Source organism: Zingiber officinale, chromosome 2B, assembly GCF_018446385.1.
Source record: "Zingiber officinale cultivar Zhangliang chromosome 2B, Zo_v1.1, whole genome shotgun sequence".
Lineage (NCBI taxonomy): Eukaryota > Viridiplantae > Streptophyta > Magnoliopsida > Zingiberales > Zingiberaceae > Zingiber > Zingiber officinale.
In genome coordinates this window covers 90,649,261-90,721,349 of record NC_055989.1, presented here as the reverse complement: position 1 = coordinate 90,721,349, position 72,089 = coordinate 90,649,261, and the positions used below count along the sequence as shown (strand labels likewise).

At 36.1% G+C, this 72,089-nt stretch overlaps 2 protein-coding genes, 1 long non-coding RNA gene and 1 other non-coding gene across 8 annotated transcripts; 2 read left to right on the top strand and 2 right to left on the bottom strand.

Annotated features, from left to right (window-relative positions):
• Positions 1-31,106: 31,106 nt before the first annotated feature.
• Positions 31,107-34,928, bottom strand: LOC122049277. Its single transcript, XR_006130903.1, has 4 exons — positions 34,810-34,928; positions 31,843-32,016; positions 31,672-31,747; positions 31,107-31,562 (listed from the first exon to the last, which is right to left on the bottom strand). It is a non-coding gene; the product is annotated as an uncharacterized LOC122049277 (long non-coding RNA).
• A 3,982-nt stretch (positions 34,929-38,910) lies between these two features.
• Positions 38,911-49,355, top strand: LOC122046323. Of its 2 annotated transcripts, XM_042606955.1 has the most exons (9): positions 38,911-39,069; positions 41,210-41,325; positions 42,326-42,498; positions 44,399-44,492; positions 47,767-47,877; positions 48,039-48,128; positions 48,687-48,772; positions 48,899-48,963; positions 49,062-49,355. In XM_042606955.1, the coding sequence occupies exons 1-9, from the start codon at positions 38,934-38,936 to the stop codon at positions 49,169-49,171; spliced, it is 981 nt and encodes a 326-aa protein (XP_042462889.1). In that variant the 5' UTR covers positions 38,911-38,933; the 3' UTR covers positions 49,172-49,355. The 2 variants fall into 2 exon arrangements, with proteins under 2 accessions (XP_042462889.1, XP_042462890.1); XM_042606956.1 differs by lacking the exons at positions 47,767-47,877; positions 48,039-48,128.
• Positions 49,356-49,730: 375 nt separating this feature from the next.
• On the top strand, positions 49,731-49,831 carry LOC122049787. The gene has a single exon (XR_006131044.1). It is a non-coding gene; the product is annotated as a U6 spliceosomal RNA (small nuclear RNA).
• A 604-nt stretch (positions 49,832-50,435) lies between these two features.
• LOC122046321 lies at positions 50,436-66,423 on the bottom strand. Of its 4 annotated transcripts, none has more exons than XM_042606951.1 (10): positions 65,694-66,423; positions 64,530-64,624; positions 63,227-63,313; positions 61,981-62,027; positions 58,058-58,115; positions 57,372-57,485; positions 56,361-56,441; positions 54,928-54,999; positions 51,419-51,638; positions 50,436-50,687 (listed from the first exon to the last, which is right to left on the bottom strand). In XM_042606951.1, the coding sequence occupies exons 2-9, from the start codon at positions 64,609-64,611 to the stop codon at positions 51,511-51,513; spliced, it is 669 nt and encodes a 222-aa protein (XP_042462885.1). In that variant the 5' UTR covers positions 64,612-64,624; positions 65,694-66,423; the 3' UTR covers positions 50,436-50,687; positions 51,419-51,510. The 4 variants fall into 4 exon arrangements, with proteins under 4 accessions (XP_042462885.1, XP_042462886.1, XP_042462887.1 ...); XM_042606952.1 differs by having other exon boundaries at positions 56,361-56,420; XM_042606953.1 differs by lacking the exon at positions 54,928-54,999.
• Positions 66,424-72,089: the final 5,666 nt, after the last annotated feature.

Below are 72,089 nucleotides of genomic sequence, written 5' to 3'. Positions count from 1 at the left end.
GATGGCCGAGCGGCTCATGCGCTCGGCCCAGGACCTGGGATATTAGCAGGAGCATGTCTGATGATTAGGCCGTACACAAAATCGCGAGATGGAGGATCTTACCGTCACATCATGGGAAGGTGGGCGCAGTAGCAGTATGGTCTCAGGACGTTTCCCTGACAGATCCATATTCGGGCATGGTTCTTCTGATAAACCCATACTTGAGCATGGTCAAAGGCATGTGGTTGATTTGACCGGAGCATTCAGGTCTCCTCCAGAGGTCTATATAAGGCCTCCATTTCTTCACCGGAGGTATGAAAAATCTTAATTGGAGAACCACCTTTTTGTTATCCCTCGCCTAACTTGAGCGTCGGAGGGCCGTCGCCGGGACACCCCTCCCGGCTCGGTTTTGTTGCAGGTTCACCGGAGCATTCGAGGATTCCGCAGGAAGCGCCACGTGCCCAGCGTCCCTTGACTCCTGATTCGGACAGGATCATTACCTTCTTCTTTACCTTGGAGGCTCCCCCTTGACTAGTGCCTCCTTGAGCCTTGACCATCTTCTTCCCCTTGGGGCATTGACTTCGGTAATGCCCTTTTTGTTGACACAAGAAGCACACAATGTGCTCCTTGCTCTTCTTTGTCCCGGGGGTGGTCTCCTTGGGCTTCTCCTTGCCATTTTGTGTCACTTGACCCTTCTTCTTGGCCAAGTTGGGACACTTGCTCTTGTAGTGCCCACTTTCCCTACACTCAAAACATATTATATGATTTTTATTTTTAATTGAAACATTTATACCTTCTTGTGTAGGGATGACACTTGCTCCTCCATTTGATATTTCTTGAATTTTGGAGGTGGCACCATCTTCTTCTTCTTCACTTGACCCGGATGTGGAGGCCTCTTCTTGCTCCGGGTTCATTGATCTACACTCCCCCTCAATCCTAGAGGTGGAGGCTTCATCATCTTGTACATGGAACAAGGAGTATGCTCTTTCCTTGTTCTCTTCATTGCACTCCCTTGAAGATGAAGCTTCTTCTTGGACTTCTTCTTCGGAGGTTGAGCATCTCTCAACCTTGGAGTCCTCCTCTTGGTCTTGCTCCAAAGAGTCACCCTCTCTGGATTCTTCTTGCTCTTGTACAGTGGAGGGGATCTCTTCATGAAGCTTGGCCAATTTACTCCATAATTCCTTTGCATCTTCAAATTCTCCAATTTTACAAAGGATGGTGCTTGGCAATAAATTGACCAAAAGCTTGGTCACTTTGTCATTGGCCTCGCACCTTTGGACTTGCTCTTGGCTCCACTTGCTCCTCTTGAGAACTTTGCCCTTTGAGTTTGTTGGAGTCTTGAAGCCTTCCATAAGAGCAAATCATTGCTCTATCTCCATCATAAGAAAATTTTTGATTCTTGATTTCCAAGAATCGAAGCTCGTGGACGTGTATGGTGGAGCCACCCTCGTGTCGAATCCGAGCCCATCTCGGAATTCCATTGTAGAAGTTGAGCTTTTGAATTTCTTTGACTTTGACAATTTTGCTTCAACTTCTTCACCCTCTAGCTCTTCTTGTTATGCTTGACCCTTCCGGCGATGATTCCGGTGAAGAGCGACCTCGCTCTGATACCACTTGTTGGGACCGAAAAGTAGCTAGAGGGGGGGTGAATAGCTCTTCGCACTTATCATGTGCTTGTCGTTGCTTGTTTCTTCAAGAATGCACAGCGGAAATACAAAGAAACAACATACAACGCTAACACGGTTGGTTTACTTGGTATCCACCTCACAAGAGGTGACTAGTCCAAGGATCCACACCTACACACACACCCTCCACTAATAAAACTTCTCCTTTATGGTAACTACCAAGGGCGGAGAAGCCCTACAAGACTCAATACAAGAAGAAAGGGAAAGATAATGAAATACAAGCTTAATTACAAGCTTACAATGAGTGCAAAAACTCTAACCCTAGTTTCTTCTCCTTGCTTTGATCCGTCTCTTGACTTGGAAGAACCTCCAAGAACCTTCAAGAACTGGCGATCTCGAGCTTGAGAAGAGCTGTGGAGGAGCTGGTGAAGATCTGAAATGAATCGGTGAAGAAGTGTCAAAGACAACGCTCGCCTGCGGCTCAAATACGACGCAACGGTCGGATCCCAATCGATTCGATTATTCCCAATCGATTGGGGAGGCTTTGGATCGATCCACGGATCGATCCAGAGCGCCTCTGTGCTTTGGAAAAACACCTGGATCAATCCAGCGCTTATTGCGTGAAGCAGCAGCGTCCCAATCGATCCACTGATCGATCCAGAGGCTTTCTGTTCGCTGGGAAAGGCCTGGATCGATCCACTGATCGATCCAGCTCTTGGTTTTTGCCCAAAACCAAGTCCCAAGCCTCTCAAACCAACATCCGGTCAACCTTGACCTATTGGTACATCATGCCTAGCATCTGGTCACTCCCTTGACCTGCCAGGACTCCCCACCAAGTGTCCGGTCAATCCTTTTGACCCACTTGGACTTTTCTCTTCGTGTCAAGTATCCGGTCACTCTCTTGACCTACTTGAACTTCCACCAGATGTCTGGTCAACCTTGACCCATCTGGATTTCCTCGTGCCAAGTATCCAGTCAATCCTTTGACCTACTTGGACTTCCCAACACCAGATGTCCGATCATCCTTGATCCATCTGGATTTTCCCTTGCCTAGCTTCACTCACCAGGACTTTCACCTAGCTTCACTCACTAGGGTTTTCTATCTGCCTAGCTTCACTCACTAGGACTTCCACCTGGCTTCACTCACCAGGATTTTCCATCTGCCTAGCTTCCAGTTAGGACTTCCCAGTCAGGTATCCGATCATCCTTGATCTACTTGACTCTTCTTCATCCACACTGATCAGTCCCTGATCAAAATCTTCCCACATGAAATACTGCACCTGCATTGTCCATATGTCTACATGTATTGTCAAACATCGAAACTATGACCAAGACTCAAGCTTGGTCAACTTAGTCAACCTTGACCTAAGGGATATTGCACCAACATTTACCACCTCTAATTTTGTCACCAAAGCCAACTAATCCGAGTTTCATTATATAAAGCTTGGGAGGAAACACCCAAGCTATGTTTCCACTACCAGTCGATTGTCATACTTACCAGTGAACTAGCTTATGTGGAATTCAACTGTTACAATCTAACGAATCGATTACAGTCGACTGCTCACCATGGATCAGTCGATTGGTCTTCATGCCCTGAGTGAACAAAAGTATTTTGTTCGCTCCAAGTTGACTTGTAACTTTACTAGTCGACTAGTAACCCAAGAACCACAAACCCTAGAATTCCATTCAAGGTTTGTTAGTTCTCAATCACTAGTTGACTGGTAAACTCTAATTTAGGGGTTTTACCCCTGAATACAATCACTCATGTACTTATCCTCGTCCGCACAACCTTGACCTTTTCTTCTAGCCTCCTCCATCAACCTTGTGTCCCTTGGATGCTTCCTTATCCTTCATGTCTTGCCTTCAAGAGTTTCCTTCAGTCTTGTCTTTGTTGTGGGATCTTCCTTTACCAAGAGGCTCCTTACCTCCAGGTCTTCCTCTTGCCAAGAAACTCCTCACTCTTGGGACTTTACTTGCTAAGAGCTTCTCACTCCGGGACTTCATCCTTGTCAAGATCCCCTCGCTTCGGGTCTTCACTTTGCCAAATCACACTTGGACTTACATGGTCAAGCCTCAAGCTTAGACTTACACCGCCTAGGCTCCCATGCTTGGACTTCACCTTTGCCCAAATCACACTTGGTCTTTCCTTGCACCTGTCATCTGCACACATAACAACTCATATCAAATACAGATATAAACTCTAATTTAAATTCTTTGCCCAAACATCAAAATATAAGGGTACACCGATTGCTCCAACAATCTCTCTCTCTCTCTCTCTTTTTTTTATGTTTGACAACCGTTTAAGTTAGACAAACAAATAATGCAATACATATGTAAATAAATATTCAATCTACTCATGCATGCGCAATGGAACCTTATCCTTGGCTTCCCCTTTACCTAAACTTTGTTGGGGATCGGACGGCCGGCTTGAAGGGGGGTTGGATAGACGGCACCCCCAAATAAGCGCTTCCTACGTATTTGTTAGCACAGCGGAATACAAACAATACAAATACAAATACGAAAGCTAAAGACTAAGAATGAGAAAGACAAGCAAACCAATTGACACGATCGTTTAACGTGGTTCGGAGATTAGGGCTCCTACTCCACGGCTGTCCGTAAGGTGGACGATCCCGATCCTTCGGTGGATTACTCCCCGGCAAACTCCGGCTAGCTCACGTAGCTCCTTGTGGGTGGAGAAACCTCACCACAACCCTCACAAGAACTCTTTTGACGCTAGGGCACAAGTAGACTACTAATAGAGATTAACCACCTCTATTTCGTCAACTCAAACCAAGCTCCCAAGCTTTGGTTTTATAGGCCACGGGTTGGAAAACCCCGCCTACCAGTCGACTGCTAAAACATGCAGTCGACTGCCCTCTGTGGAAATTCGACCGTTACATCCCAACGGCTCGATTCCACACATTCTGTTCGATGCCAGTCGACTGCCCCAGTCGACTGCACCAGTCGACTGCTAAAACATGCAGTCGACTGCTACAGTACTGCTACAGTAGCGCTACAGTACTACTACAGTAGCGCTACAGTACTGCTACAGTAAAACCCTAAAAACTAGGATTTTACTCCGAGTACAATCTCTCGTGCACTCGTACCCTCACCCTTATGACTCACTTGATTCTTCCTTTGCAGCTTTGACCTTTTGCCTTCAAGCCTACTTCCTTTGGCTCTCGTCCCTCGGATGCATTCAAGCCCGCGGCTCGTACCCAATGCCATCCTTCGCGTATGCCTCGAAGTCGCTTCCCTCGGCCCTTGTCCTCGCTGCCTTGTCCACGGTCCCTCGGATGCTCCATCCTTCACCGGACCCGAAGCCATCAACCTGAGTCATATGTGTATCCTGCAAACCTGCACAACTCAAATACACATATCAAATACAAGGGTGAACCTAACTTAAACCCTTTGCCCAAACACCAAAACACATGGTCCCGCGGACCATTGGGATTGCTCCAACAATCTCCCCCTTTTTGGTGTTTGGCAATACGTTTAAGTTAGGGAAAACATATAGCAAATAAACATGCTAAAACAAATGGACTTACGTTGCCAAGGCTACACACTTGGACTTACACCGCCGAATGGACTTACGTTGCCAAGGCTACACACTTGGACTTACACTGCCGAATGGACTTACGATGCCAAGGCTACACACTTGGACTTACAACGCCGAATGGACTTACGATGCCAAGGCTACACACTTGGACTTACAACGCCAAATGGACTTACGATGCCAAGGCTACACACTTGGACTTACAACGCCAAATGGACTTACGTTGCCAAGGCTACACACTTGGCAACCGCCGTAACAATGCACAGGGCTTTTTAAGAACCTATCCCAAGGCTCCCCCTACACCTAAGCTTCCATTGAGCTAGGATTTTCCACATAAGGCTTTTGAAGGACCTATCCCAAGGCTCCCCCTTTACCTAAGCTCTCCATTGAGCTAGGATTTTTACAACGGGCTTTTTAAGAACCTATCCCAAGGCTCCCCCTTCACAAAGGTACTTTCAGGTTTTCCTAACTAAACCTTACTTCTCCCCCTTTGCCTAACATCCAAAAAGTTCTCCAACAATATCCCAATTATTGAAAACTTGTCATCCAAATGACCCTAAACTCATGTATGTATCACCCATGGATCCCATACATCTATATGAGTTGACATGGTCAAAATCAGTGCTGAAAAACACTTTCAGGCTGGTATCAGTCGACTGCCCTAAGTACCAGTCGACTGCCCCCTTCGAAAGAGCCTTACAGAGACATTCTGTAGTCAAAATACTGTTACCAATCGACTGGTATCATCACCAGTCGACTGGTATCGAAAAAATGCCTTTTCCGGCCAACTTCAGAAATGCGCCAGAAATTCCACAGACCTCCAAAAATCCCCAAATTTTGTGGAGAGGTCTATTATATCAATATCTACTTGGAAAAATATATATAAAAATATATCTATCACCAATCCCAAGATTGACACAAAACACAAAACTAGCTAAAAAGTTCAATTGAACCTTGACCTAAAGTCCTAGTTTTGGCTTCCTCTTGATGTATTTGCCCATATTAACCCACAATGCATCCCTAGCATTGGTTTATATGGCATTTATACATCCAAAACCAATTTTCATGCTATATGACTCCAATTGTCATATTTCTTGCATGAAACATAAACTAATTGTGCCAAAACCCTAGGTTTGAGACTCAAGTCCGTCTCCAAACCACTTGGCACATTCCATGGCTTGTCTAGACTCCCAAGTAAAACCCCCTTGAGATCCATTGGCCATGGGTCCCAAATTGACTCTTTGAGCTCCCCCTAGAGCTCTTAACCTTAGTCACCTCCCTAGGTGACTCATCCACAATGGCTAGGCCACATCGGTCCACCCCCGGTGAAACTTGGCCTACAAATCTAACTTTCTTAACCTTGGACACTTTGTCCTTGGTTAATTTCTCCTTACCATTAAATGACTTTCCCTTGCCATTAATTGACTTCTCCTTGCTATAGTCATATGCAACCCTAGCATAAGACTTTCCCTTAGCCTTGGAGACCTCTCCCTTGCCATGATCATTTGCCACCCTAGCATATGAACTCTCATTGGCCTTGGAGGGACTAGATCGGTATCCCAAGCCCGATCTATCATTATTGGGTCTTTGGCTACCCAACATCATCCTTAATTCCTTAGATCCAACATTGAATCTCTTAAGGAATTGTTCCAACTTATCAAGCTTTCCCCTTAAAGCTTGATTCTCCTTCTCTAGGTTTCTAACCCTAGAGTTAATTTGTCCAAATTGGACATTCCTAGACCTACCCTTCCTAGGCATGTGTCTCCCCTTCTTGGGATTAATGCCTTGGGTCTCCCTAGGTCTATTGTTTCTAGATTTTTCATGCATAGATTTCCTAGGGTTTTGATCTACAATTTCCCTACTCCTATCATGATATTTGAAACCAAAATTTTGCATGGGCATATAATGATTAACATTATTTTTCCTAACATGCATGGAAGAATTTGAATTTGAATTACACTTCAAATTAGGGTATACCTCCCTTACCCTTGAAGCTCCCCCTTGATTTGAGCTCTTCTTCTTCTTCTCCCATTTCTTTAGATGCTCCAACTTCTTGAACTCTCCCTTTTTGGGGCATTTGGTGTGGTAGTGACCCTTCTCTCCACACGTGAAGCATATGATGCGCATCTTCTTCTTTTGGACTTCTTCATTCCTACAATCCACATTAGAATTTAAAATAACTTGATTGGGTTTAGGATTTACCTTCTTCTTACCCATAGGACATCTATTCTTGTAGTGTCCCTTCTCATTGCACCCGAAGCATATTATGTTGTCCTTTGACTTCACTTCGGTGGAGGTGCTTGCTATGTTGGCCACTTCCAAGACCTCTTCTTCATCCTCTTCACTTGTCTTGGATTTTTCTTCACTTCTTGAGGATGTTGATGATGCCTCATCTTCCTCATCCACACTTGTGGATGGCCTTTCTTCATCCTCCTTCTCCTTGGATGTGACCGAATTCACTTCCTCTTCCTCTTTTGATGTTGAATTGGTCTCCACATCCAAATGGTCCTTCTTCTCCTCTTGAACCACTTCATCTTTCTTCTCCTCCTCGGATGTTGAACATTTCTCAACTTCTTGTTGATCTTCCTCTACTTGAGCTTCTACATCCGTTTCTTCGGATTTTTCTTTTTCTTCTTCTTCTTGTGTAGGTATGAGTTCTTCCCATTGAACCTTCTTTATTTTGCTCCACAACTCGTGGGCGTTCTTATACTCACCTACACCATTTATCACATTAGACGGCAATATATCTATTAAGATTGATATTACCTTTGAGTTTGCCTCCGATCGTGAGGTTTGCTCTTCCGTCCAATGTCGTGTTCGGAGCTTCTTTCCTTTCTTGTCCTTTGGGACTTTGAATGGCTCTTTGACCACCATCATTATGTCCCAATCCGTATTGAAGAAGGTCTCCATCCTCATCATCCAATACGTGATGTCCCCAAGGCTTCCTCCTTCAAATTTTGGAGGGACAATAAACCCGGCCATCTTGTGCTTCCTTGGCGGTTAGTCCAATGGAGAGCGTCCTCGCTCTGATACCACTTGTTGGGGATCGGACGGCCGGCTTGAAGGGGGGTTGGATAGACGGCACCCCCAAATAAGCGCTTCCTACGTATTTGTTAGCACAGCGGAATACAAACAATACAAATACAAATACGAAAGCTAAAGACTAAGAATGAGAAAGACAAGCAAACCAATTGACACGATCGTTTAACGTGGTTCGGAGATTAGGGCTCCTACTCCACGGCTGTCCGTAAGGTGGACGATCCCGATCCTTCGGTGGATTACTCCCCGGCAAACTCCGGCTAGCTCACGTAGCTCCTTGTGGGTGGAGAAACCTCACCACAACCCTCACAAGAACTCTTTTGACGCTAGGGCACAAGTAGACTACTAATAGAGATTAACCACCTCTATTTCGTCAACTCAAACCAAGCTCCCAAGCTTTGGTTTTATAGGCCACGGGTTGGAAAACCCCGCCTACCAGTCGACTGCTAAAACATGCAGTCGACTGCCCTCTGTGGAAATTCGACCGTTACATCCCAACGGCTCGATTCCACACATTCTGTTCGCTGCCAGTCGACTGCCCCAGTCGACTGCACCAGTCGACTGCTAAAACATGCAGTCGACTGCTACAGTACTGCTACAGTAGCGCTACAGTACTGCTACAGTAACGCTACAGTACTGCTACAGTAAAACCCTAAAAACTAGGATTTTACTCCGAGTACAATCTCTCGTGCACTCGTACCCTCACCCTTATGACTCACTTGATTCTTCCTTTGCAGCTTTGACCTTTTGCCTTCAAGCCTACTTCCTTTGGCTCTCGTCCCTCGGATGCATTCAAGCCCGCGGCTCGTACCCAATGCCATCCTTCGCGTATGCCTCGAAGTCGCTTCCCTCGGCCCTTGTCCTCGCTGCCTTGTCCACGGTCCCTCGGATGCTCCATCCTTCACCGGACCCGAAGCCATCAACCTGAGTCATATGTGTATCCTGCAAACCTGCACAACTCAAATACACATATCAAATACAAGGGTGAACCTAACTTAAACCCTTTGCCCAAACACCAAAACACATGGTCCCGCGGACCATTGGGATTGCTCCAACAAACTTCTCCATGACCTAGGATTCCTTGCAAAAGTATTTAGATTTCCCACTTAAACCTAAACTTCTTTCCCTTTGTCATACATCCAAAAGAGCTCCAATAATATCCCAATAATTGGACTCTTATACCTATAATGATCATAATCATCATGTATTAATTCTCATATGATTGCACACTTGTATATCATCCTTTTGATCATTTCTTATTACTTAAAGGCAGTTTCAGATTATCTCAGTTGACTGCCATAGTTCCCAATCGACTGCCCTTTATTGAATTAAACTCATAGAAACATTTTTAATTTTGATGAACATTGTTACCAATCGACTGGTTTCTGATAGCAGTCGACTGGTATACAATTTTAGCCCAAAATATATTTTTAAACCTAACTTTAGAAATACACCAGAAATTCTATAGACCTCTAAAATTTTTTAAATTTGGTGAAGAAGTCTGTTTTACCATTGTCTACTTGGAAAAAATAGAATTAAAAAATTTATTCATCATGGATCCCAAGATAGACATAAAATTCAAGACTATCTAAATGATTCAATTGAATCTTGACCTAAAGTCCTATTTTTGACTTCCTCTTCATATATCTACTCATACTAAACTATAATGCATTCCTAACATTAGTTTATATGACATTTATACATCTAAAACTAATTTTTATACAATATGAATCTCATTTCATATTTTCATACATGAATCTTATCTTAATTATGTTAACCAATTAGGTTAGAGACTCAAGTCCATTTTTAAACCCTTTGGCACAATTTATAACTCATATAGAATCTCAAGCCAGGTCCACTTGAGATCCATTGACCATGGATCCCAAATTGACTCTTTGAGCTCCTCCTAGAGCTCTTAACCCTATCTACCTTCCTAGGTAACTCATATATTATGGCTAGATCATAATGACGCATCTCGAGTGACAATTGACCTAACCACTTTACTATCTTAACCTTAGACACTTACCTTTGGTTAATTTCTCTTTGCCATAGTTATATGCAACCCTTTCATATACCTTTTCTTTGACCTTGGAGATTTCTCCCTTGTCATTAGCACATACAATCATTGCATGTGTCCTTTCTTTGGCCTTAGGGGATGATGATCGATATCCCAAATTTGATCTATCACTTTTAGATTTTTGACTATCCAAAATCTTATCAAGTCCTTTAGATCCAACAATGAATCTATCTAGGAATTTTTTTACCCTATCAAGCTTTTCTCTCAAGGCTTGATTTTTCAATTTTAGGTTTCCAACCCTAGAATTGACTTATCCACCATGGACATTCCTAGACCTACTCACCTTCCTAAGTATGTGTTTCCACTTCTTGGGATTAATGTCTAAATTTTCCACTACCTTCCTCTTCTTAGGCAAAGTGGATTATTTTTTGTTAGGTCTAACCTTTGAATTTGATTTCCTAGGGTTATCAATCATGTTAACCCTATTCCTATCGTTATATCTAAAATCATAATTATGCATGGGTAAATAAACAACATTATTTCTAACATGCATGGAGGATTTTGAATTTGAATTAAATTCCGAATTAAGGTTTACCTTCCCCTTTACCTTTGGAGCTCCCCCTAGACTTGAGCTTCCATTTTCCTTCATTTATTCAATTGAGTGAGTTTATTAATTTCTCCCTCCCTTGGGCATTTGGAGTGGAGTGACCCCCACTCACCACTCGTGAAGCATATGATGTACCACTTCTTCTTGGCTCCATTCCTAGAACTCACATTAGTTTCTAAATCAACCTTATTGAGTTTAGGGTTTACTTCCTTTACCTTTTTAGCAATGAGCACCTACTCTCGTAGTCTCCCATCTCTTCACATTCAAAGCATTTGATATGGTCTTCCCACTCTTCTCGATAGAGATGGTTGAGGTTTGAGCTCCACTATCTTAGATTGCTCTTCTTCTTCTTCTCTCGAAGATGTGGATGATTCGACTTCTTCATCCTCTTCTGATGTTGAACATGTCTCAACATTTGAATGACCCTCTTCTTCCTCCTTGACCAATAAGCCTTTCTCCTTGGGCTCCTCCACTTCTTGGATTCGTGTATGATTTTCATGATAAGCAGTTACTTTTTTTCAAAGGTCACTTGTATTCTTGTATTCACCTACACTAGACAACACATTAGAAGACAATAATTTTAATAATATTTTAATTACCTCTTTGTCCGCCTCCAATTGTTTTCTTTTCTCCTCACTTCAATATCTTGGCAGGAGATGCTTCCCCTTCTTGTTAGTTGGAGCTTCGAAGGGTTCTTCTAACATTATCCAATGATTCCAATCTATTTGGAACCATGTCTCGAGTCGCTTCTTTCAATACTTAATCTCCTTGCTCGTATGGAGGTGAAATTCGGATGTCCCATCCTAGTGCTCCTTCCGACTCCATTGCAATATCACTTGTTGGTATCAAACGATTCCAAAAATCATCGCATTCTTCCTCTAGTGCTTGCTCCTTTCGACTGTTAGTCCTTCAAGAGCACTCTTAGCTCTGATACTAATTATTAGGACCTTGATCACCAGCTAGAGGGGTGAATAGACGATCACCCACTATTAGAGCCCAGGTTGCGAAGCCTATTTTTTTGTGTTTCAAATTTCTTAGTTTATTTTTTCGATGTGACTTTTTATATTTTAGGATCAGGCAATGACAGAACATCTCCGAGCTATAGAAAGTAAGGTATATCTCTAGTGTTGTTATACCTTTTAGATTCACTACTATGATTAGTTTATTATTAGACCAGTTGAATGTCTATTGGTTTCTCACTGATTTGGTTTTAGCATGATTACATTTGGTGAATTAGCACACTCGCAATCATGGTCGAGGACAACCATGAAAGCGACAAGTAGGGGTCGAGTTCATCTATAATCTATTGGAGATCAAGGATTACAGTCTCAAGGAATACCACTAACGATACAAACCTGCTGCTACTAGCTGGGTAATGGATATAGCCCGTATACCATTGTTGGCTCGGTCAGTAAAGAATCGATTTACTCTATTCATAGAGTTTAATTCCAACACTATAAACTATGTTCATAATAATTAAATTTTCTCTGAATATCAACCATTTATGCAACATCAACATGAGAAATCATTTTGATGCCATATCAGCTTAATCCGCTGATCATTGGACAAAGAATGAGGTTTGTTGTCATTTAAAAGTGTCTTATATCCACATGATAGTTCCAGAGTCCTAACATAGATGATGTCTTGGAGGGAGTATCTGATTATCTAGATCAATGACTTCAGTTGAATTGAGTTCTTGAGGCTTGTTTCTTGCTGTGTTTAACTTAGTTGGTTCCAAGCATTTGTTCTATCCGTTTCTTATGAATACCGGTTCTTATCTTTGGTTGTATATGTTAGGTGTTGTTGTTTGATTGGAGTTGAACCTATTGTAGTAAAAAAAAACTGCCAACTCAAATCACTGTTTTGTGCTTCTATGGGATAGTTAGATTTATTAAGAAATCTCTTAGACCAGTGAATTGAATAACGGGATAAATGAAAGCGGATATCTACTGATATTCGATATTTAATATCACTATCAGTTCATTTTTCTTTCTCCTACATGAGTGAGCCCTTGCTGGTATTTGATTTAGCAATCTACGTGCCTCATTTAAAACTTCTTTTTGGATCGAAAGCACTAGAGGGAGGGGGAGGGGTGAATAACGCTCGTGGCTTTTACTTTTCGTTTCGGAAATCTTATGAGTAACGCAGCGGAAATAAATAAAAGATAGACACACAAAAGACTCCAAGATTTACTTGGTTCGGAGCCTGTGACGACTCCTACTCCAAGGCCCGCGATTGTTGATCGTTTTCGGTGGGCAACAACTATAAGTTCGTAAATCTTTACAAACAGGTGAGTACAAATATAAGCTTAAAAGAAAAGTTATACCGACAAACTACAAAAGATGAAAATGATTGCCGATTGTCGGAGCAGTAGAGTGTATTCGAAGGTTTCGGAGCAGCACACCAGATCACAAGTTCTTCTATTCGAGTTAATTTGAAGCTGCACCCCGAGGCTCCCTTTTATAGCTCTGCAAAAACTGATCCAGATCCCCAAGGCTCGGGATCAAGTTTGACCCGAGGCGGATCGGTCGACCGATCACCAGTTCGGTCGACCGATCAGATGACCTCCACCTCATCAGATCCGCTCGCTCCACCTCGATCCGGTCAACTTTTATTCGAGGTTCGGTCGACCGATAAACATGTTTGGTCAAGCGATCAGTTGCTCTGACTCAGTCCATCCGGCATGATCCAGTCCACGCCCAACCTTGGTTCGGTCGACCGATCCCTAGGTCCGGTCAACCGATCCCCTGGTCGAGCCCAGTCCAACCTCTGAAAATCTGATCTGCTAGCTTGGAGGTTCGGTCGACCGATCCCAAGGTTCGATCGACTGATCCCAAGGTTCGGTCGACCGATCCCGGTCAGTCCTCCCTGCATAAAAATATTAGTTTCCTGCAAAACAGAGTTAGAACACAAACAATAATATATAGAAATAAATTTGACAGTCTCCAGACTATCCGGGTCTGACTTCGGATTTCCGACCGAAAACCCTAGGTCGACCCGACGCCTACTGTTCCCTCTGCGGGGAACGCGTCCTCACCTACTCCACTCAGGATATTTACTTGTTGTCAGTACGATCCTCCAGATCGACTGGACTTTTGCTCGACACTCGATGCTTCCGGACTTTCTGCTGGACTCCTGCTTCCCGGCTCGTCCAGTCTTCCACCTAGTTCGCGACACCAGGACTTTCCACCTAGGGTTACCACCCCCTAGGACTTTTGCCTGAAGCTCTCGACCCGCCAAGACTTTCCGCATAGGGTTACCACCCCCTATGACCTAGGGTTACCACCCCCTAGGGTTTTCCACCTGCTTAACCGCAGCTAGGACTTTTGTCTAAGTGTCACTTAGGACTTTCTTGTAAGCTCCATGAACCTTGTTAAATAATAACATAACCTTCACTTTGAATTCCTTTGTCATTATCAAAATAACAATTCGATCGTCGGATACTCCTGCACCAACACTTCTAATCCCTTTTGTGGGTGTTGCAACCATCAATACAAGTTAATTTGGTAAAAAGCTTTTGAGATAGGTTGGCGTGGCTGCATTTTGAAGCTCTCTTCCCATTCACCAAGATGCGTAGTATATTGAAAGTTAAGATTTGCCAAGATGATTGAAGTTCACAATTGAAAAGCAAGGATATTTTTTCCCTCTCGTTGATCAAATAGTTGTTAATCCTAGGTTAGTCTTTGAGTTATCACGCAATTTCAAAGAAAAAGGGTTGATTGAAATGGAAAAGAATATATATTTATATATCGGCTTCGCCAATGATGAGATCTGTAGCTTCCGTGAAGAGTGAGGCACATAAACATAGATATTTGACAATTTCTGTTATTAATTAAGCATACATTCAGTAAAAATTCCAAAAATGGTTTCTCCAATGATTCAAATACTGGATAAAATAAGTTGTACCAAGAATTAGTTGCCAATGTGACTTTGCAATAGGAATTTAGACCGAGCTCAAGTCCTATTGAATGTGTTGCTTGCTGACAGCTATTTGTGATTAAGTCTTGTAGCCTGCTACATTGGTATTAGGAGATAAGTTTGGTAGATGTTCATAACATATGATCTTTTAGCTATTTTATGTCTGGTTCTTGTAATATGCTTAATCTCTTTTCTCGCACATGCGTTGTTTTCTATCTCAAACTATCGAAGAAGTTTTCTATGTAATTTCTTTGTTCCTTTTGTTCAGACCTGGAGTAAAAGAAATACCGTCCAAGCTTATGCCTGAGTTTTATTTCCTGATTTCACTGTTAACCTTCTTTTGCAAAACATGCTTTGTTCTTGATTTGTGTTGAGTCTATAGTTTTGCTTGCATTGCATTAATACATATATCATCTTTCATCTTTAAATTGCTTCCCTGACTCCTTATGCCAATGACCTTAAGGGCATTTCTCAGTTTCAGAGCTCCTTGTCCCACAACTAGTGCTAGAGCAACCACCATTCTTCATCCTTGAGCTAAGAGGTGAGTTTGGCCAAACAAAATCATGTATACAGGCCCTTCTTGCATTTTGAGCTGTCAGAGGTTGGTTGATTGGTAAATAATTGGCTGCAATAAGGATGTTGTGATCTTTGGTGGGAGAGAATGTTATGAGGCGACACATTACATGACAACCCACAGGGAATATCAGAGACCAACATGTTTACTTTAGAAAGTATAAATACTAGAATAGAAATGAGAGCTTATTACGATGGATTTTATTGTGGGGCTACCCAGGACATGGAGAGAACATGATGTAATTTGGGCAATCTTGGATCGATTAACAAAATTTGCTCACTTTCTGCCGATTCGTATGATAGACTCTATGGATTGCTTAGTAGAGTTATACTGTAGAGAGATTACCAAGCTTCATGGTATACCTCTAAGTATCATATCGGATAGAGATCTGTGGTTCACCTCATAATTCTGGCAGAATTTATAACAAGCCATGGGTACAGAGCTACGCTTCAGTACAACATTACATCCACAGATAGATGGACAACCTGAGCTCACTATAAAAATATTAGAGGATCTGCTAGAGCGTTCGTTATGAATTTCAGAGGCAGTTGTAAAGATCATCTACATCTAGTGAATATCGCTTACAATAACATATATAAATATCAGAGTAGCAGAAATTGGGTGAGCTCACAACCCACAAAGTTATCACTATCTACTTGGAAGTGGATCATCATATAGTTTTATAAGGGAACCTTAAATCTCTTATGATTATAAATTTGTTCATGATACTAGGATGGACTAATATATGAGTGTGTTGCTTAGTTGTTACCCTTAGAAAGGATTCAAGCTCAATACCCTCATTTATTTGCTTAAGGTGCGTATTGTCGGATCAGGTCGCACGTGAGAGGGGGGAGTGAATCATGTGGTTTTCGAAAACTAGTTCTTTTTCATTTTAAAAATAAAGTATACACAAGAATAAGCAAAACAAATGAAAATAGAAAATACCAGAGAAACACAGTTGGTTTTATTTAGTTCGGAGCCTTCGGCGACTCTTACTCCAAAACCTAGGTCCCGCGGACCTATCGATGGATAATCCACTAAATACTTCTTCCGGAATGGCTGGAAGAGGAGATCAAGTATAATGAAAGAATAAGAAAGAGTGTAACACGCTACACTTTTTTTATGCAACAATTAAGTACAATATTAAAAATTTCGTTACCAACACCCTCGAAGATGATCAGATCAGACTCGCTGTTGGATGGCTTCTTAGCAGTAATCAGGCACAGCAGCATCGTAGCAGAGTAGTAGCAGGAAGTCGGAGCAATCGAAAACTCAATCGAATGCGTAGAAGCTTGTATATAAGCTGTGTTGTGAATGTTGCTCGAACATGGCTTATATAGGATGTGGAAGGCGCCTTCAACCTCCTTCAAGGCCCCTCCACAAGTAAATTTTATCCTCTATCTTCGATGATGATAAAATTTGCAAACTGTAAGTTTTATCCTCTGGAAGACGCCTTCAAAGCACTTCAAGGCGCCTTCTAGCAAGCTCAAGGCGCCTTCCACTACTTGAAGGCACATCCAACTGCTAGTTTGACGTAACAATTTTCTGAAGGCCATAATTTTTAACTCCGAACTCAGAATCAAGTTTTGTCAGTTGCTATACGTGTAGAATTCTAATATCTACATTTATTTCTACAATATAGAGTTATAAAAATATATGCATGAATAGTTTATAAGGATTTATGAGTTAGATCCTCTCTTCCTGAGACCAGAATCTAGTAAGGGTCTTAGTTTAGGTTTCCGAAATGGACCTAAATGTTGGTTGCTACTCGGAAAACCTAGAGGTTCCACTGTACAAAAATTTTGTACAAAGGTCTGAACCTTTTCCTAGCTACCATGTGTTCTTTTAAATTAAATTTTGGATCGCCTGCGGAACTTAACACGTTTGATCCAAAACTTAATCTATTTGTTCTTTTAGGTTTTGACTTGGATCTCTTGCGGAACTTAACACGTTCGACCCAAATCACCTTAAGTTATTAATTCCATTAAATATTAATTTCCATAATCGGTTCCCAGTACTGACGTGGCGAGGCACATGGCCTTCTTGGATATGAGAGCAACCACCACCGACTAGACAAAACCTTTTATAGAAATCTAATATTTAATTTCCTAAAATAACTTTAGGTTAACCGAAGAGAACAATCAAATCACAAGGAAAAGAAAAAACAAAAGAACACAACATCGAAAAACATATTCGAAATTCTAGAACGTAAGCCTCTTGTATTTGATATTATTTCCAAAAATAACTAGTATGATGCGGAAAGGAAAAATACTAGTTATACCTTTTAGAAAGACCTCTTGATCTTCTATCGTATTCCTCTTCTAACCTCGGACGTTGTGTGGGCAACGATCTTCCGAGATGAGAACCACCAAGCACCTTCTTCTTCCTTGCAAGTTTCGGCCATCAAAACATCTTCTAGGATGAAGAGGTTCGGCCACCACCACCATGCTCCAAGGGATGCTAGAAACAAAGCTTTCTTTCTCTCCTTCTTCTTCTTCTTCTCTAAACTTGATCCGGCCACCATATGAGTCTCCACAAGAAAGATGAGGTTCGGCCATCAAAGAGAAGAAAGGAGGAGAGGATGGCCGGCCACCCCAAGGAAGAAAAAGAGAGAGGAAAAATAATAGAGTTATTCACCATGAAGGCACCTCTAACCTCTCTTTTATAATCCTTGGCCTTGGCAAATAAGGAAATTTAAATAAAAATTTCCCTAATTCTTTTGCCATTGATAAGGAAAATTTATTTAATTAAAAACAATTTTATCTCATCAACAATGTGGCCGGCCACTTTAAACCAAGCAAAGGAAATTTAATTCAATCAAGAATTAAAACTTTCATAATTTATTTCCGGAAATTTTATAAAAAATTTCTCTAATAATTTTTCCCTTCATGATGATTAATAAAAAGGAAATTTCATAAATTAAAATATTTCTTTTAAACATGTGGATAAAAAGAAAGTTATCTTTAAAATTAAAATCTCTTCCAATCTACAAATAAGGAAAGATATATAATCTTTTCTTAATCTTTGTAGAAGCTTTATAAAAGAGATATTTAATTTTTAAACTCTCTTTTAAATCATGAACATGATTAAAAGGAAAGTTTTTACCAAAATTAAAATCAACCTTTTAATCTACAAATAAGGAAAGAGATTTAACTCTTCTCTTAATCTGTTGTAGAATCTTATAAAAGGAAAGATTTAAATTTTTAAACTCTCTATTAAATCATGTTATCCAGATAAGAAAAATTTTAAAAATAAAATTCCTTTTTATTTTAATAGGGCCGGCCACCTAAGCTTGAGTTCGAGCTAGGGCCGGCCACATGAATTCACCCATGAACCAAAACATGGCCAGCCCTAGCTTGATCTCCAAGCTAGCTTGGCCGGCCCCCTATAGGATGGGTAAGAAGGTGGGTATAGGTGGGTATAGTACTCTATAATCAAGAGGCTACGATAGGGACCGAGAGGAGGAATTAGTTTTGGTCTCCCGATAAAATTAAGCATCCTGTGTGTTAGAGTGTATACTAAAAGCCTAGCTTTTGGTATAAACATTTATCTAGAAATAAGAATTACATTGGTCAAATGTTTACATTTATGATAAATGTAGTTGTTCAATTAATTTATATTGTAGATAACATGGTGTGTGGTGTCACACACAGAGGATCATGTTATCAGTACCTTATAAATTATAAACAGTAGCTCACGACCATAATGGAAAGGAACAAACCATTGGAAGGTCGTAGTGTAATTAGGTATTAGTTTATCTTAACTATATAATTACACTAGTACACTTAGAGTGTATTGAGTAGGACCATTAGAGGTCGTTTCTTTTATACTGACTTTATAAAGAAACAAAGACCTCAGTTATTATGGAAGTGTGTGCTCTTAATCCTAATATAATAACAAGCACATATATTTGATATTTATTTCTTTAATTTATCAATGGGTGAGATTTAGTTCGATGAATCAATAAGCCCGATAAGTTGGGAAATGATATCACTTATAGTGTGTGTTGTTGACTATAGAAGAAACTGTGTCCTAGTGATCTAGGTTGAGAATGTCCCCAAGAGGAGCTCATAAGGATTGTCATGTTAAACCCTGGGGTGGACTTAGTCCGCGACGCGATGAAGTGGTACTACTCGGCTCGAGATATTTAAGATTAGTAACTTACTTAATTAGTGGACATTGCTATCTTAAACACAGGAGACTAACACACTCATAATAAGAAGGAGCCCAAAATGTAATTTGGGATTGGTGCGGTAGTTCAATAATAGTTCTTTAGTGGAATGAATTATTATTGATGAAATTTAGTTGTGTGTTGGGCGAACAGGATGCTTAATTTCATCGGAGACCAAAACTAATTCCTCCTCTCGGTCCCTATAGCCTCTAGTATATAAGATTTATACCCACCGCCCACCTTCTTACCATCCAATGGGGTCGGCCAAGCTAGCTTGGAACCCAAGCTAGGGCAGCCAAGACCAAGTGGATGAGCCATGTATGTTGGCCGGCCAAACTTGGGTCCCAAGCTTAGGTGGCCGACCACTAGAATATTTAAAGGTTTTTATTAAAATTATTTCTTATGTGGATATCATGATTTTAAAGAGAGTTTAAAAATTAAAAATTTCCTTTTATAGCTTTCTACAAAAGATTAAGAGAAGAGATTAATCTCTTTCCTTATTTGTAGTTTAAAAGGATGGTTTTAATTTTGGTAAAACTTTCCTTATTTGTAAATCATCTACATGTTTAAAAGAGTTTAAAATTTGAAATCTTTCCTTATTTGTTGATTAAAGGAGGATTTTAAATTTTAGAAAACTTTCCTTTTTAACCATGTTCATGATTTAAAAGAAAGTTTAAAATTAATAATTCTCTTTTATTAGTTTCTACAAAAGATTGAGAAAAGATTTGATATCTTTCCTTATTTGTAGATTAAAAGAGATTTTAATTTTTAGAGATAACTTTCTTTTTATCCCCATGTTTAAAGAAAGATTTTAATTTATTAAATTTCCTTTTAAACCAATCATGAAGGATTAAATTATTGGAGAAATTTTATAAATTTACGGAACAAATAGGAAGTTTAATTAATTAAAACTCTCCTTGTTTGTAGTTTTGGTGTGGCCGGCCAAATAGAATTGAGAAAGATTGTTTTTAATTAAATAATTTTTCCTTTTCAATGGAAAAAGAATTAAGGAAATTTTTATTAAATTTTCCTTATTCGCCAGGATCAAGGATTATAAAAGAGGGGGTAGAGGAGGCTTCAAAGCTAACGACTCTATTCTATTTTTCTTTCTCTTTTCCTTGGTGTTGTGGCCGGCCAACCTCTCTTCCTCTCTTCCTCTTGGTGGTGGCCAAACCTTCTCTATTGGCTTGGAGCTCTTGTGGTGGCCGGATACTACTTGGAGAAGAAGAAGAAGAAGGAGACAAAGCTTGTATCCCTTAGAGCTTGGTTGGTGGAAAAAGATCTTCATCTTTTGGAAGATTTGTGCTTGGCCGAAACTTGAAGAAAGGAGAAGAAGGTGCTTTGGTGGATTCTCATCTCGGAAGATCGTTGCCCACACAACGTCCGAGGTTAGAAGAGGAATACGGTAGAAGATCAAGAGGTCTTTCTAAAAGGTATAACTAGTATTTTTCTTTCGCATCATACTAGTTATTTTTGAAATAATACCAAATACAAGAGGTTTCTGATTCTAGTATTTGAATATGTTTTTGAAGTTGTGTTCTTTTGTTTTATTTTTCCTTGTGATTTGATTGTTCTTTTCGGTTAACCTAAAGTTATTTTAGGAAATTAAATATTAGATTTCTATAAAGGTTTTGTCTAGTCGGTGGTGGTTGCTCCATATCCAAGAAGGCCATGTGCCTCGCCATGTCGATCTGGAACCAATTATGGAAATTAATATTTAATGAAATTAATAACTTAAGGTGATTTGTGTCGGTTGTTACTCGGAGATCCAAGTCAAAAAAGAACAAATAGATTAAGTTTTGGATCAAACGTGTTAAGTTCCACAGGCGATCCAAAATTTAATTTAAAGAACACATGGTAGCTAGGAAAATGTTCGGACCTTTGTACAAAATTTTTGTACAGTGGAACCTCTAGGCTTTCCGATAACCAACAATTGGTATCGAGCTAGGGTTTTGCCTCGTGTATTTGGTATTAGTTTAATTATGCATGTCATACATAATTTAGGCGGGATAATAGTAGGATGTCTAACTTTGTGGATGCAGGATCCAACTATTATGACTTTTAGTTATTATGTGTGATTGGACCCTTGGACATGTCAAGGGCATTTATATGCATGATTGTATTATAAAATAGGAGCTGTATTTAGTTTTATTAGGATTTTGTTTTTGATCTAGATACATGTACATTCCTTTTATGGAATATAGGATCAAAAATGTAAAATTCTATTTATGTCATGGATCGAATCTTGCAAAGCGTGGAACCTTCTGAGCGCCGCGGAACTAGGAGCAAGATGGATCGACAGCTAGAGACCCGATGGCGGTGGCCAAATATGGAGCTTGGGATAACACACGGAGGACAACTAGAGATAAAGGCATAATAGTTGAAAATTAGATTTTCTATTTATTGCTTTTATATTGTCTTGTGTGTGTGCATGTTGGTTTACATATTTAGTAGGCTAGCATAGTTAAAATTCCTCATTTATAAATAACTAAGTGGGAGAGGATTTTAAGTAAATCCCATGGTCTCCATTACTGGTTTGTAAGTGATGCAAACAAGCTTGCGCGTTGGCTCGAGTGCCTTCCTTCATTGGCGATGATCATGATCACTAGCTCTTTCATCTTTGTGGTGACTGAAGTTAAAGGCGTGTGATCTTCCCCAACGGAAGGGGCATAATCTTATTAATGGACTTAGTGTCAAGTAATGGTATACATAGACACATTTAATAGTATCCTCCCCAACGGAGTCACTACTATCACTTGTGTGACCAAAGGAAACCAACTATTGATTTGTCATAAAACTAGATTGGCAATATAATAAAATTAATAAACCCCTCTTACAAATGTTTGAATTTGTATCGTCCACACTAACGTGGCATACAAGATTCATGGTGTTTGAGGTAATTTTATTTGTCAAAAGTTATATTGACAAGATAGTCAATGGGTAAAACCCTTCTCTTACAAATGATGAATTTGTATCGTCCACACTAACGTGGCATGCAAAATTCACGGTGTTTGAGGTGTTGGTGAATTTAAATAATATTGTTTGAGGAATCAATGTTATTTTAAATTCAAAGTTTTGACCAAATATTTGATCAAAGACAGATCAACTATTAATTTTATTCATCATAAAGTAAAGTTGACGAGATAATAAAATTAATGAATAAAATCTCCTCTTCGATTTTGTATACACAAAATTCATGGAGATTTTAAGGAGTTGATCTTGACCAAATATTTTTGTGATTCCTAGGATATTTGTCAATCCCTAGTAGTCATACTATAGAAAAAGACTTAGTAGTCTCAATTGTAATGATTGGAAATAGGACTTGGACATTAAGGTAGACTGTCTTCTTAGAACTAAGAACAATTAAGGTGTATTTAATTCATTAGTTGAAACATGTCTAGTGGTGTTATCTACCAGAACCTGGAGTGTAGATACAAGATGTCATTAATCATGTCTGCAATTCATTGCAGGGTTCCAGGAAACCCGACAACTAAATGAAAGGTAAATCACCGTCCACATGGGCACTACTGTAAAAGTGGTAGCTGTTGCAGTGGGAGATGTTTATCTTTTGATAAGAATAAAACATGGATTTTTGAGTAATTGTCTTTACGCACCAAGTTTAGAAAGAACTAGTTTGTTTCTAAACTATTCAAAGAACTTGATATTGCCTCTTTTAATAACAAAGTTGTTATTAAGAAAAAGAGGGAAGTTATCTGTTCTGGTACGTTGGTTGGCAATTTATAAATTCAATAACTCTCACGATGCAACAAATGGAAATTAGTAACACATCTTCTAACTTTAAGAGAAAGTAACCTTCGGAAATGAACCAATTATATCTTTGGCATCTAAGGCTAGGTTATATTAACTTGAGTATGATTCATTGGTAGCTGATGAACTTTTGGGTTCATTAGTAGTGGAAATCTTTCCAACCTGCGAGTCTTACTTGGAAGGAAAAATAACCAAGAAGCTTTCAAGTCTAAAGGGTATGGAGTCAAAGATATGTTGAAATTGGTTCATTCTGATTTGTGTGATCCTATGACTATCCAGACAAGAGGTAGTATTGAATATTTCGTCTATTTTATAGACAACTATTCAAGATACAAATAAATTTACTTAATATACCGCAAGACTAAGTACTTTGATTAGTTCAAAGAGTACTAGGCTGATGTGGAGAAACGATAAAGTAAAAAGACACTATGGTGAGATCATAGTGGCAAGTACCTCTTGGGAGATTTTAGGAGTCACTTATCAGAAGTTGGATTTCAATCCCAACTAACTGCATCTGGTACACCCCAACAGAATAGTGTAGTAGAAAGAAGGTAAAGGACTCTTATGAAATAATTAGATAGATGATGAGTTATTCAGAAAATTACCAAATTTGTTTTAAGGATAAACTCTGAAAACGAAAGTGAACATAGTACCTTCCAAGTTAGAACTCTCTACTCATATAGAATTGCTGAATAGGTGAAAACATATTTTGAAGCATATTCGGATTCGGGTAATCCAGCACATATGTTAAAGAGAGACAATGATAAGTTGGATAGGAGCTCACTTGTTTGTAAGTTATCCTAGATAAACAAAAGTAGGTTTATAGTCTTAAAAATCAGAAGGTCATTGTTAGCATCAATGACTGATTTTTAGAAAAGGACTATATAATGAACCACGTGCTCATAAGTAAATTTGTTCTTAAGGAAATAATAAAGGACATGTCTAACCTAGTACCAACTGTACAAGATGAGATACCACAAGAAAATTGCAACACGTATCACAAATGATACACAATTGCAGAAAGTGACTTGTCGTAGTGGGAGGGTTGTTAGGCAACCTTAATAGGTTCATGTTTTGGGAGAGTTTTTGGACTCGATCCCTGAAGGACATAAACCTGATCTCCGGACATATGACGAAGCACTCCAAGATAAATATGCAGCATCTTGGCAAAGAGTAATGAATAATAGAATTAGAATATATGTATTCTAATAAAATCTGGAAGCTTGTAGAACCACCAAGTGGTGTAAAAGCCTTTGGGTGTAAAAGGTCTATAATAGGAAAAGAGGATAGCGAAGGTAGAAACCTTCAAAGCAAGCTTGATAAAAAGGAAACTTTTTCTTTGGTAGCCATGCTTAAGTCTATCAGGATTCTTTATCTATTTGCAAGTGGATGTCAAGACGGCATTCCTTAATGGAAGTCTTGAAGAAAGTATCCATATAAAGCAACCGGAAGGGTTCATTGCAAAGGCTAAGAGCATCTTGTGTAAGCTCGATCGATCTATGGTGAAGCAAGCTTCAGGTCTTGGAACATCCGGTTTATCAAAGTAATTCAGACCTATGGATTTATTTAACGGATAAGTCTTGTGTATACAAAGGTGTGATGGAGCGTGGTGGTATTTCTTGTACTATCGTAGATAACATTTTGGTAGTTGAAACAATATCAAAATGTTGTCGGAAGTAAGGGTATGGTTGTCAAACAATTCGATATAAAGGACTTGGGAGAATGTATATATTCTTGAGATCAAAGTAATAAGGGATCGCAAGAAAAGAATATTTACTTATCCCAAGCTTCATACATCGGAAAAATCCTTGCTCGTTTAAAGCATGAAAAACTCCAAGAAAGGTTTCTTACCTTTTGAGGATGGAGTAACTTTATCTAAAGATATCTGTAGACATTAAAGGAGATAAAATAAATGCGTTCTTTATGCTTGTGTAGAAGCCTAATGATGCTGAGATAAAATACTGTTTGCCAAGGCAGTTGGCGAGATATCAAAGTAACTACGGAGACAAGACGGTGGGTGCGATAAAGCATATATTGAAGTACCTTAGAAGCGCTAGAGATTATATGCTAGCTTACAAAGCGATTAATTTGGTCCTTGTGGGTTACACGGATTTTCCAATCGGATAGGGACAATAATAAGTCAACCTCGGGGTTTTGTGTTTACTTTGGAGGTAAAGTCATAACTATGGAAGAGTGATAAGCATAGGTGTTTTCGGACCATAGAAGCTTAGTATGGCAAGCCTCTGAGGTTGAATGACTCAATAACCTCAAGATAGACTTAGATATGATTTCGGTTTGTCCAAAGATTACAATTTATTGTAATAATGTTGGTGCAAGCAAACTTGAAGAAACCATAAGTCTATAAGGCAAGTAAACACAATAGGGCGCAAGTACCACCCAAATCGTATAACGAGGAGAAGTTGTTGCGCCTAGATTGCATCGGTGATGACCTATAGATCCTTTCACTAAGGTCCTTAAGGCAAGAGCTTTTGATGGGCATGTTGAAGGGTTGAAAATCAAATGTATGGCAGTATATGGCAGCTTAGTCTTTTAGTATAAGTGGGAGATTGTTAGAGTGTATACTAAAAGCCTAGCTTTTGTATAAACATTTATCTAGAAATAAGAAATTACATTGGTCAAATGTTTACATTTATGATAAATGTAGTTGTTCAATTAATTTATATTGTAGATAACATGGTGTGTGTTGTCACACGCAGAAGATCATGTTATCGATACCTTATAGATTATAAATAGTAGCTCACGACCATGATGGAAAGGAACAAACCATTGGAAGGTCGTAGTGTAAGTAGGTATTAGTTTATCTTAACTATATAATTACACTAGTACACTTAGAGTGTATTGAGTAGGACCATTAGAGGTCATTTCTTTTTATACTGACTTTATAAAGGAACAAAGACCTCAGTTATTATGGAAGTGTGTGCTCTTAATCCTAATATAATAACAAGCACATATATTTGATATTTATTTCTTTAATTTATCAATGGGTGAGATTTAGTTCGATAAATCAATAAGCCCGATAAGTTGGGAAATGATATCACTTATAGTGTGTGTTGTTGACTATAGAAGGACTGTGTCCTAGTGATCTAGGTTGAGAATGTCCCAAGAGGAGCTCATAAGGATTGTCATGTTAAACCTGCAGGTGGACTTAGTCCGACATGGCGATGAAGTTGAGTGGTACTACTCTTGGAGCTAGATATTAATTAAGTGAGTTATCGTAATTACTTAATTAGTGGACATTCTATCTTAAATACAGGAGACTAACACACTCATAATAAGAAGGAGCCCAAAATGTAATTTGGGATTGGTGCGATAGTTCAATAATAGTTCTTTAGTGGAATGAATTATTATTGATGAAATTTAGTTGTGTGTTAGGGGCAAACGGATGTAATTTCATCGGAGACCAAAACTAATTCCTCCTCTCGGTCCCTATCGTAGCCTCTAGTATATAGAGATTTATACCCACATACCCACCTTCTTACCCATCCATGGGGCGGCCAAGCTAGCTTGGAACCCAAGCTAGGGCCGCCAAGACCAATGGATGAGCCATGTAGGTGGCCGGCCACTTGGTCCCAAGCAGGTGGCCGACCACTAGAATATTTAAAAGGTTTTTATTAAAATTATTTCTTATGTGGATATCATGATTTTAAAAGAGTTTAAAATTAAAATTTCCTTTTATAGCTTTCTACAAAGATTAAGAAGAGATTAATCTCTTTCCTTATTTGTAGTTTAAAGGATGGTTTTAATTTTGGTAAAACTTTCCTAATTTATCTACATGTTTAAAAGAGAGTTTAAAATTTGAAATCTTTCCTTATTTGTTGATTAAAGGAGGATTTTAAATTTTAAGAAAACTTTCCTTTTAAACCATGTTCATGATTTAAAAGAAAGTTTAAAATTAATAATTCTCTTTTATTAGTTTCTACAAAAGATTGAGAAAAGATTTGATATCTTTCCTTATTTGTAGATTAAAGAGATTTTAATTTTTAGAGATAACTTTCTTTTATCCACATGTTTAAAGAAGATTTTAATTTATTAAATTTCCTTTTAAACCAATCATGAAGGGATTAAATTATTGGAGAAATTTATAAATTTACGGAGACAAATTAGGAAGTTTTAATTAATTAAAACTCTCCTTGTTTGTAATTTTTATGTGGCCCAAATAGAATTGAGAAAGATTGTTTTTAATTAAATAATTTTCCTTTTCAATGGAAAAAGAATTAAGGAAATTTTATTAAATTTTCCTTATTAGCGAGGATCAAGGATTATAAAAGAGGGGTAGGCTTCAAAGCTAACGACTCTATTATTTTTCTTTCTCTTTTCCTTGGTGTTGTGGCGGCAACCTCTTCCTCTCTTCCTCTTGGTGGTGGCCAAACCTTCTCTATTGGCTTGGAGCTCTTGTGGTGGCGGATACTACTTGGAGAAGAAGAAGAAGAAGGAGACAAAGCTTGTATCCTTAGAGCTTGGTTGGTGGAAAAAGATCTTCATCTTTTGGAAGATTTGTGCTTGGCGAAACTTGAAGAAAGGAGAAGAAGGTGCTTTGGTGGATTCTCATCTCGGAAGATCGTTGCCCACACCGTCCGAGGTTAGAAGAGGAATACGGTAGAAGATCAAGAGGTCTTTCTAAAGGTATAACTAGTATTTTTCTTTCCGCATCATACTAGTTATTTTGGAAATAATACCAAATACAAAAGGTACGATTCTAGTATTTGAATATGTTTTTGAAGTTGTGTTCTTTTGTTTTATTTTCCTTGTGATTTGATTGTTCTTTTCGGTTAACCTAAAGTTATTTTAGGAAATTAAATATTAGATTTCTATAAAGGTTTTGTCTAGTCGGTGGTGGTTGCTCCATATCGAAGGCCATGTGCCTCGCCATGTCGATCTGGGAACCAATTATGGAAATTAATATTTAATGAAATTAATAAATTTAGGTCGTGTTAAGTTCAGGAGATCCAGTCAAAACCTAAAAGAACAAATAGATAAGTTTTGGATCAAGCGTGTTAAGTTCTGCAGGCGATCCAATATTTCTTCCATTAACATTGTTGAAATGATCTCTGTATAGATGCAGTCCTTGAACAGGTTCGTAGTTTCAGTAACAATAGAACAAAATAAACATGCTTCCTCGTCTACAGATATACCAAACCTCAGTAATATTTCCTTTGTAGTGATTTTGTTCTAAAGTAGAAGTATAGAAGTTCATGGAAATTTTCCATTTACTTTCTGAAGTTGACACCACCGGACACATAACAAGGCCTAATTATGGCTTCTGATACTAATACCCTGTCCTAACTCTGTAGGTCTAATCATTTATCCTTGTCAACCAAGTGTATTTTTTTTGTCAATATTCCCATTTTTATGCCAGAGTTTTTCCTTAATTTATTGTGAGAGTGAATATGCACTTAACTGGATAGACTGACTTAAAACACTACTGATTAGTGCATCTTTGCCACCAATTCAGAGTTTTCTTTTCCATGTTAATAGCTTTTTACTCATTCTGCAACAATAGAGTTCCAATACTCCTGGGGCCTTCTGATATCCAACTCAAAAACCAAAAAACTAATAGGAAGAAGGTCCATTACTTTGCAGGCAGAGATTTGCACCTTCTTCCTTTTTTCTTAGCTTTACCAATATAAGATATGGTTGATTTTGTCAGATTCATATTAAGACCACTGAAATTGAGAAAAAAAAACCCTAGATAATGTTAAGGTTTCAAATTTTCATCTATTGCTAATATGAGTGTGTCATCAGCATAGCATTCTCTTGTTGCTTTGAACCAACCCACTGATATACTATTCAGAACCCCATTTCCTCTTCCTAGTAGGATTATTCTGTGCTTCACATCTGTAAATAAGATGAAGAATTGCAGTGAGAGTGGATCTGTGGAGACAAGAGTCTGGGGTATTGTTGAGACAAGAGACATCGGTATGGCCTGTGGAGACAATTTTTTTTCCATCCTTTCAACCATCTAGGTGAAAGACCAAATAGTTTTATAACAGCAAATATGTTTTCCAATTAACTTTGTCAAAGACCTTAAATTTGCTTTTAATGAGAATGGCCTCTTCATTATGATCGTGAAGCCAATTAATTATTTATGCAGCACACATGGAACTATCTCTTGCCTCCTCTTGCCGAAAAGCAAATTGGTATTTTGATGATTAGTGGTTGAATGACCTTTTGAAGTCTTTTTGCTAGTACACACAATATGAGTTTGATCATGATGTTCTCCATTGCAATCTGGCGGTAGCAACAGGTCTGGTGGCATTTTCTGTCTTTGGTTTCCATGCGATGTGATATCTGCATAATTTAGTTTTCTGTCTGCGGCCTTCTCTCATAGGATTGCTGCAGCATCTTTTCCACATTCTGTTTGATAATATCTCAGTAGCTACACATAAAAAAAATCCATGTTTAAGCCCTCTGGAGTTGGGGATTTTAACTTCCTAAGATCCTTTACCAGCACCTCAATCTCCTCAGTACTGAAATGTAGATCAAACACTGTAACTCCAAGTTCTCCTAAACATTTCATCTTTCTGAGAATAACATAATAATCTACTTTTATTTTCTCTGAGTTTTTTATAGATTTGGTGAATTCCTGGATGATCTCATCCTTTTCAGTTATTTGCATTGAATATCGGCATAGGATGGTGATTTCCAGTCTCCTATCTGGAGCAATATTTCAAAAGAAGCGTTCCCATCACCCTCCCTTTATTCACCTTATCTTTGATCTAAACCAGTGCACTTCTTTATTCCAAATTTTATCAAGATCTGTTTTAATACTTTATGTGATGTTTGGTTTGGGGTGCAGGAATATGAATGAGAATGAATTTGATAGTAGACTGGAATGGGAATGGGTTTAGCCATTCTAATGCTGCTGTTTGGTTTATAAGCTAGGATTAGATATGGTTGCCAATACTGTTATTTGGTTAGCTAGAGGTTCGAAATATAAATGCAACAAATACCATATTTACCCTTAAAATAAATCATAATATTTCTATAAGGTTTCTATACATTTTGTCTCCAAAATTGCTTCTATGGTATTTTGTAATTATTTTTTTATTTGCTATTCCTAATAACTTGAAACATATTTTATTATTATTATTTTGAAATAAAATCAATTTTAATAATTCTGCTCTAGTAACTCCTATACAAATCGAAAGAAAATTAAGTAGAGTAGACCGGATTCTTCCAAAATAGAACTTGGGATTGAGATTAGAAATTGTGAGTAATAGAATTCAACATTCTACTAACTCAGTACAAATGAACTTTAGCATATATTTTGCCAATTCCTGATCAATGACACGGGCTAAAAAAAAAGTGTATCAATAAAAGGTAAAAGAACTAGGGAGAAGAGTTACTACTATCACAAAATTTAGAATAATACTCTTCCCTAAAGTCGTTTCCATATAACGTAGTATACTACAATAAAAAACTAGCATTGCTATCACAAAAGCCAGCATAATAGCTATTCCCAAGATAGTTTCTACAAAATCCAACAAGACCATCACAAAACTTGCTATCACAAAATAAAGCATAATGGTCATCCCTAAGGTAGTCTTCACAAAATCTAGCAAGACCATCACAAAAACTAGCATTATTATCATAAAATTCAGCATAACAACCATTCCCAAAGTAGTTTCCACAAAATCCAACACCATTATCTACATATTTGAGGAGGGGACAAGTAGGCTAACCATATAATTCCTTCTCAACTCTGAAGGAAGATTGAAGAGTACATCACTCTTGTCCTTATCTACAGTGAATATATTAGCTGCTTTGAATACATCACCACTAGGAATGCTAAGGTTCATTAACTCAACAATTACATCTTTCATTCTTTTTGAAGCCATTTGTTTCCCACAAATTCTCTTCTACTATGACATTTGCAACGGTTGAAAATTTTACATTAAAACCATCCACAAAAGTGTAAAGTCTGTTCATGTCGTGTAGTTGTGTCCTAATATCCAAGTGTGTCGCTGTTGTTTTTTTTTCTTTGCAACTTTATCTCCAATTGTTAATGGTTTTTGTTTTGTAGCTGACTTTGTCACATCAGTGTTGTGTGAAGTAGTTAGGCTTGATTCTAATTCAAAATACACATTATTGTCTTCTTTGTACTCATTTGAAGAATGGTAGAATACGCCTAGATTTTCACCTCCACTTTCATCATTTTGATAAACTTCCAAATTGTGAATAGCATCTACATACCCTTGAACAACAGCGCCAGTAGCTCTATCCCTTCCATTGACTAATTCAAGTTGATTCAAATATGAAAATTTGAAATCCCACATTCCTTTAACCTCTTTGTGAGTTTGCAAAACAAAAAATATACATGATTGAAAAAGCTTAAGGAAATATGAAATAGAAGATTTGAAAGCGTAAAAAAATTCGGAGACAATATCTAAAATTACCTGACAATAGCTATCAAACCATTGATTTTCACATGCTATTTTTTTCTCCATATCATTCCATTGACATCCACTTTACCTACACATGTTATTAATAATATGAAATTGTCTTTAACCACCTAATTTTTCATTCAAGATAAGGTGTGACTTGTTTGGTAAGAGTAGGGATCTTACTTAGCATTCTCCTATGCACCTCAACCATGTAATTACTTTTAAAACCACCATCTGTCTTCCACGAAGGATCATAAAACATATCTTGAAGAGTTGCAATTAATACTTGGACCCCATTGTCTATCCAGAAGCATTTATTTTTTCCGCGTCCTCTTAACTCTTTGATCTTGCTCCATCCTAACATATAATAATGTCAAATCATTAAAAGTAATGAGTAGAAAGGACCATGGTTACAAAAAACTGTAACATGTGATATCAAATTTATCATGAAATAAAATTTATTCGATCATAAATAATATATAAACTAAAATAAAACAATTATTGAAATAAATGAATAATTGTTAAGTTCACATAATAATCGTCTTCTGAAAGATGACAAACATGTTGAAACATTCATGAAAATACAATAACATCATTAACATATCTCCTTGCCCCATAAATGGTTAAGTGATCAAGGATATGATTTTTCTCTCCAATGATTAACATTTCAAGTGCCAACATATTTCTAAACTTGGTTCGTTCTTCCGTTGGATGATACTTGTCATATATTCATCATCTTCTAAGTGTTCATCTTCCATGCCATCTTCTTCAAGTGGTTCCAACTCTTGTGGATCAAAACTCATGTACTTTCGAATCAGATTGTGTAAAAAGCAACACGTTAAAATAATATGCACTTGAGTTTCAATTGGAAAAAATGAGGGGGAAGCTAAATATTTTCCATCGCCCTTTTAGTAAGCCAAAGCATCTCTCAATCACATTTCTGGCCTTAGAATGTTTCGTATTAAAATACTCTTTGGCTATATGTGGTCAGGGACCGTGAAACTCAGTTAGATGGGATCGTTGCTCTTGGAAAGGAGCTAAAAATCCATCCGCGTTATAATATCCAGAATCCACCAAATAATAACAACCTTCAAGAATACAAAAAAATGTTTTGCAATAATAATGAGTTTGAATGAAGTTTTACATTGAAAATCTAACTAGCCAAGACCAATTGTACCTTAAGGAACTTTAAGAGCATCAGGCCTAATTATAGCATCTCTAAGCACGCGATCATCATGTGCAGAACCCTCCCATCCAAGTAAAATATATATAAATTGTATATTTGGACAACAAACACTCCATACATTCGAAGCTATATTTGCTTTTCTAGTGCGATATCAGGGTTTTTATCAGAAGGAGGTGTGACTTTGATTAATGTACTATCTAAAGCACCTAAACAACCCTGCCATTTAAATATTTTGAAAAAACAATAAAGAAGGTGATTTTTTTTTTGTTTCCAATAAATTATAATTTCAAGAAATATAAATGCAAAGTTCCTTGAAATACCGCCAACGATTGTCTTGACAATCTTCAGTAAAGAACTAATTTTTTAAGCAAAATGGAATGCAATTTCAAGGTTATTAGAAAACAACTATTAAAATGACGAATGATAGTTTCTCCATTTTGTAAAAATAGTAGACTTATTGTCCTATTTTTTTGTGGTGAGCCAAAACATATACAAAAATTGCAACTACTTCTTGTAGAGACATATTTTTGGTGTCTTTTAAATCTCTAATATCTCTTACCATCTCACATAATATTCCAAAAGTGTGTCTATCCATTTGAAGCTCACTAATACAAGCAGTATCAAATGAGTCTAAACACCCAATTCATTCTCTTAAGCCTTTCCTCTTTTTTGGCTTTAAGTGGAGGTCTCATAATATGCAAATTAATGCATCAACAATAATCAGTACCACATAACATATACAACACTGAATATGTTCACCATTGATGTTATAATCCGAATATTTCAAATTATTGTGTCTTCTACTAGCATAACATATACAACACTGAACACGTTTACCATTGATAGTATAATTTGAATATTTTAAATTGTTTTGCGTCTTCTTCTAGCAGTAGGAATACATGCCATTATCTTCTACATGACAATAAAGAGAAATTAACATAAGAGGTTATATATAGAATTATTAATTAAGCTCATACAAAAGTTCGAAAAACTAAATAAAATGTTACAGAACCTAAACAAGACAGGATTATTAAACTCCCGTATATTGGAAGAGATGATATCACTAACATAAGTTTCTTAAAAAAATAAAACTCACGTATATTGAAAAATAACCACTAAAAACAAATATTCATCATTAAATGCCCAAAAAACTCAATTCAACCCCAGCCCCACTAATCTTGAATCCGTCCATGATGTATAAAATAAAATTATATATGAAAAAAATACAATCTTTAATGATAGTAGCATAAATTACTCACAAACAAGATAAGAAAAAAAAAAGAAACCGGTTTGAGATTTCGCTGAAGATGGATCTTGATGCAAGATATGAAGGAGATGGCCTACAAATGGAAACAAAAATGAAAAGCTGAAGAAAAAAATGGGTGTATTAAAAACAACCACTAAAAAAAATATTGAAACCATACACATCCTTAAACACCATGAAAACCCACTTAATCCAATCTCAATCCCACAAATATTGAAACCATACACCTTGTAAAAGTAATTACATCGGGAATCACTCACCCAAAAATCCCCAAGATTAAGTTCAAAGATTGAACTTTCCTAGATTTAGCAATGAATTTCTCCTTAACCAAATATAAAAATGGAATTGAGGTCTATCAAAAACATTCATGGCTATAGTAAAACTTAATCTCTAAATTGGGAAAAACAATAAAATTCCAACAAGCAGATATCAACATACATAAATTAATAACTGAAGCTATTAATCCAGATCCAAAATCTACTCAAAAGAATATTGCAAACAGAGAGGGAGGTTAGTTTATGATCTAACAGAAACTGTACAAGGATAGATATGCTAGTTAAAACAAGACTTGGAATCTAGAAAGCAAGAGAGAAGATATATATAGGAAGATGTAACAAGATAAAATTGGGGAAATAATGTAATCTTTTAAGGAAAAAATGCAAAATATTTTTACAAGATAGGAAATAAGAAAAAAAAAAACCTATTTGAGTTTTGAGGATGGAGCAAATGAAGAAATGAAATTGCTCCTTGGTAACTGTTGTGAGGAGAGAAATGAGATTTCTAGTAACGAGATGAGATGATAGAGATAATAGAGAGCACTAGAATAAATTAGGGCAAAAGAAGAAAAGACGTGTAAAGAGATGGGGAATGAATTTTAAACCCGCCACTTTAATTGGGTTTTGTCTATTATTTCAGATTACTTGGGAATGATTCCAAAATTATTATTCCGAAACCTATTAACCAAATATTTTATATTTCTATTATTATATTCCCTCATTTCCAAATCCCTAAATCAAACAGCACCTAAGCCTTTTATATTTCTCTTCCTTTGATCTCTTAGATAACCCCACTTATGAAGGGTATTAATTTCATCCCATATCTGCTTTTCACCCTCCTCCCATCTTTCATCTGCTTGTCCCACTTTTTCAAAGTAATCCTTAGCTGTCTGTGTTTGAAACCCCATTTACCAGCTGCATTTTCATTTGGTGCTGAAATCTGTCAATTGCCTTTCACCGTATCTTACCAGCTTTGCCAGTTATTCTAAATCTTAAATGTTGAGATTTAATAGATTGATGACCCCTAGTTGTTAACAAGGTTGGTAGGTGGTGAGAAATCTGTGATTGCAACACTGAAACCCATCTAATTTTTGCAAATATAGAAGTATTTTGCAAATTACTCCAAGAATATGATGAACCTTCACATGGGAGTTCCTCAATGTCAAGTTTGGAAAACCACTCATTGAATAATCTGAATGCTTTATTCCATTGCCATAATCTGACTCTAGAGGAGCATTGAAGTAGAGGATTGACACTATCAATCTGCAGGATCTTCCATGATAATAAGGAATACTTTCCAATGCTGCTTGACTTAGGAATCTTGTTAGCTCTCTTCGCAGCACTCCTAATTGAAGAATTTTTCCATTGGAAGTGATAATGCAAGAGCTCCAAACTTTCTACCATCTTCCTGTTCATGGTCAGGGTGCATTTGTATTCTCCAAATCCAGAAAGTGCTTTGCAAACCCCAGGTAGCAAATCATTGGGTTTAGAAACCCATAGGCACCATGCCTTTCACTCAAGACTGTGTAGACATCTACTCCATTTAGAATCTCTTCCACTTCTGAGTTATGTGTTGACCATTTGAGCTCCACCTTGAGGCACTTAGAGAAGCTCCACTTCTTCTGTTTCTGTTGACCATCTGAGTTCCATCTCGTGGCCTCAGAAACCATGGATGATGGTGGAGAGTTTTTTATTTCTTCTGCCCAGCGCCTGTTTCCTGAAGATGGAGAAATTAGAACCTTAGCATACGATGAAGACTGCCTGCTAGTAGAGAAGGGACTGGTGATCAGTCTTCTTTTTGTCACGTCGGTTGAGCATCTTCCTAGTGATGCAGTGGCACCAAGTCTCTTTGGGAGGAAACACCTTTGATGTTGAATTGCCCAGTATAGACTAATTTGGTAGATGATTCGTGGAAAATATGCATATATATTTTAGTCAGAGTTTCCACTCTTTTAATAAAGTTAATGGATTAATCTTTGACTCATAGACTCACTGTTGAAACTTCAAAGCAACATATGGATGCTGTTTCATATTACATCTTTTGGTTATGGTATTGGTATTATAGCAACAACAGTTTCCTTTTGGCATACCTTAGCATTGATTTAAAGGCAAATATAAATATATTTTCAGTCAAAATCTACTTATTGTTCTATTATATTTGATTGACTGATCATTTACCCAAAAGCTCACGCCGTTAGGATTCTATTATGCTTTCACAATTCACATGGTCTCAATTAGTTTCTTTGGGACACACCACTGTGATGCTCAACTGTGTTTTATCAGTTGCTGCCAGTACCAGATATACTTGGTAGTTCTGATTTCTCTCAGTTTCCTTCTGCCGTTGCTGCTTTGGAGCTTTATCCGCCAACTCTACGACTTTCATTTTGTTTTCTCCCTGCATCCATGAACAAGGTATCGTGTGATAGATCGCTGTGCATCGACTGCAGCTGCTGTGTTTCTCTGTAAACTTACGGCTGTTTTACTACATAATCGAGTGAATTGTATGCCTTGTCTGTGTATCGATATAAGCACTCGTGTGGTGTTTTTCGATTCGATAATGAATAATGTTATGATCATTCTCATTGCTCGTTTGGACTTTTCCTGAAAAATTATTGATTTTCCATTATTATTATTATTATTCATATCAGATATTAGTAGTGTATAATGTGTGTGTAGTTTGAATGTTTATACCAGTGTGAATTCTTAATGTGACTTCAATTGGAAATTAAAAATTCATCGGATCAACTAAGCGAGACATGAGACTGTGGAACATTATTTGCTCGACTAAAGGGTTAGCTTTAGTCGGCTTAGAAGTTTCGGTCAACTAAAATTTGAACCTATTGTATTCTCATCTAAACTTGTCAATGTTGGTCTCAAACTCGGATGAAAAAGAGCTAGAGTTGCGTGTTGGATTCTCAGTGGAACCGCCACATCAGCGGCTCCCCTAGAGCCGGTCCCACGGATATGGAGGGAGGTAAATGCAGGTTCACAGGTGGAAAGTGCATAGCGGAGACGTTAACCCCAGGCAGTGACACCCCGGGGATCGACCCCTGGACCTTTCAACCACAGAACTATGCACTCCCCATCTGTGCTACGCCCTGAGGACTGCGTGTTGGATTCTCAATTAGTATGGATGGATTGCACGTTAGGTTGTCAGTCAATGTGAACTTTTAAATAAATATTTAGAATATTAATGTTGTTGTATTGGATGCCCCATTCATCATCATCTTATAAAACTCTCATAGTAATATCATGTTCATATGAGCAACAACAATAACCAAGTCTTATCTTATTATATAGGTGCAACTAGTTATATAGATCTTGTTATAGTTCTATCCCGTATTATATCATTATTTATATTAAATAAATTTTATTTTATTTTATTATTACTAACTAAGTGTTTTTGATTTTCCTTGTTTGATGTACATTTTTGTCATAGTTTCACGTCACCTGATTGAAACATTTATTGGTCATCTACGTACATGTCCTCTTAAACATCTTCTAGAGTTTTTTTTCAATAGGTGCAACTTCAACTTTTTCTTTAATATTTTCTTTTTTTTTCTTGTCCATCCTTATATGTCTGTATGTCTATCTTAACATTTTTATTTCTGCGACTCTTATCTTCTACACATGTGCTCAAGTCATAATCAATATTCAATTTCATATAACACAAGTTTAATTGTCATCTATAAAACTTTCATTTTAATCTTAGAGGTGTTTTACGATTAAGAATATTTAGCATTTTTTTCCATTTCAACTATTTTGCTGGTATCCTAAATAAAATTATAAAATATTTTATGTAAATTTAAGATTTTTAATATTTGTATAGCCATCTCATATTAAAATTGAACAAATTTATTAAGTATAATTTTTTTTTAAAGGCGTTGTGTAATGAAAGTTAATATTGTTAAAAATTTGAGAAAATGGTTTTCAAATTTATAATTTTAGCTCAAGTCGCAAACTTTAAAATTGTAAAAAATAAATAAATTTTCAATGCTTAAATCGATTTATAAATTAGTTCGACGAGAAATGTTGAGAATTTTTTTATGATTGATTTAAACATAATATGAGTTTGTAATCCTTAATATACATACTAATTTATAAATTAGCTTGCGTTTCAAAAATAAGGACTAGGTTGAAATTTAAATGGGCAAGAGATTTTGCTAACAACTGGAAACTATTTAAACTATGTGGACAAATGACATTTTCACAGAGATCATAAATTTTGGAAGAAAAAAAAAAAGATGTCCGAGCAAGCGAAAAATAAGAAAATAATTGATATACTCAAAAAAATTATGTATTTATAAAATATCATCTCAATTATTTCTATTTTATTTTTTAATTTATTTCTATTATTCCATGACCGAATCAAATGGGATACAGCAGATCTATTCATTCTATCAGTAAAAAAATAAATTACCGGAGGGAGGGCATGCGCCACCAAAATATTAAGTTTCTGAAAATCAAATAAACTTTAGTGAAAATGATTTATTTTCCTAATCTATATATTTAGTATTTGACGGCAGCCGTCGCAATCTTCGGGCGACCAATGGCAAGTCTCCGCACTCCCTCATCATCTCCGGCTACCCTTCTCTTTCGCCGGCCCAGCTTCCGCCCCAAGTCGCGCTCCCGAATCTCGCTCTCTCTACCCGGCGATTGCTCCTCCCCTTCTTCCGCATCTCCAGGTCGGTAGTTCTTCCTGTTTCCCTCCCTCAATTTGTCTTCTTTCGGATTTCTTTCCGAGCATTGCTTCGCAAGCCCTAGCATTATCTGTCACTTCGAAGGCTGACTCTCAAAACCATTATAAGATGGACTTTCTTGATCATTTTATCCGCTCACCTCCCGGAATGAGTGGAGCGGAAGTTTGCGTTAAAGATTTTTGGTTGTAGAATTGTCCATTCTTAGTATCAATATTATGTCCATTGATATTGTTTTCGTCAAATTGTCTCTAAGATAAGAATGAGAACGACCATTTTTCAAAGTAATTTTTAGAAAAAAAAAATGATAACATGTATAATGTGTTGCCATGTATGATTAGATTAAGCAAATGGTGAAATGGGATAATGTCGTTGTCTTTTTCCCCTGGTTGATGTAGATTCTTTTGTAAGGGCTCTTGGTTGGTGCACACAACAGTGCATTTACCTGTTTAACTAAGAGACTGGTCCATAGGCTATGAGCCATGCTTCTTTGGCACCATGTTTGTTGTGACTGAGAAATAATAGCCGATACCTCATGAGGTTGGTGATCTGTTGACCCATCGATTTTTTGCTGGAAGAGGAATGACATCAACAGCACGAAACCTGCAAATGAGAAAGGAGTACTAGGAATGTGCTTGATCGATTGGCACTTTGACACTCAAATCGGACCAGACTTTGAGCACATTAAATTTAGCAAAAGGGGAAGATTGATGACATAGCATTATTGAGAGTGTTTTTATTGATGCAAAATTTGAACAACGCCACCTGTTTATTTGTTAATCCGCATGCCTAGAGCTAGTCAACCTTGTTATTTGCTAGCTTGCATGTTTGGAATTGATCTCGTTGTGTGATAATCCATGGATTTACTTTGAGATGCATATTAAATACAAGCTAATGGATTAAGTCAATTGTTTGAACACCTAGCAAAAGGGGTGAAGATAGCTTTTATAACAAAGTTCTACAATTGCCATTTTAACTAAACTTTCTATTGTGCAATTACTACTTTTAGGTAATCAGTAATACCTGGTGGGGCTTTCTATTGTCGGTGTTAGAACACTGACCATTGGATTTTGATCTAGCTTAGCGATTGAACAAGCTCTTGATGTAAACTTTTTTGGACTTGGGTTTGGGCTCAAATCAATATTCCTGGACCTCAACTCCTGACCTCATCAATACCACTAAAAACTAGCCACTTACTAGGATGACTTATACCTTGTGACTCATACCATTTAAGATTTGTAACTCTTAGCTACTTCATGGTTATTTATACTGATTTGGGTATTATAATAATGGTTTGATGTTGCACCAAGAAGGCTTTGAGCCTGGTGCATTAGAATTTTAGTTGATTTTATACTCAGGCTTTGTTTCCAATTAAGGCATTGAAAAACCATCCTTTATGATCAAATAATTGGCATTTCCAGAATAATTTTTAACTATTAGGTTCCATCGCAACATAGCCACCAAAAATCTGGTAAACTTTTGGAACTTTTTTTTAAAATTTTATTTGCTGCAATCGGTCTTGTCAATTGCCAATGGGTGCGAAAATGCTTCACTGGGTGTCTGACCTCCCCCATGCAAAAGAATCGATGTGCTAGGGCAAATGCCCCTTGTGATTTACCCCCTTCCAGAGTTTATGGGGCCAGCCTAGAGGGGCCGCTAGGGTGACAGCTTCACCTTTTGCTGCAATAAATCACATCTTTTAGTAGAACATATATAATTAGCTAAATAAATTTTGGCTCTTGTATTTTGTGGATGAACCAATATGAATTATTCTTTTCGGGATTCATGATGTATGAGCTCCATCAAATATTCTTGTTGTCTTATAATTTTGTCCATTATTGGGCAGGGAGGAAATTACTCTTACCATTGTTTCCGTGAGGGAATTTTACTATTCAGTTCGGAGGAATGCTTTTTTAATAAGACTTCGACCGCCCTAATTCCTAAACTTGTTTATACATAAACCAACAAAGTAATTAATTTAACCTTGGTGTTATTTATAAGGAAAGGGGCTTCTATCAAAATATGCTTTCCTTTTATAGCCATCATAACGTATTCACCATTTCATGGCATTGAGTATATGATTAACATTTTCTGGCCTCTAAAGTACGTTTCTAATTTTTGGTATCAGGACTAGTAGATGCTGCTGGACTAAAAAGAGCATCTCCTGGTGCACTTGGGCAGAGTGATTTATTAATTGTGGGCCCTGGTGTTCTTGGCCGCATTGTAGCTGAAAAGTGGCAAAAGGTTGGTTGAAGTACTTGAAAAACTACTTGACCTCATGCCATTTATAATTGCCATTATCTATGATACACATCTGAATGGTTTGATCTAACTTATTTTTTTCATTCATAGATTTAAATCCACTCAGAGGGTACTCAAAGTAGATTTACCTAAAAATTTGAATCTACAATTGAGAGCAGTAATGATCACAAAGACTTGCAAATTGTGATTTCAACAACAAAAGTCACCATCTAGTTTGGTGGTTACTTCTCCCTTGTGTGTCCCAATTTTTATTCTTCAAGGCCTTTTCTAAGTCATGTTAGTGCCATTTGTCATACAAGTTAATTTGATCGCAACCGAAACTAATCTGACCGCTATAACTTTTAATCTGTAATCTCAGTCTAGAAATGACTTGAAAATGTGTATGATTATCACCCAAATTTACCACTAATATCTTGCTTGGTTCAGTAAAATTTCTGAAACTTTTTCCATTTCTTATAAAACTCTTATAAAACAGAATTTGTAAGTTGTAAAGATAAATAAAAAACTATTTGGAATTGATTTTTTTTACATAATTAAATTTATTAGAGGTGAATTATGGGAAAATATTTATTTTTTATTTTCAATAATTTTATTTTATTTTCTGAAAATTGCAAACTGAAAATAGAAAATTTTCAAGTAATTGATGAAAAGGACAGTCTGCTGATTGACTTGTCAAAAAATTGAGCTTCACATTAAATTCTCTAAAGTTGAAAATCAATTGTAAATAAATTGTTTCTGTAAAATTTCCATGCCAGTCTCTACTGCAAGTTTGTTTATTTTAAGATATTCAACAATATTGACTGATCCGTACTTTTTATATAACGTTCCCGTTTCTTCTTTTTGTAGGAATCATATTTGCATTGCCATGAAGCATCATTTTTTTGCTTAATAATTTTCTGTTGATGCAAACTTCAGATTGTTCAACTACTATATCAAGCTGTTTTCAGGGTGGTATGATTTTATAAATCTCATTGATGACTAGGAGCACCTAGGTTGTCAGATTTCGGGACAGACTATGACATTTGATCATCATGATGAATTGATCAAACTTGGCATCATTCCTTCTTTAAGAGGATCTGAACATAACTACAAATTTCCTTATGTTATATTCTGCGCTCCTCCATCTCGAACATCAGATTACCCCGGTGATGTCAGGTGCACATTATAATGTAGTTTTAACTTCTAAATTGAAAACCTTGTCAACACATAAAGCAGGATGCAATGTGTTTAATTTGCAGAGTTTCTTATGTCTCATTAACTTAAAAGTTCGTCTTGGGTTGCAACTTTTTATCTTCTAATGAACATGATGTTAAATAATGAAGACTTTTATGAACTCATTTGCATGAAACCAGATTTGATGTCATTGGATGAAATGGACTTTCATTCCATGCTAACAGCAAACTCTTCTGTCACATACACGAAGGGAAGGTGATGTAGTGCCTAGAAACATGAACCTCACACAGGAGGGAATTTGACAGAGAAAAAAAATAAAATTGCCATTATCAAAAGTCAACCATTACTTAGAAGAATGGTTACTTTAATAGACTGGGCTCTACATCAAACGAGGAAGCATTCAATAAAGTAGAACAATAACTACTATTAATTGTCTACCATGTCAGAGGTGACTTACCGAATAACAACTAATTACCAAATGACTCTAACCAAACCAAAACGTAAAAATAAGAACTTAAAATTAAATTGTTTTCTCATTGCATCATTCTTCCCCACCAAGAAGAATTTAATTCTGTCATAATAAGGAGATTAAGGTTTGTGGCACCTCACATAGGTACAAAGTAGGGTTCCAGTGTAGATGGATTGAGCAATTATTGCTCAATTTCTTCAAGTAACTAAGGAGCAGGTATCGTCATTGATCTCCAAAAGTCCCTCTAATAAATTAGGTACTTTGGGTATTGTCATGGAGAACTAACCCAATTATGAGTTTTAAAAGCAATCTTTCTCCATTATAGAATAATGATCACTGTGCATATGTTATCTAAGTGACGGACATGGGTAAGGTGTGTGATTTGTTGGCTCAGGTTCCTTCTCCTTTGTCAATTTTTCAATTATACTCATAGTCTTTAACCTGTTCTAAATTCATCTTCTATTAACTCACGATTCCATCTACCTCTGACATTGGAGTTTCTCGTCATAGTCAATGTGGAGGCTTCACAAGTAATGAAAATTATAAGCTTACATGGTATATACCAAGGAACAAAGAGACACTAACCAAATAAGGATGATATTGTTGTTATTGTCTTCAATAAGATTGAATAGATGATACGTGAGAAAACAATAAATGCACGAAAATTAACTAAGCCAACTAAATTAAATAAAAGAAATTTCAATGAGAGAACAAAATTACTGAGTTGATGGAACCCTTTCTGTTGTGAAATTGGCACCGCAAGATCCTTCATAAACAAGTTGCTCCATGAACAAATCACTTAGAGGTCTAAAGAATAAGTAAAAGAATAGACAAGAAAAGAACTACAATAGGCCTGTCGAGGAGTTTCGAGCATAAGGGGAGTGAACTGTGGGTTGCTAAAGGAGTTGCATCCCTCAAAAGTAAGCTTGACTTGGCACTTCCATATGATTCACAAAAAGATTATTGCGACCCTAATGATGGAAGCTTGGGAACCAGGAGTACATTGATCCTTTAGCCAACATTGAATAATCATAAAATTGTGCCCCTTGGCGCGCATATTGACTCCCGAACCACTTTGATGAAAGAGAAATGGCACAAAGGTGTTCCCTAAACTTGATTGCACATATGAGACACAATTCAGATCTACTCCATGCCGAGCTAGTGACATTTAGTGAGTAGCTTATCTTGATCTAGAAGCCAATTTGAATAATTTTAATTTTTTTGTATTGTTCAATAATCAGTTAATACTTTGATGGAAGGAGTATGTTGCTTATTGATCTCTTATGATGCCTCAAGTTTACTAATGCCTATTTTCTCTTGCTTGATCATTATGTTTTTGTTATTTCACCCTCAAATTCTAACTTCGAAAGTTGCATGGTATAACTTAAACTGATGGGTAATAACCACATGCAGATTAGCAGCATCGAACTGGAGTGGTGAAGGTTGCTTCCTGTTGACATCAAGTTCTGCTTTATATGATTGCAACGATAATGGCTTTTGCAATGAGGTTGTTCATGCAAAATGATATACTCATATTTTTTCATACTACAACAATAACCACCAAGCCTTGTCCCACTAGGTGGGGTCGGCTATATGGATCATTTTATATCATTGAGCTCTATCTCCTATTATATCATCATGTATACTTAAATAAATTTTATCTTGTTTTATTGTTGTAAACCAAGTCTTTTTTGGTCTTTCTCCTCGTTTGATATGTGTGTTTGTCATAGTTTCACATTCCTTAACTGGAGCATTTGGTCATTCAAGTACATATCTGTACCATTTTAAACGTGTCTCTCAAAGTTTTCCCTCAATAATGCAACTCCGACTTTCTCTCTAATGCTCTCATTTCTTATTCTGTCTATTCTCATTTGTCCACACATCTACCTTAACATTTTCATCTCTACAATTCTTATCTTTTGCTCATGTGTTCTAGTCATAGCCCAATATTCAGCTTCATATAACATAACAGGTCTAACTGCGGTTTTGTAGAATTTTTCTTTAAGTTTTAGAGATACTTTACGGTCATATAAAACACTTGACGCTCTCCTCCATTTCAACCATCTCGCTTGTATTCTATGTAAGACATCTCTCTCAATCCCTCCATCATTTTGCAAAAATGATCCTAAATATCTAAAGCTCTCGGTTCCGAGCAAATCGTCATCTCCTATTATGTCTAATATTGCTAAACTTAAATTTTATATATTCCATCTTTATTCTATTAAGTCTAAAATCTTTCTCTTCTGGTGTTTCTCGCTAAGATTCTAGTTTAGCATTTACTCCTTCACGTGTTTTATGTACCAAAACAATATCATCTGCAAACAACATACACCACAGTATTATGTTTTGAATGTGTACAGTAAGTTAGTCCATAATTAGTGAAAAAAGATAGGGACTTAGAGCTGATAATTGATGAAACCCTATCTTTATTGGAAATGCTTTAGTTATTCCTAATTAGTTCAATATATATTACGCCAACATCTCTTTTTTATAGAATTCTCTATATAATTTCTCTTGAACTCTATTATAAGCTTTTTCTAAGTCAATGAATATCATGTATTGATCTTGTTTTTGCTCTCGTTATTTTTCAATCAATTGTCTAAGAAGATGTATAACTTCTATGGTTGACCTTTCAGGCATGAACTCAAATTAATTTTCGGTCACTGTGGTCTCCTTAATCTTTTTTCTATTACTTTTTCTCAAAGTTTCATGATATGACTCATTAATTTAATACTCCTATAGTTTGCATAATTTTTTACGTCTCCCTTGTTTTTATATAAAGGAACTAGAGTACTTATCCTCCATTGATCAGACATTTTTTTCCGTTTTCAATATCTTGTTAAATAATTTTGTAAGACATTCAATACCTTGTTTCCACACCTTTATCGGAATTTAAACCTTGTTCTATTTCTGAAATTTGAATTTTACGATAAAAATTTAAATTTCTATACTCATTTGATCTACTTAAATTACTCAAGTTAAGTTGGTCACCTAAATCTTCATTAAAAAGTTGATGAAAATACATCTTCCATCGCTCTTTTATTTCTCTATTGTTTACTAGTACCCTATTACATTCATCTTTAATACATTTTATTTGATTAATATTTCTTGTTTTCCTTTCTCTCACTTTAGCTATTCTATAAATGTCTCTTTCTCTTTCTTTTGTATCCAATTTTTGATATAATCATTCAAATGTTTCATTCTTTACTTCATTCACTACTCTCTTAGCTTCTTTCTTGGCTATTGTGTATTTTTTTAAAGTTTTCTTTGTTCTTACAAATATATAATTCCTTATAAGCTATTCGTTTTTCCTTCACTTTCTCTTGTACTTTCTCATTCCACGCCAAGATTCCTTATTTATTGGTACATGTCCTTTTGACTCACCGAATATACTCTTTAGCTACTATTTTTAACTTTAATGTCATTTTATCCCATGGTATATTAAAATTACTATATATTTCACCTAATGCTTGTACTCCTACTTTCTCCTTAAATATATTTTATTTCCCATTCTTTAACTTCCACTATTTAATTATAGTAATCGTATATATTTTCTTTCTATTGATACTATGTTTGAGGCATATATCAAACACTACTAACCTATGTTGGGTAGTTAAGCTTTCTCTAGGGATGACCTTGTAATCTTTACAAATCTTTCTATCATTCTTACTAATCATAAGAAAGTCAATTTATGATTTATTATTCCCACTTTTGAACGTGACTAGGTGTTCTTTTCTTTTCTTAAAATCCGTATTAGCTAATATAAGATCATATGCTATCGCAAAATCTAATATAGTTTTTCCTTTTTCATTTCTCATTCCAAACCATAACTTCATGTACCCTCTTATATTCCTCATTTTTCACTCTGACATGCCCATTTAGATCACCTCCTATTAAAATCATTTCATTTGGCGGAATGTTTTATAATATCTCATCTAAGTCGTCCCAAAATTTTGATTTGGTAGCTTCATCTAATCCTATTTGCGGTGCATATACGCTAATTATGTTCATTGTTTCTTTCGTTACTATTAGTTTAAGGTTTATAATTCTATCTCTTTTCTAACTACTCCTACAATCTCATCCTTTAATGAATTCATTCTTTAACAAACTATCTACAACAATACCTACTCCATTTCCTATGTACCATAACTTAAAACCCGAGTTCTCTATCAGTTTTGTCTTCTCGCTTACCCATTTTGGCACTTGTATATACAAAATACTAATTCTTTTCCTAATCATCGTATCTACTACCTCCATTGATTTAGGGTTCCGTTCCATGTTTCAAATCTTAGATTATTAGTTTTCCTATCATATCTGTTCTTATTCAACCTATGGTGTAAATTTTTTTGCATATTTAACACTACATTCAAGTTCTCATGGAGATATAGCGGTCCTTGCTAATACATTATAGTGCAATGCGAACTCTTGCATATTTAGCACTACACCCGAGTTATGAGGAACAACCTAACGTAACCCTTCTCTTTTATCCAAGTTTGGGACTGACCATGATTAGTTCGTCACGGGCGGAGTTAAACCCTAAACCATATTTTTTCATACTACACAATTTTAAGTTCTCTGAATTCTTTTATTTCTTGAGATCAAAAGAAAGTTATTCTTTTTTAGTAATAATTGCTTCTCTTGCTGAACTATAACCGTTTCATCCCAACATTTAGCAAATATCAAATGTTGAAAAAGGGATAGCTAAATACTTTGTAACACTTTCCATATGTACCAGTTTACGACTGTATATTCAGTATTCATATTTTGTATTTTTTATGTAGGACTCTCCTCTTGTAGCTATTGGTAGAAGCCCTCGGACTGATATCCTCCTAAGAGCAGAAAAAGAAACTCTGGATGTTGGGGGTTGCGTTGTGAGGCTAGCAGGCCTGTACATATCCTTCGATCTTCTCTTGGATTGTGGGGCAACGATTTCCTTGGTTTAAAAATTAAGAATCTCCACAAGACGAAACCAAATCCACTATGATTGATTTCATGACTTGCAATAGTTGATATTTATGGACTGCTTCAATGCTTTGTTCTTAACTATTTGTACAAAGAAGATAGAGGTGCCCACACTTACTGGTTGGAGAAAGGAATAGTTGATGCTCGTCCTGATCACATGGTGAACCTTATTCATTACGAGGTTATTATTCTTCCCGTCATCTTCATTATATGACATCCTTAGGATTTTTCTCCATTCACTACATTTATAAAATAATCCTATATGGTTTCATTTAAGCTTTTCCTCAATGACGTTTTGAACTTATGGCTAAATCATGATCGATATGCATGGCTCCATATCCACCAACAGAAAGAACAATGTTTCCCCTTTTTTTTTTTTTTTTTGCCCCCGGGGGCAGGTGCTGTGATTAGGCCTTCTAGGCATCTGGCATTCAAGACTAAGCTGATGCGTATTGTAGGTGATTTTTTCCTTAATGGATAGCAAATCCGAGAACGCTAATGGGTCTCCACGTGCACTTCCTGATTTATTCTGGTGGCTAGCGGGAAACTTCTATGGAGTTGGGTAGTCAACCTAGGATTAGTCGAACCGAAGGCTTGGATACTTGGTGCCAACTAAAAAAAATGTTTCCCTTATTTTTTTCCTACCATTTCTATTTGTTTTTCCTTTTCCTCCTTTAGAAAGCGCTTAGATCTCCCTTATCACTGATTTACTTAGGATTTATAATTTTTTACATTGCAGGATGCAGCCTCCCTTGCAGTTACTATCATGAAAAAGAAGCTTCGAGGCCAAATTTTTCTAGGCTGCGACAATCATCCCGTATCGAGGTCTAGTTACAAGGACATTTTCTCTTCACAACCCATCATTAAACATTCTCTTCCAGTTAAATTTTGTGCAGTAAAATTGTTTTGCCATTATATTCATACATTCATCAGCAAATGTCCTTGATGCAGGCAAGAAATTATGGATTATGTTAACCGAAGTGGAAAATTTAGCAAAAAGTTCGCGAAGTTTATAGGCAAGTTTCTGCATTTCTGGGCACGCCCGCCCTCTTGAACTTGAAGTATCAATTACTAGTCATCCATCTCTTATTTGAATGTCTTTATATTTGATTAGCAAGTGAAGGTCCACTGGGGAAGAGGATGAACAACTCAAAAACACGCGCTGCACTGGGATGGGAGCCAAAGTTCTCAAGCTTCCCAGAATTTCTTGGGCTGAGCGTGTGATAATTCAGCCTAGAACAAAATAATGTGTGTTTAATTACCTATCATGATAGGTCAGGTAACACTAAACCTGAGACGGTCATGTTCATTGTTCAGGGGAAAATTTAAGTCAAATGAATTGGTTTGTATTGAATTACAAGACTGCTTTAACAGTTATTATAGAACTCTGGAGTGTGCGATTAACCAATGGATACTCTAAATTTTAGTTTGAGTTTAATTCAAAATTTAACCAATTAAAGAATGTTTGTTTGTTTTTCCTTTTTCCCAATCTACAAAAAAAAGAAATCTGAATTTAAATATCAATAGTTTAGAATTTGTATCTTTAATGCAACTGAAAACGAATTATTAGCATAGACTTTGTAAAAATAAGCATAGATTTGGATTTTAAAAATAACTTCTTGTGTTATAGAATTTGAGTTGAGATATTATAGAATACAGATTTTTGTAAGTTCATAAATCTCAAACTTTGCAATAACTTTTTATTAAAAAAATTCAAAAAAATTGAATTGGTGTTGCAGAAATGACTGATGGGAGTTTACCTGATGCATCCGCCTTTCATTTGGTCTCTTTGGAGACATCCTATAAAATTCAAACTATACAGGGAACTTTAGCATCTCATTTCCAAGAATGACACGCATAAATTAAGAAATGGTCTAAATTTTTATCCCCGGAGTAACGATATAGCAGTTAAGCCTTTTAAATAGTTAACTAGACATCTAAGAGTCGAATCTTAGTTGCAACATACTGCAAAGATTTTTCTCCATGAATTGATAATTCTAAGAACGTTAGTTGCTTGGATGTGTTTCCACGAGCGTTTTCCATAACCCAACTCTAAGAATGTTAGCCGCTTGGTTATGTTTCCACAAACACTTTCCAATATACCATGGCGACCGATGAAAAATTTGATTGAGCCAATCACATCCAAGATTAATCAATTTAAAGAACTAGATAACTGGATTAAAAAAATTGAAAAGACCAACCCCGGATAACCAAGGGATTTAAGATTTAAATCTGCGACACATTGCAGAGAATTTTCCTTCCAATGAAAAGTAAATCTAAGACTGCTAACAGTCTAGATCATCCTAGAAGTATTGGATTCAAAGAGTTAGATACTTGATGCCCAACTAAATAAAAAATTAAAAAAAAAAGTTAAGAAGTTCAGTAGTTATCCGACTGTCCATTTGATGCAATAAGTACGCCTTCGCTAACTAAAAATAGTTGCAACGTGGAGTCAAATGTAGGAATTCATCAAGTTAGTCTCCAATAATAAACTCACAAAACAAATCCGTACTCATTTTATGGAACAAAATTGGATTTACATTTTCTAATCAGATCGAGTTGTATGGCATGTGTGCAAAATTGACTTTCATCAATTGCAAGAGACTTGAAAATGGTAACTTGTGAGCTACACATCATTTTCACAATTACATTTGGATTTACAAAATAACAAAAAATTTGAGGAATCAATGCACCAAATAGCTATTCCTCAGGCCTCCCGTACGATGTGTTGGTCGAATACCTGAAATATTTGAAGTCGATGAGCAAGAACAAACTATTTATTCAAGTACAAAAGGAAACACATTGTGAAATATGGTAGGGTTGTACCATATGAAACTGTTATTTTTCAACAGGAATACTAATTGAGAAAATAAAATAAAATAAAAATACCAGCTACCTAAGAAAGACTTGGATTCAACTGTCAAGCATAAATAGAATATTCATGCATAAAGGAAGTAATACTAGTGATGTTGGAAATTTGGTTTTGGTAAATTGGCAAACGACTGATTTTGACCAAATATTTTAATAGGATCCTAGTAATTGATGGAAAATTGTTAGACAATGATAATCCATTACACAAACAATTATAGTAAATTTTCCTTATGTGAATGAGAAATTAATATCCAAAGTAAACCACTTGGCACATTTATAGTTATTATTGTAACTTTACACCCTACAATGAATGATATTTACACTAGACTCAAATTTACCAAGAGGACACTAACATAATAGAATGTTCTTTGTTAGTAAGCATCCACTTGTTTGGTCTAGAGGTTCTCACTAATAAATACCTAATTAAGGAGAAAAAAGAAAGCAAGTCAGAATGTATAAAGAAGCTACTGCATGGTATGAAATCGGTCATTCAGAAAAAAGGAACAGCATAATTATTTTGAATTAATCTAGCAACATGAAAAAAAAAAAGCAATAAATGTGAAGTCATGCTGCTATAATATAATACAAGACACTTCTTACCTTAATTAGAGGAACACACCATCTCTGACTATTCTATAAGAAAATTAGTGGAAGATGAGAACTGTAGAGGTATTATGCATCTCTTATGCCGGCTATGAATTTGGAGAATCTCCACTGTGTTCTCTAGACCATACTTCATGAAAAAGATGCTTAAGTTCCGAACGGAGATGATTTCTTCCTTGTGAATAAAAAATTTTGGTTGCAAGTGGTGCTGGAGCCACTGGTATTATAGTAAAAATAAATTAGCCAGTTTCAATTTTTAAAAAACATACAGAATGAACCAACATCATTTACCCAATGGAAATAAGTTTGGAACCCAACTAAGATATCATGCTTCAAACATAGCAACAGCAAGACTAAAAGTACCATCCTTGTAATTTATCTGAATTTCAATCAAATAACATCACTTCCAAGAAACTAGGTATCAGCAGAGACTTCATATCTTTTGAGCTGCCAGCTCCATTCAAGCTTTTAATTATCATTGTTATAGTCACCGTCATCATGCCGTGTTTAGGGTCTACTACAAAAATCTCATCCTCCATCAAAGTCTATGCAAAGTAGTATTACTAGTAATCTTTACATTGACTAATATTTTCTTTAATTTCTCTCTACCCCTTATACCTTTCATTCTAAAAGATTCCAGTCTTCTTAACTATAAAAACATTAATCCAAAAGATTTGTGTCCAGTCAATTAGCTCATCAGCAAGTTGATGGCTCAAACTGACGGTTATCAATATAACAATATGGATTGTGTCCTTTTAAATTCTCAACACACCTCTTTGGCTGTTTAAGCACCCTACGAGTGGATCTATAGGCAATTGTTTCCTAAAATATAATCTTCAGCTCAAGATAGAAGCACTTCAAAATTTCAAGCCCTGGTGAACTTTTGAAGCCTTAGAACTCTTTAAACAGGAGGGAGAAAAAGAAGTCAAGAGTTGAGTAAAAACAAAATTTGAGCAAAAGGATAGAAGCAGCTTTTATTGGGGTGAAGGGTTTCTTTTAAGGGGTGAACACATTTTTGGGGTGTCTGTCTGAAAAAAAATCTCATTATTTGATTGATTAAATTAATAGGTCTTTCCCATTTTTCAGCATTGTTCAGGCAGGGATGCAGGGCTTGAGGCAGCAAAACAATTGATTGCATTTGTTGTTCCAAGTTGACGTGGTAACCAAGTGTAACTTTCCTATTTTATGTTCGAACTCCTGCATGCTCGCATTTACAAACCAATCAATCAATGAGTGAGAATTCCAAGAGATGTGTTTTGCATTTTTTGAAAAAATGTCTCTTAACTATTGCACAGATGCATGCACCAAGGCCAACAACATTGGCTACTATGTGCGGGCACACGAGCTGAAGCCCTCGACTGCCACGTAGGTATGTGCCTAAGGTTCTTGGCTCCCACATGAGCACACTCGCCAAGGCTAAACAACTGAGCAAGCGCAATGCCCCAAGCCATAAGTGTGTGTTGTCATCACTAGACATCCCTTTCTCATTGTGTGTGTGGACGCACTCATGTTGTTGCCTGACATCAAATTTAGATGCAGTTTTTGGCATGTGAATTCTGATGCTATCATTTTTTATTTATTTGAGATTAATTATATTCTCAATTAAATTTGACCAAAAATTCTATCTCTATTTTCAGCCCCAATTTAAGGATTCCACAATCAAATCAACTAATTTTACATCCCTTAGTTGCACAAGAAGGTACACTTACACTCAGTTTATATGCGCATGTCCATTAACAACACTCATGTTCGAGCCAATGCTTTCTTATGATTGAAATGGTCTAACCCTTTATAACTTGAATAGTGTTGGACATCATTTCTTATTCACTTAAGAAATTAATCATTAGTTTGCGACGGTCTACTCTCGAAATAGTCGTTCATGCTCCTATTTGATCAATTGGTTACGTAAACCAACTTCCAACATTATCATCTAATGGAAAAGCACAAAATTACTCATGAATATTAATATTTTTATTTTAATAACTGACACATCTAGCTTAACATTCTCATCTCTATTAAATTAACTTTTTGTATGTATTACATCTTAACAGCTGATCCCGCATAGTGGAATAAGACTTGGTTGTTGTTGTTGTTGTAGTATGTATTACATCTTAACATCGCAACACTCCTATGATGTGTTACAAAAAATTTCATTTGAGCGTGAGAGAGGACATAATAATCACACGAGACTATACAAGCTACTCTGGATTCAAACCTCATTCTTTATCCAATTAATCATATTTTCATCAATATCCTCATTCCCCACAAAATTCAAGCTTTTAGTGGATTTAGAAACTAAGCAATAGAAACAGAATGTTAAACCAAAAATGGTAGCTTGGTGAGAGAGAAAAGGTTGTTGCATTCTTACTACAAGAAAGCTACTTCACATCCATGATCTAAACTCTCTTCTATCTTAGGGTTTAATGGCGTCATTTGACATGTCGACATACCAGCATGTGTTATAGGTCACTGATTTCGGAGGGGAGTATCTATAACACACTTGTCAACTTGGTTCAGCCTCCACTTAGCAAGCAATTCCTCTACCTCGTCACCAATGACTTCCTTTTCAACATGTCATTTTTGTCGTCTTTGTCCTCTACCTTGTCAAATGTCAATGACTCTAGCACTTGCCTATCCTTCTTCATATGGCTCTACCTCTTTGTCCTCTGCCTTGTCATCTTTCACATATACTTTTCTGAAGCTGAAGCTAATGCCAAGAGTGTCTCCATATGTTCGGTATGTCAGTCTACCTGTGGAAAGAAATACCCATAAACTTTTCCAAAGCTAGAGCTGATGTCGAGGGTGTCTCAACGCGCTAGCATGTCGGTTTGCCAGTGGAATGAAATGTTCTCAGTTGCGCCGGCCTACATGGACTGATGCTCTTAAACCTTGTTCCCACTTCTTTAACATATTCAAAACGTAATGCTGATTCCAAAAGTATCAACAGACCTAGCAGCACTGAGGCCTATAGACTACAGCATTAGCAATTCCATATTGGCTAACAACAGACATCCTTCAAATGCCAAAGACTGCCATAATTGACTTGCAACTGATGTCATATAAATGCTTGAGAGTTACTAATTTTAACTGATGATCTGATTATAGAGATATGGTGTCAGGTTCAATTGCTACTATAATTGACTTAAAAACCATATACCAGACTATTGCAAAAGAGTCAGTTATTCAGACAATTAACTGGAGAAATCATGGAGAGATATGACCCCATGAGGACCATGAAGATGGCAAAGTAAAGAAAAGTAGAATAAGTGCAGTAACCAACAATTTCACAGCAAATTAATAACATAAAGTCCTCTAAACCAAAGAATGTAGGGGATATTTTGACTAGAATCAATGAACAAGTATATATTTGGTACCAGCAAAAATTTCAAAATAAAATTTTTACATTACAAGGACAAAGACAGGATATGAAGCTATTGCTAGATTGTAAGCCTACCTACAGGCCTGTCTGATAATGATTATTACCTAGCAATAATAGGAATTTGTACCTGAATGATATTTGATTGAAGAACTAGCTTGTACTTCTCTTCTTTTCATGGTTTTGTTCTGCAACTTAAATCCTGAACAGAAAATGGGAGAATACTATCCTCAGATGGATACAGGGATGAAAGCCTATGGAGGACGAAAATGGTCAATAAGCTAATTGTATTGAGAATGAGAAAAGAAGTCGCAATTGGAGAAGCTTGTATGTGCAACATTCGAATAAATGCATTGTACTGGTGCCTATGTTGTCAAGGATCAGACTATTGGACTATTGATAGAGGAATTATTACGAAAAATGTCCAGCCTGGCAGCCACAGAATCATACAAATAAACTTAAGTAAGATGATAATAATAGTGGAGGATGATGATGTAGCATTGGAAGAAAAAAATTGTTAGGTAGCATTGGAACATTTTGAACCAGTGACAAGCGGAACCTTAAGGTGAAAAGGAGACCAAAGGCCAATGAATGTCAAATAAAATTTGAAGATCAAAGTCAAGGAAAGATGCTAATAGTCTTTTCTCTTCTGATGCCTCTCAACTTCTATTTTGATGCTGGTATAACAAGAGATCTGAATTTCAGTGTATCTGTTAGTATAGGATGGTAATGGAAAGTGCTGAGATATTATATTGTGCACATTTTTCATATTTGAGTCAATTCCATGATTTTGGCTTTATACTTTGAAATTTATAACATTCCAGTCATGCTCACAACTATTACTAGGCATGCTTATTGCCAAATCAATAACTATTCTCTCATTTTTATTACTCTTCTAACTCAACTCACACAATTTACATTATGTTTTTGACAAGAACACAGCTCCTGTTGAGTAATTTTGAGTTAGGTAAGGTGATTGCAACTTGACAGCCTCTCTGCAATACTGCAAATGACGTTCAATTATTGAAGGAGAGCCTTGCTACAATGGTAAAGTTGTTGTTGTGTGTCCTTGTGGTCATGGATACGAGTGGCAGAAATAACCTCTTCTAATGCAGGGTAAGTTTGCGTACAACAAACCTAAGGTGGTCCGACCCTTCCTTGGAACCTCATATTGGCGGGAGCTTCGTGTACCGGGCTACCGTCAAAATACTCCAAGCACCACAAATAACAACGCCGACCAGGTGGAAACGCCCTTTTGTATTTTACCATTCAGTTAGTGTAATTGACCAACAACTTACACGAAACAAATCTTGTCAAGGTGAATTAACATGAAAGAGAAGGAGTTAGAAGAAAGGAATCAAATACTCAAGCTACAAAAACATGATAAATGTATTCAAAAAGTGCTACTTTAGGGAATACACAATTCACTAAAAAGACAAAAAAACAGGAGAAAAATGTATTACTGCAACTTGAGAATAATTCAAAAGTTATGAACAAGCTGCCAGAATGAGAGAACTAGAAGAAAATGTCTGCAGACTAGAACAAAAGCAGCAAAATGTTTACCACACTTTGATGTAGAACCACCACCACAGTTGCCATCCAAATGTATAGGTGTTTCTTGCTCTGCAGTTGCCATTTGTAAACCTAGGAGTGATTATGAGTTAAAAATATATGTTTTTCAAGAGATCTAATCTAGTGTGCAATTGATTTTTAATTTCAAAGTGATTACAACAAGAAATTAAAGTCATTTTAAGTGTTTGGCCATTTAATTATTTATCACATAAATTAAGACCAACTTGAAATGAAGGTAAAATTACCAAAGACATATTACTTCAGGTAAAGATATCCTAAAGGCAAGAATTTATTAGCATATGAAAATACTATTCTGGGATTCTAAGAATGTTAGTTTCAGAATCTTTAAATACTTTGATAGTAAAGTGTCTGTTAGCATATAAAGCTTCCTGTACAAAAGTAACCCATTTGGTTTGCAGTAAAACCATACCTCTACAGCTCCATATGCAAATTAATCAATACTCAGTAACTTCACGCAGGCCAAATGTTATATAACTGAACTGTGTGGATATCGCTGCTTGAATTCTTGTCTATTTGATTTCAGGTTTGATATACTTGAACAAACATATTGCTTTCACCAGACCTTTTTTTTCCTTTACAGACAAATTATAGAGTTCACCAGAATGAAGGCAATAATGCTAACTTCAGTGAATTATATTTCTACATTAAAAAGAGTTGGTTGATGTTGTTCTATTCTACATCAAGTTATTCAAGGCACTTCCTGAATTAGTACCAAATGGATCTCATACATTTCAATTCAGGAGGAAGGGTACAAAAACGACCAAGAACATTCACATAAAGACTTCACAATCGCATGACCATCTATGAAAATTTACAGGCATAAATAAAAAAGTTTAGAAGCAAAAAATAAAAAAGACAGCTGTGAAAAGTGTTTTCCTTCAAAATTTATGGTTTCTAAGACAAGAAAAGGCAAATAGTAGAGAAGTAAAAGGATAAAATGTAGATATGAGGATGTGAATCTGGATTAGAAAGAAGGCATACTTCCATTAGTTGTTTGAATTATTTTCTTTCCCTTCTTTGGAAGCTTCTTAAAGCTTGAAATACCACCATCAATATCCAACACATCATCAATAGGGTTCAAAAGCCCACAATGCACTGTAGCAACATTAACATCCTTTAGTGAGAATGGTTGACCACCATCTCAAAAGCTAGATAGCTAAGAAAAGACAGCCAACAAATCAACAGTACATATTATTTAATACCTACAATCAGTCAGAGAGCGAAGGTAACAAGTTTTCATTTATGCAATTCTTTATAGCATCGGCTACAATGACATTCATATACATAGATGCATGCACACACCAACACACATACACATATAACAAAGACCAAACATCAAAATAAAATTTAATATAACAGGTTCTTACAAAAAAAGAATAGGAGGAACAATTGTCTATAATGACTAATGAATTGGATGGCTCTTAAACTTATAACCAGCTTTAGATGCCTAAAATGTTATCAGAACTAATATCTTGAGTATCAAAAACTCATCTTCAAAGTATATAGGCACTTGTGGTTCTCCTAGAGAAAAAGTATCTAATGTGGGTAGGTTCACTGCAATAAGGACTCATACCAAGCTAAAAACCCTGAAGCATAAGTAAATTCCACATGTAAACACATTGATAAACAAATAGCTACCAATCATTGGCAAACAAGTAGAGGTTAACCTGCATGAGTTGAATATTGACTAGCTTTAATTGGCTTCTTACACGCATTGCAACAGACCTAAATCATTAATAGCAAATTTAGAGAAAATTTAAGAGAAACAGCAAAGATGTAACAGAAAGAAAAACCATAAGCATCGTGTGTTGCACAGTTAAACTATTGTGCTATATTAATGTAGCATAAACATTTCTTGTCGTAGGGGCATATCTTATTATAAAATGAGAGTAATAGTTGAAGTAGTTTACTTCCAAATAGTAAACTAAGGCTGTGTTTCATTGGGCAGAAACAACCAAGGAGAAACATGACAAAGATCCCCAATCGCAGTTGGGAGACAAAACTAAGAAAATATTTCCTTTAGCCTTGTAAATTTTTTCCCTACTTCATTTCTCCTTCTCTTGCTCTTATGGAACACGGCCCTAAGCTATTTATTATCATATTAGAACAACTAATAAAGTAACAAAGTCAAAGCCATGAAGCATGAAGTGGAACTTTTATGTGACATTCTGAAGAACACTGGGTGTGGCATATTCTTGTTGGGGGGTGTGGTCCCATACGAGTATTCAAATCAATACACATATATGAGATACGCTGAATTACAATGCTTGGGATGCACATACCTAAATAACCATTTGTCACCAGATAGGACAAAAAGGAGAATGGGTGCTTAAAAGCAAAACTAGTACAATTAACCATTTTGAATGCTAGCGTAGAATTATTAATCACTAAAACCATCAAGAATATAAATAGGTACCAGCAAAAGAATGTTATAACTGAAATTGAAAAAAAATGCAAAATCCTAGAGATAACTGCTAATTAACAAATTTTTGAACAACACGAGTACTTTTAACTAGTATTTTCCTAACCTTGCAGGAACTTCAATTATGTATGAAGAAGTATAGTCTTGCAGTATCTTGCCTTCAGATCCAACATACAAATAGAATAAAAACCATAGGATGTAAAATTCAAACTGGAAATTTGGTGGGATTAAACAGGAGTATCAAATCTATCAGTTTGAAATCAAAATAATCTTTTAAATCCATGACATGAGTGAAGGTGGATTAACAGAAGTGTTTCCTATAAAGATAGAGTTACATAATGGATCCCTATCTTTCTACACTAATCATGGACAAGACAAGGTACCGTGGTGTGTGTTGTTTGCAAATAATATTATTTTGATAGATGAGACACGTGAAGAATAAATGTTAAACTCGAATTTTAGCGGAAAACGCTGGAAGTGAAAGATTTTATGTTAGGTAGAGTAAAGACAAAATACATGGAATTTAAGTTTAGCAATATTAGACGTAATGAGATAATTGTTAAGATAAAAAATGATGAGTTGTCTATAACTAAGAGTTTAAATATTTATGATCATTTTTGCAAAATGATGGAGGGATTGAGAAATGCCTTATATAAAATACAAGCAAGATGGTTGAAATGGGCGAAGCGTCAAATGTTCTTTGTGATTGTAAAGTATCTCTAAAATTTAAAGGGAAGTTATAAAACAACAGTTAAACCTACTATGTTATATGAAATTGAATATTGGACTGTAACTAGAGCACATAAGCAAAAAATGAGAGTTACAAAGATGAGTAGGGTCGGCTCAAGGCATAGGCCATTAAGGCCTATGCCTAGGGCCCTATTATATTGGGGCCCATCAAATTAGATATGTATATATATAAAAAATATATTAATCTGGGTATTAAATATTTAAAATTATAGCTAAATAAATTTTAGTCAAGATTTATTTTCACCAATAATTTTAATTTTTTACTAGCTAAATTATATTTGCTCAATAATTTTTAATTTTTAGATTTAACTAATAATTTTTATTTTTTATAGATTAAAGTTAAATTTGATCGTTTTTATTTACTTGTATTAGATTTGATTGATCATTTTAATTTTTTAATATTAAAGTTAGATTTGGTTGGTAATTTATTTTTATTTTTTAATTAAAATTTGACTCATAATTTTTAATTTTTTACTGATAAAAATTTAATTTAATAATTAAAATTAAGTTTGGTTAATAAATTAAAAATACTTATTGGTTATACTTAATTAATATTTTTTTATTAAAATACTTTTGAAAGTCTTTCAAAAGCATATTTAATATTGTACTATTATTTCTTTCTAAATTTTATTTTTCTTTCTTTCTACTCCTTTATTATCATTTTTTTACCATTATTATTGTGTCCTTACTCTTCGATGAGTTATTATGCATACTTTTTTTTTTTTATAATTTGCCGTCAATATTTACTAGCTAAATATTTTTAACTAAATAAATTTAATTGATGATTTATCAAAGTTACAATTGATAAAAGGCAACTTGATTTAGGAATGTTATGCCAACGTGGGATCCTAAGGAAGGGTCTATTGTACGCAGTGCCTATATCTACTAGACTATTACTCGAACCTATTACATCTAGGTCACACAATAATAATTTTTACCATTGTGTCAATACTTACCTTCATCGAAGTTAAAATTAATTGATAATTTTTTTAAAAAATAGCAATTAAAATGTATATTAATAGTATTATAATAATTTATTACTTATTGTCAAATTAGTTAACATAAAATATTTTTTATTTTTTTATAAATTTTACTAATAAAAAAGTTAGGTTTGCCACAAGATAAAGTTATTGCTACATGACCTAGTTCGTCACTCCTTCCGATTACATAAATAATCATTGGCAATGTATAAAACTATCCTTTTAAATTTTACTAATATAATTAAATGTCTCTAATAATATTTTAATATTTATTTTTTAAAAAAAATATTAAGGCCTTAATTTTTTTTAGCCTAGGGCCTCAAGAATGGTTGAGACGACCCTGAAGATGAGGATGTTAAGGTAGATGTGCTGACATCTGAGGATGGATAGGATAAGAAATAAGAATATTAGAAAGAAAGTCAGGGTTACACCTATTGAGGAAAAACTCTAGGAGATACGTTTAAAATGTACAAATATATACTTAGACGATCAATAAATGCTCTAATTAGGCGTTATGAAACTATGATAAATATGCACATCAAACGAGGAAAAGAAAGACCAAAAAATACTTGGTTAACAATAATAAAATAAGATAAACTTTATTTAAATATAGATGATTATATAGTAGGGGATAGTGTCCAATGACGTAGAAAAATCCATATAGTTGAACTCACCTAGTGGGATAAGGTTTGGTTGTTATTGTGGCTATTGTTGTATTTTTCCATATTTGATTTATAATTTTGGAATCATAACCCGGATTGATATTGACAATATCTATTTCAAATTTAGATATGTATATCATTGGCTAAATATATTCACTTTGAGAATGTATGTGATTTTATACTATTTGATATGATCAAAAAACAATTTTATAGTGAGGCCTCCTCAGAGTGGCTTATGGGGAGGCCGAGATATGGCTCTTTGAATGACGGGTTCTGTGAAGATATTTATAAGATGCTTTCCCCTAGAGTTTGGATGAAGTGCTCCTCTTTGGATAAACTTCTTTCCCCTAAAATCAAGGGCCTCTACCTTAGCTTGGACAAGATGCCTCTTCCTCGTCCAAAGTGCTCCTCAAGTTGTCCTCGTTCTCAAACCAAGATCAATAAGTTAATACAAAGCAAGTGAGTGAGACTCTCTATCCTCCAGCTTCGAATTCTCTTTTCTTATTTGGGTACTAAACTTATATATGTTCTGACACCCACATATACAATATAACTATTAACATTTTTTTGCATAGTCAGCTCATAGAAAGCTTTGAAAAAGATGTGAAGATATAGCTAAAGTCAGCAAATTGCTATAAATGTACAGGCAATGGCAGAGGCATCATATATTCAGTTTGCAACTTTTTTACCATGGCATAGAAGAGTCAGCTAATTCAAAATGATTATTCTGGAATATTTGATGAACTTATAATATAATACAAGCTAATTAAAATTACCAGGTGAAGAGGATCTGTCAATGGTCTATAATCAAAAACATGCATATCTGCAAAATGATGATCAATTTGGAGGATTATTTCTAGAACAATAATAAAATAGAAAAAAAAAAAACAAGATAGAAAGTCTAACGAATAAAAGTATATTAAAATTTACAAATTTGATATGGATAAAGTAATTAAAACATTCTGAATTAAAGAACTTAAACTTTATATGCTTCAACAAAGAATACGTGGGCAAATTCTAATATCAACTTGTGAAACATGCTTACACAAGAGACTGAATAGCCTGCAATGAAATGAGGGTTTCTAGAATTGGGGTCAGGGATTGGCAATCTTCCATACAGAGAGAAAAAAGAGATTGTACCAGAAAGAATGGCGATAGCAGATATGTAGACTAGTAAGTTAAACTTAGAACCTTTCATAGTCTGATTAGTAACATTGTCATTAGTTTGTTTTTTAAAAAAACATCATATTAAATAGGCATGAAAGGCCAAAAACTAAGCAGCCTATTTCAGTCCCCAATTAGACTAGTTCATCATGGACAACTAGATAGTAGAACAAAGTAGAGCAACTTGGTCTCTCTTAACAATTCTATAAAGCACCAATGTCACAATGTATTATTTATTTCATGCCTGCTCCAGTAACCACATAATTTCAATAATCAAGGTTATTCAAACACAAGGCTGGTATAGTGATGGTATATCATTTAAGACACCATAAGGCTATTAACATAGCAGAAAGTAGTTTGTAGCAAAATTGGCTATCTCAAAATGTAGTGTGTCTCAGTCATTGATCCCATGAGCGAGTGAGGGAAAGAATCACAAGTAAGATTGTCATATTGATTGAATCAAAACAACAATAGGGTAAGGAAATCTTTTATATACTTTTACAATAATCCAATCTCAATGAGACTTAGTCAAAATAGATTGTGTATTAGAAATGATAAAAGTAGAATAAAGTACACAATATTTTAGACCTTCTGAAAAACTAAAATAAAATTTTACACATTGGATCAGCTCTTATCTTAAATAAACCTATTCTATTTACATCAGCAATGCAACCACACGTACTTGAAAACACAAGGAGTAGCAGGTTGAAACACAAAAGAAGAGGCTAGATCAACTAATAAACAATTAAGCCGTTCTATCAAAACAAAGCTTAATAGCCGACCCAACCTAGTGAGATAAGGCTTGGTTGTTGTATCAAAAGATAGCTTAATGTCATTATGTACATTAGTAGATACAACCTGCTTCTTCAAGTAAATTTGCCTCATTTGCATCCTGGAATTCATTGTGTATAGTATGAGCAGCAAGTTTTTCATTGGTCATTTCTTCTGCAAAATATTACACAAAAATCAATTAACATTTTTAAAACTTCTTAATTATATAATACATAATTATAAATTTCTATGTACTGTGTAATAATTCATTACCAAAATCCAAAAAAAACTTGACCGAACCAGTGATACAAGGATATAGAAAAACAGATACATATCTGGAGGTGTTCAACATCCAAGACGAGGTGAATCCTCTAAATATAATGAGGTAAGAGCTTAAATAAAATCAGACAAGATGCATTCAAATTCATATTTAGTATCCAAGTTCTAATAAATGCAGCCCAAGTGGTCACATATCCTTTAGCAATAGATAATTAGATATCATCTAAAATACAAAATGGGGTAAGATATGCAATTATTGGCAAAATTTGGACTGTACATGCAATAGGCAGGTGCAGTCTGCTGTGCTGGTGTTCCAAAGGTAACAAAATTTGTTGGATTTCAGCTATTCTTGCACACCAGACTTAAGTGTTGTCAAAGAATTGAAACTAATACAAACTAAACTGAAGCATACTCATTTTCTTAAATAAACTCCATGAATATCTATGAAACGACCACAACTCATTCAAGTTTTCACTATTTGTTTTCACAAAAACCCTTTTCGTCACTTAAGTTTAAATAGAAAATAATATGAACTTTAAGTAATTTAAACAATATTTTGATTCTAGGTATCAGCTGTTTTTGCTACAATTTTGATAATTCTTGAAATTGTTGAATCAAGGATCATTAACACTCCTAGGTCCATTTCCTAAAAATTTGAGCTTTTGTAATAAATGATTAGCCAATCCACTTACCAGAGATAAAAGAAAAACGAGTATCCTCCATTTTCTTACATCAACAGTTGAGTTTAAGACTACATGAACTGACTAAAAAATTAGAGAACTTTACGAATTCCTAAGGAATTAAAATAAAATAAAGGAAATTGAAACCTATTATTCCATTTTTGTTGAGAAGTAAATGAGAATATGATGATGAATCAAATGAAGTATCATGCATGTGTTAATACCACTGTGTGCTAAGCCAACTTGAACTTTGTGAATAGTTCTATGTTTTCCTTGTACATGCTTATAACTCGTGAGTAAATGAACAACATTTACTTAATCATGATTATTTGCTGTTATTGTCATGTATGTAGCAGTTAGACAAACAAGAGTTTATTAACATGCTCATGTAAGTACCAGCAAAATGCACATATCCCAATAACTTATGATACCTGCTGTCATTCCTTGAAAACTTCCAACCTTAAGCAACCTTGCCATTGCTGCCATTCTACCACATCCAAGCATGCATACCATTGGGATAAGCAACCTATATTGGACAGAATAATTGTACCATGATCATTTAAAGCAATCAAAATTTTCTCAATCTCTAATTAGCTGATAAGTATCATATAGTTTGCTGTACTGAATAAGATCTTAAACAATTCAATCTCATATTGAAGCATTAATGTAACTTCTACAGCAACAGGATATCAGTGATTGATGGAAATTGACACCTGCTGAGAAATTTACATTTAGTCTTTCGGCAGATTTAATTCTTTATCTTTCCTTTTAAATTTCTACCGAGTTAATGGGATAGCAACATCCAGATATGTACAAAAAGCCAATTAATAACAAATTAGAAACAAGAGAACAATAAAATTAAATAAACTTTGGCTAAGAGGTCAAAGGAGATTTTCTTGGAGTTTATTTCAGGGACTTTCTTCAAATTGCAAATTCCTTCCAAAGTTTGTTTTTAATTAATATCTAAACATTTGTGTTGTTCTAAAGTTTATAGTGCCTCCAACTAAAAAAATGTCAGCAGAGGAATTTAAATGTCCAAAAACTGAAGCCCTAACAATGAAAAGTTATGATTGCTAATCCAGCACAGCTAATTCTAAGAAGAGTTATCAGTTCTTTCTCTAGAGCCTCAATATTTATGCATAACAATATCATCACAAATTCCTAGTGCCAAAACGTCACAGATGCCCGTCTATGACAAAATAATAATAATAATAATAATAATAATAATAATAAAATAATTGACAACCACGTAATTAAAAACACATTTGGGTTCTGCCTCTGTATATCACTTCATTCCAAGTGCACCAATGAGAAAATTAGGTAGGCATGGAAAAAGTAATTATGGCCAAATGGATGTAATCTTCCCGTTTTCAGTTCAGAGGAATTCAGTGGTCTGTGTAATGGCTCAAGTTTCCCACATTTCCAAGCCCAAGCCTAATCGGACTAATAAAGATCTCAATGGTATCCGAGATCTACATTTCCTCATGTCGTGAGCTGATCTATCCATAATTTGATTAAAATTGGAAGGGTGAAAATAACAACTGTTTCTTATGTCTTCGAAGAATCGAATATATCAATAAAATAATGAGAAAGACCTGGAGAAACCAGCTCAGATAACAATAGATCCGTAACAACTGATTCGGCAGGCAAGATGGGTGATGAAGGATCCAAATGTACGCTAGCGGTTACTTGATCGAGGTTCGCTCTACGACCTTTCCTTGGTTTCGCAAAATGAAAACAAGAAAAGGTACGGTCTTGGCTTCAAAAGGAAACCCCTTTCTCAGCCTCGGCGACACAGGTTCTTCCGCTCCTCCAAGGAAGGTATAGCGATGACGATGACGGGACTAGCGCGCCATCACCGTATGTCTTGATCGGCTTCGCGAAATCAATCGAAAAAGAAAAGGAAGAAGCGAGATCCTTCTCTAGCTCCGCCTGCAATTTTCTCGGGCTCAACCTCCTGGGCGGCAGAATAAAACAGCACTCAATGCGTAGAACCGGCGGCGACGGTCAGCAGGATCGGACTTGGAAGTTTCAGACATAAACCCTTTCTTGTTTCGCCACCGCAGGTTCGTCCGCTCCACCTCACATGCCGCCTATTCCGCGAGCGCTCTCGGATTCCTCGGCGTCGCGCCCGATCTCAAATGCTCCCATTCGACATCGGGCTACGATCGGGTCTTCGTTTTGACGGAGCGAAACTGGAGGAGACCTTGGGGAGGTCGAATTTCTCTCGTCTCACGCTCACGCGTCGCTCGTCGTCCTCTCTCTCTCTCTCTCTCTCTCTCTCTCTCTCTGGTGGTGACAAATCAGCTTTATCTGGGAAAGCCCTGAGTTGTTCAGGATTAGAGAGTAGTTTTCTTTTAACAGCTCGAGTTAAATGAGTTACGAAAATAATTCCTAAATCTATAAGAAAATTTACTTTTGCCCCGGAAAAAATTTACCAAACTTTTCAGTTTACCTCTCGGAGTTAAAAGAATCAATTTAACCCTTTGAATTATCAAATTCATTTTATTTTAGTAGAAAAATCTTTTATGGTGTGATCAAAATGAGCACGGATCTTTTGGTCCACTTTTTATAAATTAAAGGAGGGTCACTTGTATATATTGGTAGGAAGTAATATCCCCTACCTATTTTATAGGTGAGGTCATTACTCTTCACCAATGTATGTAAGTGGTCCCTTCTCTGATCCGCAAAAAGTGGACTAGAGGATCTAGATTAGACCAAAATAACTATTAATTAGCTTATCCGGAGCATTGTGCAACAGTAAAGCATTCAACAAATTAATAAGTATTTAGGATTCCAATCTCAACCATAATAAATTAATGGACATTTTTCTCTATAACCATAATAACTAAGTCTTATCTTACTATATGGGACTAACTATATGGATCCTTTTATACTATTGAAATATATCACCTACTATATCATTATCTATAACTAAATAAATTTTATCTTATTTTATTATTATTAATCAAATCTTTTTTGGTCTTTCTCATTTGATGTACATATTTATCATAGTTTCATATCGTCTAATTGAAGCATTTTTTAGTCATCTAAGTACATATTCATACTATCTCAAATGTGTCTCTAGTAGTTTTCCCTCAATAAATGCAGCTCTGACTTTATATCTAATACTCTCATTTTTTATTCTGTCTATCCTCATATATTCACACATCTATCTTAAAATCCACATGTATGTAATTTTTATCTTTTGTTCATGTGCTTGAGTCATAGTCTAACATTTAGCGTCATATAACATAACATATCTAACTGCTATTTTGTAGAACTTTCCTTTAAGTTTTAAAGGTACTTTATAATCATATAAAATACCCCTACGCTCTCCTCCATTCCAACCTTCCTGCGTGTATTATATATAAGATATCTCTCTCAATCTCTCAATTATTTTATAAAAATAATATTAAATATTTAAAACTCTCAGTTCTAGATAACTCATCATTTCATATCTTAATAATTATCTCATTATGTCTAATATTGTTAAACTTAAATTTCATATATTTTGTCTTTATTTTACTAAGCATAAAACTTTTCACTTCTAGTTCTTCCCACAAGATTCTAATTTGGCATTTACTCCTTTACATATCTCATCTACCAAAATAATATCATTTGCAAACAATATACACCATGGTATTTGATGCGGTGGTAAAAGGAGCCCACCAAGTATGAGTCAAAGGTGGGAACAATAGCCGACGTAGAGGTCAAAGTCAAGGCGATCAAAAGCATGAAACCGCCGGATCACCAAGGTTGGCCAAATAGATGGAGGGTCCGCTCATCCTAACCAGATCGGTCTTCTAACTAGGCATTGGCAACACTTGATAGTCAAACGACCAAAAAGAGGAGAATAGATATGTGCGATGGTGACTACCAATTGAGAGCCAGTCCGACCGAACATCCTGTCTGACCGGACGAGGAATAATCTACCAAGTCGAGCGACTACGAGAAGAATAGCCTCGAGCGATCGTGTGGGGAATCCATTCGAGCGGCTTCCCCGCTCGGCCAAACAGTGGACCCCTTGCTTAGCTTATATTATCCTTCTAAGAGTCAGTATTACTGAGAGCAGGGCATGGTCAACCGGAAAATAGTATGGCGGAAGCTTCCAACTGTCACGTCAAGGATTTACATGTCCTGTTAAGGAAAGGTGTCAGTGATACTTTTCTGACTTGTCTTTTTATAAGACAGTTGAGAAAATGTGCACGCACCTTGAGAAGCATGCACGTCCACTATTGGAGTACTATATAAAGGTGGGTCCATGCACCGACGGAGGTATACGTTATTTGTAATTAAGCTCATGTTGTTGCTATAGTTCTCTTTGCCGTCTTTCTATTATTTCGGTGACTGACTTGAGCGTCGGAGGGCAAATACCGGGGACCCCTTCCCTGGTCTGGTACTGACATTCTTAGTTTTATAGAGCGGAGTGGAGTCTTCACGTGGTCAACTACTTGGCCACATCTCCAATTAGCTGTCTTCACTATTTTCGGACAAGATCATATTAGCGTCGTTTGTGGGAACTTAACCTGTATTCGAGACATGAAGATGGAGGATTCTGGACGACTTACGACCATAACATTGACGAAGGAAGAATTGGACATGTTGATACAAGCACAAGCGGCCAAGATGGTGGAGCAGCAACAACGGGCAATTTGGGGAGATTGTTGGTGCAACTTCCTACTGGTCAAGGATGACCAGTTTGATGTGAAGAAAAGTGAAGTAGGTCAAGGTTGACCAGATACTTAATTGAGAAGTCCTAACTGGAGGTTAGGCAAGGGCAAGTCCAATGGAGATGTTGGCAAATGATGAAAATCCAAGTGGGTCAGTGTTGACTGGACACTTGGTATTGGAAAGTCCTGATGAGTGAAGCGAGACAGTTGAAAAATCCTAATGAGTGAAGTCAAGTGAAAGTCCTGATGAATGAAGCTAGGCAGTTGGAAAAATCCTAGTGAGTGAAGCAAGGTGATGGAAAGTCCTAGCGAGTGAAGCCAAACAGGTGAGAAAATCCCGGTGAGTGAAGCTAGGTGAAAATTCTAGTGAGTGGAGCTAGATGATTAAAAGCCCTAGTGAGTGAAGCTAGGCAGTGAGGAAGTCCTGGTGAGTAAAGCCAGACATGTATAAATCCAGGTGGGTCAAGGTTGACCGGACATCTAGTGTTTAGAAATGTAAGTAGGTCAAAGAATTGACCGGATACTTGACATAAGGAAAAAAGTTCAAGTGGGTCAAAATATTGACCGGACACTTGGTGAAGAAGTCCTAACGGGTCAAGGTTGATCATATGCTAGACAAAGAGGAGTCCCAACAGGTCATGGTTGACCGGATGTTGGGAAAGTGAACCCTAAACTTCGGGTTGGGAGTTAGGGTTTGATAATTGACTAGGTTAGTCGATTACCGAAGCTTAATTGATTAAGGTAATTGATTAGGCAAAGTTCACAAGTGCACAGAGAGGTCTGTAATTAATTAGGTTGATCGATTACCGAATCTTAATCGATTATGACAATCGATTAAGCTTGGATTTCACAAATACACAGAGTTTGGTAAGCGATTAAGTAGGGAAGCTTAATTGCTTACAACTTATTCTTGCGCGAACAGAGAGCTTCCTAATCAATTAGGGTAATCGATTAGGAAGGCTTAATCAATTAGTCTAGTCGATTAAGCCTGGAAAACTAGCCGTTGTGCGTCGCGATAAAAGGCTTCACGTGCACTATTCCAAGATATCTCTCCCGATCTCCTTCACCGAGCTCATCGGTCTTCCGCCAATTCTTGAAGCGTCTTGGAGTAAAAGTGTTGTTGCACTTCTAAGGTCAAGAGGCATCCCCCAAAAAAGAAAAAGTAGCTAGCTAGGGGTTATACTGTAAATCTTGTAAGATTTCATTTGTATTTACTTTTCATTTCTTCCTGTTGTATTGAGAGCTTGTACAAAGTTTCTCTGTAAGGAACTATAGCGCTAAATATGCCGAAAAGCGCAACAGAAAAATAAGTTCCTATCCAGAAGATCCATGCAAAAGGAAACCATATACTAAGTACTAATTTTCTACATGAGAAAGTTATACTTTTGTTGCGTGTCCTTCGCAATCCCAACAGCAACGTTTCTTTAGGATGTAGATCTTAGCACGATCAACACGTCCGCGCCTCTATGGTATCCACACAAATACGTTCTCCATCCGTCTCACGAACTCATGAAATGGAGAAAGAAACAACCAAAGGTTGTGCTAGCAACCTCTTGTGGAGGTTTTGGCCAAAAGTGGAAGAAGGAAGAAGAGCAAAAGCAAAGAAGAGCGCACCCACGCAAAAGGTCACTTCATCTATATAAGGTGACTTCACAAAAGGGTTATTTTACCAAATAGGTTACTTCACCAAAAATGTTACTTTACCAAAAAGGTTACTTCACCTAAAGGTTACTTTTACAAATGGCTTTTGTATTCATCCAATGAATACAAAATATTTTTGTCTCTTGATCTTCCTTTTGATTAATGATATATTAATCTCTATTAATATTCATTAATCTTAATGAGTTGGATTTAGAATATTAGATTAACCATTAATCCAATAAGCCATTAACCCAATAAATCAATGAGTCTAACCCATTACTTAATAAGTCTAATCCGAATTCATTCGAGTCTAACTCAATGTGTATAATTCGAATTAAACTTAACCCCATAATCCATCTCCAAATCAACATGTTCTTTGTGTGTGACTCAATAGGCTCTCGTAACGTTGGCAATGTATCTAAAACCATTTTAGAAACATAAACAATGAGTGACATCTAGCAATGCATCATTGCTACCCAAGTGACGAGAATGTCGAGATCCGACCTAACCTTTCCGTGTCTATTATCTTGTATGACTCAATCCTTCTATTCTTGATATCTAAATTGATCAATAAGGCATAGAATGTGTCATCCTCTTATCAATCTTTATGTTTCTTGATCTCTAAGTAGACACACTCAATCAAATAAGCTCAATATCGCATATTGACTCATTTGAGCATGGTCATGCATTCTTGTGTCCTACTAATCAAGGCGCCCACAGATATCGCTTCCGTCATATGGAAGGGATAGATCTCATATACATCACTCACATCCCTCCGCATAATTCATTGCATACCCAGTGATAGACTTTATTGTCCACATTGTTACAGGTGACGTTTGTCGATACCAAAGTACACAACTCTTTATGTAGGGAACTGTAATAACTTCAGGTCTAAGGACTATTCATACCAATAGTCACATGAGAATGTTTATGACACTCATATAACGATCTATGAAACATTCTCATGGCGGATCATTCAGTATACATTCTCTAATATACACTCATGTGTCAACCTAATATCTCATATCCATGACTTGTGAGATTAAGTCATCTGTTGACCTACATGCTAGTATCAACGCATTAATATTGTCCTTGCATATTAATGCTTGACTAGGAATAGTTAAGAGTAGTGTTCCATGTATATCTATAATATCTCTCTATCAATTCAACCAATTGATATATTGTAGATAAGAACCTACTACCCAAGGACATTATTATACTTATTCAATTGGCACTGAACTGAAATAAATATAATAACCAACTTTGTCTTTTATTAATAATGATATATAATACAAAATGAGTCTTTTACAATCATCTCATAATCGGTACTAGGGTTAATACTAACAATCTCCCACTAGCACTAGTGTCAATCACTAAGATATCGAATACCCATTGACCTAGTGTGACAATCATGCTTCCTCTGTGCCAAAGCCTTGGTCAAAGGATCTGCAATGTTAGCATTGGTCGGAACTCTGCATATCCTCACATCTCCTCTTTCGATGATCTCTCGAATGAGATAGAATCGCCGTAGTATGTGTTTGGATCTCTAATGAGAGCGACGTTCCTTAGCCTGTGCAATAGCCTCATTGTTATCACAATAGAGGTCTATTGGGTTCGCTATACTAGGAACAATACCAAGCTCTATGATGAACTTCCTGATCCAAATGGCCTCCTTTG

Coding starts and splice junctions, on each gene's coding strand:
- LOC122046323 (XM_042606955.1), top strand. CDS start 38,934: ATGGCAAGTCTCCGCACTCCCTCATCATCTCCGGCTACCCTTCTCTTT. Junction 42,499..44,398: donor GATTACCCCGGTGATGTCAG/GTGCACATTATA, acceptor AACCACATGCAG/ATTAGCAGCATCGAACTGGA. Junction 48,129..48,686: donor TGAACCTTATTCATTACGAG/GTTATTATTCTT, acceptor TTTACATTGCAG/GATGCAGCCTCCCTTGCAGT.
- LOC122046321 (XM_042606951.1), bottom strand. CDS start 64,611: ATGGTATGCATGCTTGGATGTGGTAGAATGGCAGCAATGGCAAGGTTG. Junction 57,486..58,057: donor TCAATATTCAACTCATGCAG/GTTAACCTCTAC, acceptor ATGTTGCTACAG/TGCATTGTGGGCTTTTGAAC. Junction 51,639..54,927: donor TTCAATCAAATATCATTCAG/GTACAAATTCCT, acceptor CTATAATACCAG/TGGCTCCAGCACCACTTGCA.